Source organism: Ammospiza caudacuta, chromosome Z (assembly GCF_027887145.1).
Source record: "Ammospiza caudacuta isolate bAmmCau1 chromosome Z, bAmmCau1.pri, whole genome shotgun sequence".
NCBI classification, from domain to species: Eukaryota; Metazoa; Chordata; class Aves; order Passeriformes; family Passerellidae; genus Ammospiza; species Ammospiza caudacuta.
The window spans coordinates 4,728,688-4,800,776 of NC_080632.1; the positions used below are offsets into that span (position 1 = coordinate 4,728,688).

At 41.1% G+C, this 72,089-nt stretch overlaps 1 protein-coding gene across 3 annotated transcripts; it reads right to left on the reverse strand.

The window, feature by feature from the left end:
* Positions 1-12,672: 12,672 nt before the first annotated feature.
* RAD23B (RAD23 homolog B, nucleotide excision repair protein) lies at positions 12,673-50,910 on the reverse strand. Of its 3 annotated transcripts, none has more exons than XR_009275934.1 (11): positions 50,758-50,910; positions 38,264-38,345; positions 35,668-35,747; positions 33,220-33,467; positions 30,074-30,129; positions 26,111-26,238; positions 21,736-21,859; positions 20,675-20,802; positions 20,083-20,259; positions 15,435-18,205; positions 12,673-12,691 (listed from the first exon to the last, which is right to left on the reverse strand). XR_009275934.1 is itself a non-coding variant. In XM_058823533.1 (10 exons), the coding sequence occupies exons 1-10, from the start codon at positions 50,821-50,823 to the stop codon at positions 18,092-18,094; spliced, it is 1,203 nt and encodes a 400-aa protein (XP_058679516.1). In that variant the 5' UTR covers positions 50,824-50,910; the 3' UTR covers positions 15,071-18,091. The 3 variants fall into 3 exon arrangements, 1 of the variants encoding a protein (XP_058679516.1); XR_009275933.1 differs by lacking the exon at positions 12,673-12,691 and adding an exon at positions 14,694-15,016; XM_058823533.1 differs by lacking the exon at positions 12,673-12,691 and having other exon boundaries at positions 15,071-18,205.
* Between the last annotated feature and the right edge of the window lie 21,179 nt (positions 50,911-72,089).

A 72,089-nucleotide genomic window follows, 5' to 3' on the forward strand; every position in this document is an offset into this window, starting at 1 on the left:
GCTGGATCAGCCAAGCTGTAATGTGCCTTGGCCGGGTCACACCAAGCTACCCTCGGAGCAGTGCTGGTGCTTCTGAACACAAAGCACAGCAGCGACTAAAGCTGTGCAAACAGCCCTGGCTCGGACAGGTTTGGGCAGCTGCCAGCCCAGGGCACAATTCCAGGGACCCCTGCAATTCCTGCCAGCCTAGGGCACAATTCCAGGGACCCCTCCTCCCTCCAGCCCCACGGAGCTGGGCTGGTGCATCAGTGAGAGGAAAATAGCAAAGAGGGAGGTTTCTGTCCAGCCCAGCTGCGGCAAGACACACTGCCCTGGTGCCTCAGGTTTTGGCTTTTGTATTTTCAGGTTCTGTGCTGCTTTAGTGTGTGGGTCTGGGCTTCACATTTGGGGATGGTGAGCTCTGAGCACAGAGCAGGGAGACAAAACAATTCCTGCTCCATCTGGGGAGCAAGGAGAAATGATCCAAATCTCAGCCCAGGAGCACAAACACTGTGGACTGAAGAGAGAAAAACAAGAAGGATGGGACTGCATGGGCTAAAGCTGGAATTGGACAATTAACCCCAATTTGCAAATGGACCAGAATTTTAAAAGTGAGAGACCCTGTGACCAGTTGTGCATTTTTGAGACCATTTTGGTTCATCTTGGGTGCAGCCCTGGCTGGGCTCTTGTGCTGCCCAAGGTGCATCCATTGAGAAGATCCTTTTAATAAATCCCTGCTTTATTCTTTAACTCCATCCAGCCTCTGCTCCAGGTCAGCCTTCACAAGGGATCAGCCCCTTTCAGCCTTTGATGTTTCCTGCCCAGCACCAGCAATGTCCCCTGCACCTGTTTGGGAATGACATGGCTTCCCTAATAAATTTTTCTCTCATTAACAGTTTAAAGTAATTTTTAATTAATTATTGCATTTAATCATAAGCAGTGTATTTTATCCACAAGCAGTTAGGCAGTGTAATTTTCCACTTTAGGCAGAATGTAGTTTTTTTCACAGATTGTTATTTTTAGAGTGAGTTTATGAGATCACCAGAAACTCTTTAAAGTTTTGTTAAACCCTGATAAGCTTCAGTGAAGAAAGCCTGGGGGAGCTCAGCCCTGGACACCTGGAATCCAGAATTTACAGCCCTCCAAAGAGATGGTGGAGTGACCAGACAATAAAGAAAAGACTATCAAAGGCAGTTTCAACATATGCTGGAAACATATGTTTCCAGGAACGAGAAAACAATAACCAGCAGAAGAGAAAACACTAATTAACAGAGAGAATATGTAATTCAGAGCCCATGAATGGCGATTTGTTTGCCTAAAGTGCATGAATAAGTTTCGAAAGCCGTGTGCACCTAGGTGGAGCCATTCCCTCAGCCTGGGAAAAAGGGAATGCCGGCTCCCAAAAAAACAGCGTCAGGGAGTTTCACTTTCCCCACGTTTTGGGTGGCACACCCAGGAGGAGATGGGCAACACTCTGTGACCCGGGGCCTGACCAGGCTGCTTGCCACCTGGGCAGAAGGGAATTTCAGCCTTTCACATACACTCTGGGGGGAAGAAAAGAAAGGAAAAGGAAAAGAAAAAAAGAAAAAAAAAAAAAAAGAAAAATAAGAAAAGGAAAAGGAAAAGGGAAAGGGAAAAAAAAAAAGAAGAAAAGGAAAAGGAAAAGAAAAAAAGAAAAAGAAGAAAATGAAAATGAAAAGGAAAAGGAAAAGGGAAATGAAAAGGAAAAGGGAAAAAGGGAAAAGGAAAATATTCCAGGAAAGTTAAGGAAAAAGAAAATGAAAAAGGAAAGGAAAGGAAAGGAAAGGAAAGGAAAGGAAAGGAAAGGAAAGGAAAGGAAAGGAAAGGAAAGGAAAGGAAAGGAAAGAAAGGAAAGGAAAGGAAAGGAAAGGAAAGGAAAGGAAAGGAAAGGAAAGGAAAGGAAAGGAAAGGAAAGGAAAGGAAAGGAAAGGAAAGGAAAGGAGAAAGAAAGAAACATTTAAAAAGCAAAGAAATCTACTGTGTGGAGGGAAGGAGGGAAGGGAATGGGAAGGTGGGGGAGAAAGGAGTAAAAAAAAAAAAAAACCTGTTTATTAGCAGGTAATTAGATTACCCTAGGAATTTCCAGATGTCCTTGGTCTGGTTTCCAAAACGAAGCACCCCAAGTTGCACCAGGAGAAAACAACTCAAGAAAACAGAGAATTAAAACACATAAATTCTGCATTTCAGATTGCTCATGTAAGGACCTTAGACCCCTTTGAACTCTGAGGTCCTGCTTACAAGAGCACTTGAGCATTTGCAGGAGCTAGGCTCCAGTTCCTCCTATTTTTATTTCATCTGTAAAGCCAGTAATTACAAACAAAAAGCCTCAGATTCAAAAAGGCCACCTGACCATAAAATCACACTACTAGAAACCCATTTCCAAACCAGCAACAAAGTAAAAGCTTCTTTTAATTTTATTTTTTTTTTTTTAATGTAGGCCTTTAATGCCCCATGTATTGACCTAGCCATATTGCTTTTTTAATGTTGCTTTTTCATCTGCCTCCATGTTGAGGGTGTAAATCATTAAACTGTGTCCCAGGGACACATTCCCAGCTGGGTTAATGGCATATGAACCCCATGACCAGTAAAACTCTGGTAATTTACATCAGCAGATGCTCTGGCCCTTGCCACATCCTCTGTTTTTCCAGTGAAAAAGGAAAATTAGCGGCTCCTTTTGCCACACTGAACAGTGATTTAATTTTGTTTATTCTCAGTCTTCCTCACAGGGCTCTGTCTTTGAAAAGAGGTGTCCCAGAGAAGTGGATTTTCCAAGGCTCACTGCATTTGTTTCAGTGCCTCCTGAACCTGCCCTCCTTCTCCTTAAAGCCATTCCTCCTTCTCCTGTCCCTCCATGCCCTTGAGGAAAGTCCCTTCCCAGCCCTTCCTTTAAGGGAAACCTGAATTTTTTTTTTTTATTTTTTTTAATTACAAATCTTAAAAATCTGAAATGTAATTCTGTAACATAAAAAAAAATGTAATGTAATTATGTAATGTAAAAATGTAATGTAATTCAGTACAAATTATTCCCTGCTTTGGCATGAAGGTCACAGTGTCTTTAAAATTGAAAAAATAATAAAGGCCCGCTTGGAAAGGCAGTTGGGAAAACTGCAGCAGCTGAGATATCCATCAGCAAATAAAAGAACAGTTCAGTAATGTCTATTAATCTAAATGTTGGATGGGCTCAGGCCCATCAGTGTGGAGGAAGGTGTCCAAAATAACACACAGGGAACAGATCCCACTGAGCATTTAGAGCTTGGTCCCAAGGGTTTGAGGGTTTCCATCAGGTTTTTGAAGAGAACTTGGTTTCCTAAGGAGTTGCACCAATGGCACTGATAAATTGAGGTGTGTTGTGATCGCACAGTGTGACCGTATTCACAGGGGTCTGATGATGGGCGAAGAGATGAGGATCTGAATCCATGTTTCAGAAGGGTTGATTTATTATTTTATGATATATATTATATTAAAACTATACTAAAAGAATAGAAGAAAGGATTTCATCAGAAGGCTGGCTAAGCTGAGAATAGAATAGCAAAGAATGGTAACAAAGGTTTGTGCTCAGCTCTCTGTCCGAGCCAGCTGACTGTGATTGGCCATTAATTAGAAACAACCACACGAGCCCAATCCCAGATGCACCTGTTGCATTCCACAGCAGCAGATAACCATTGTTTTTCTTTTCCTCTGAGGCCTCTCAGCTTCTCAGGAGAAAAAAAATCTTAGCAAATGTATTTTTCATAAAATGTGTCTGTGACAAAGCCCCACTTTGGGCAGGGTCACACAGGTGGTGGTTCCTCTTTCAGGTGGAAGAACAGATTGTTCCTCATGTGAGCAAAATTTGCATTATGATCACAGGAGACTTGCAGGGATGGGAGGACAACGTGACAGTGTCCTTTACACTGCTCTGGACCAGCTGATGTGACTCACACCCCCATTTTTACTCTCTTTTTCACAAGGCTAGACCACGGTGAGGTGATCTGGGGGGCACCTGGGTTATTTTGAGCAGGGGCTTTGAGAAAAACATCCTTCTTTCCTCACTGCATCACTTACACCTGGCAAGTCACCATGGAGACTCCATTTATTACCAGAGTGACTGCTTCAGAGGTGATCTTCAGTACTGGGTCTGGGATGGAAGAGAAGAAAGCAGATCCAAGGTTTTTAATTTGCTAACACAAATCAGGGAGCCGTGCAGAAAACAGGCACCATGGAAACCGGCCGCTGCATGACAGCGTAAAAAAGTCTAAAAAGCAGGCGAGTTAATTTTCAGCCTCTCAGGTTATTTTCAGGCATCAAATGGATTGTTTTCAGTCTGCTCAGGCTCAGGTTTGGACAGAGAGCGGGCAAGCAGGCACTCGAAACGCAGGGCCTCCACTCAGGAGCACAGTAAATTACCCTCTTGGACAGAATATTTCTTTCCACACCCACTGCAGTAAGACCTGTTCAATTTGGGTTTGCCAGGACCCTTTTAGCACGCTGAAATGAGCCCAGCCTGTGCCATTAGAAGGGATTCAGGACTGAGAAACTCGTGCTGCTTTCTACCCCTCAGTTTTCTCTCAGATTAAAAGGTGCTGATGGTGATGCTGATGGTATATGTACATGATCTATTGATTTTTGGGGAACAGAAAGAAGTACAAACAACATCTGTTAATTTACTGAACTTCCTAGGGGAAAGGGGGTTAAAATTATCTAAAAGGAAATTACAATTTGTTGTACCACAAGTAAAGTGTCTAGGCCATATAATTGGGAAAGGATGTAAGAGATTAGATGCTGTCCGAATTCAGGGAATACTATCATTGCCAGAACCAAAAACAAAAACAGATGTGAGAAAATTACTAGGATTAATTGGGTATTGTAAATTATGGATAGATGGACACACTATATGATAAGTTAGTTGAAAATGAGCCCATAAGTTGGGATGAAAATGGTGAAAAAAAGTTAGAAGACCTAAAAGTTGGCAAATGCTCCAGTACTAAGTTTACCAGATTTAAATAGACTGCTCAAACTATTTGTCAATGTAGAAGAGGGAATAGCTTCTGGAGTTATTGTACAAGAATGGTGTGGGGGTTCTTTGAAGTGAAACAGAGTTTTGGGTACCTCCCTTGGTGCTGTCCCATTCCAGAATGGAAATTCCTCCTCCCACCCCCAACTTGCTCTTAAAAGTCCAGAGAAATCCTCAGAGAAGCTTCCATGTGGAGGTTCCTTTTCACATTGCCATTTATCAGTGAAAAAAGCGCTTTAGTGGCATGGAGAAAGCAGCTCTGCCTTGAAAGATCGGGGGATATTTCAGCAAGCATGTCCCAAGAAGCTTAATGCAATATTTTCATGGTAGCTGTGCTGGTTTGACCTTCTGGCTCCTAAAAGTCTTGATAAACATGACTGATTTACACCTTGCGGTGTGACAGACTGGTTCAGGATAGTGAGATCCTCATCTGCCTTTTCAGACAGCTGGAATAAGCAAGTTATAAAGCATAAAATCCCCACAAGATGCAACAGAGTCACTGCACGTTTTTTTAGTGGCACAAGACTAATTTTGTTGCAAAATTTTCAGTCCCAGCTGTTAAAAGTAGTGGGAGAGATTTCCACCTCTTGCTACCTTCCAGCCAAAGATGAAACTTCATAAAAAAGAAAATTAGTTCTGTTTAGAAATGCCAGGGTGCTACTTCCCTCTGAATCACCAGGTGTTAATAGCTGAACCCAACAAATTTATCCCAATAAAGTAAATCCTACAGATCCATCACAGCTGTCCCAGAGTGGAAGGAAAGAGCAGAGAGCAGGAAACCATCCCCAAGCAGAAGGCAGGAAGAGAAAGCAAGGATGGATTTGTGCGTCTGCTTTATTCCACACTCACCAGAATGGCTGGGAAAGCCCAACAAACCCTGAAAAATGAGATTTCCCCGCTTCTCCCAGCAGGATGATTTCAGCAGATGATTTTCAGGTGCTCCCTGAGCTCACTGGGAAGTTTTTCTCACCCAAGGAACTCCACAGGTTTTCTCTTCAAGGCAAGCCTGGGAGTCCAGGTCACTGAAATCTGTTTGGTATTTGAAATATATTGAAATCTGTTTGGTATTTTTGATTTATTCTACTCACTTCTTCCCAGCCCTGGAAGGTTGATCCCTGAGCTGTATGAAAAATAAGAGCTTTCCAGTCACATTTTCTATTCACTTTTAAAAACTGGGCAATATTTAAACAAAAAAAGCCATGCAATTAAAGGTTTTTTTGGAGGGGAATTTTGCCTCTTGAAAAATTCTCACAAGTACTAATAGATGCTTTTAGCTGGAGGAGGTGAGGTGGGGAAGTGAGCCCACTGTGGAAGCAATGTTTTTGAAATAAACAAATGGGCAGCTGCTTCCACAACAATAAAGGACGTCAGAAAATTTCACAGTAAATAATCCAGGGCATCTATTTTACATGCCAGCTCAGAAAATCGTTCTGTCCAATTCATCATTGGAAAAGTCACCTAACTCTTTCTGATTCTGCAAATTCTTTTCTTTCCCTATCAGAATCTAAGAAAGAAATAAATTTAGGTCTAATTTAATTTGTCATGACAGCGCTGATGGATTTTTAAAGAAGTAACAACATCAGACAAGCTTGGTTTGTTAATTTCTATAGGTCTGCTTAAAAAATGAAGAGAAGGTGGCAGAATTCAGTATTCAAATGGTGTTTAGGCAGCTTCCCCACTTCAAAAAAAGTAAAAAAAAAAAACCAAAAAGAAAGGGCAGGATATGGAAATTGAGGCTAAGCTTTCACAGAAGATAAATCCCCACTGGAATGGTAAGGCTGCATGACAAAAATAATTAATTTTGAGGACCTGAATCAGCCAGAGACCTCTGGAGATCTTAATTCCCGCTGGGTGAGCCACAGGATTAAATCAGAGCACTCAGGGCTTCAGCCAGGCTGGACCTGGAATCCTCCAAAGGTGGGGACAGCACAACCTGCTCCAATATGTGACTCAAATCTTATTCCATTCTATTAATAACAATCTCAGAAAAGCTGAGACACCACTGAAACCTGGGAAAAAAAATTCTTTGTGAGAACAGTGCATTCCCCTGCCAAGCTGACCATGAAGTTGAGAAAGAAAAAAATCAGATTTAATCAGGTTCCGCCCTTTTGTGGTTCACAGATGATGGTCAGAGCCACACAGCCTTTGCACTGCAGCTAATAGCTCTGGCAGGATTTTGTCCTTCAGGCAGAAGAGAGACAGACAGGGTGACACAAACCCTGTCAGGAGCCCTCGCAGGCACTTTCTGTCAGCGGAGGACGTGGTGCTCCATTTTCTGAGGATCTGTTTCCACATGAGGGTTCAATGTGCCACAGCCTGGTGATTCACACCCTGTGATCTGCACAGGCAGCACCACGAGGTGGGACAAACTGAATTAGGTCATCCCCAAAAAAAAAAAAAAAAAAAAAAAAAAAAAAAAAAAAAAAAAAAAAAATTAGCATCAGCCAAAAGTGAGGAAAAAAATGAAATTATTGACAATGACATTGATGGAGAGCCAAAGTTTTACAAATTTGTAAATGGAACACAACAGAGTTTCAGCTGCCTTTATTTTGACTCCAAGTGCCTCAAAAACTGCCTTTTTGACCAAAGCCTGATGCAATATCTGCTCCCCTCCTTCCCAGTGGTCCAACCTCCAAGCCTACAGATTCCACAGGCTCTAAGCTGTCACAGCAGTCAAGAACCAGCAGCTCTCCATGCCTACAATAAACCTGAGCATGAACAGCAAAACCAGGATATCCAGAACAGTTCAGATAAATGTTTGTGCACAAGGGATACAGCCGAGACTTTCAGACTTTCAGCATCACAGAAACTCTGCCTGGGCACTTGGCACTGGAAACCAAAGAGAGAAAAAAATAAATATCAACCCTCATAATTTTTCATCTTCCTGGCCCCATGAACAAATGTGGGGGGAAACAGCAACCATATTCAATAACATTGAGATACCCAGTGCCTCTGCTCAGTGAAAGAAAACTGAAATTTCAAAAAGTAATGTATTCTCCTTGCCTCCCATTCTATTTTCCCCAAAACATTAAAATTGGTTATTGACTGAACATTAAAAACAACCAATCAAGGCCTCCCCCAACCTCCCCCCCCAAAAAAAAACCCAAGGAAAAAAAAAACCAAAAAAAAAAAAAAAAAAAAAAAACCCCAAAAACCCAACAACCCACAACCACCAAAAAAAAAAAAAAAACAAACCAAACCAAAAAACCACCCAAATACCTCCAAACCAAAACAAAACCACAGGCAGACACCAAACATGGGAAGTTTTCTTCCAGCTCCTTTAAAGCTGCAAAGTTAGAACAGATCAGAAAATCTTAGAATACAGGATGTAAATAAGGTTGTGTTTAGTTCAGCAAAATATTAGAATGGGAAATATTTCCAAAACCTTCATCCTACCACCTTCACAATCTCTGTGACTTTTTCCAGGTGAAATTACTGCTCCTTAGCACTGTTTAAGCTGTTCATATCTGATGAACAGACCAGTGATTAAGCACAGATGTCACTGACATATTTTATGAAAAATCCCTTGGCCAAGATTTTTTCTCCTGAGAAGCTGGGAAGCTTCAGCTTCTCCATGTTGTGCTTCTCTGGAATGTGATTTGGAGAATTGTTTACCCAGCATGTGAATTGGTTTTTATTAATGGCCAATCACATCACAGCCAGCTGTGTCAATCACTCTGGTCAGTCACAAATTTTATTATTCATTCCTTTCTTTGCTCGCCCTCTGATGTCTCCTTTCTCGTTCTTTAGTATAGTATAGTATAATAATAATAATAATAATAATAATAATAATAATAATAATAATAATAATAATAATAATAATAATAATAATAATAATAATAATGGAATGCTAATATAATATTTTATTATATTAATATTATAGTATATTGTTAGTATAGTTATATATTATTATATTATATTATATTATATTATATTATATTATATTTATAATGTAATATAATAAATATAAAATATAATATTAATATATAGTGTATAATATAATATAATATAATATAATATAATATAATATAATATAATATAATATAATTTATATAGTATGTAATAAAATATCTAATATCTACTATATCATCATTAATAAAATAAAATATATATTTTATTTTAATATAATATATACCATTATTACATATTTATTTTAATAAATGTATTTATTATATATTTATTATTATATATACCATTTTCTTTTAATATAATATATACCATTATATATATGGTGTATATACACAATATATACCATAAAATAATAAATCAGCCTTCTGAAACATGGAGTCAAGATTCTGATATCTTCCCTTGTCCTAGGGACCCTCAAACATCGCCACACACAGGTCCAAACTCACAGGGCTGCCTTTCCCAGTCCTGCACCAGCTCTCTGAGGTATTTCTTGCCCTCAGATTTGCATATTCAGATTTGGGCTAGCAATCTCCATCGAGATTGTGGCACACTCAAAGTCTGCCTGGCAGGAGTGACACAGCTTTGAGTCAAAATTGCTAAAGCCCAACCCTAATATTGTCAGCTACACATATTTTTGGTATATTTATAAACCCCTCAGGGTTTCTTCAGGCATCTCCCTTGTCCAGGCACCTCACTGGTGTGTTGCTCTCAAACCTGGGGTTTCAGCACTACAGCCCCCACAGAAGCCCCCAGATTGCCAAGCATTTCCCCTTCTCTTTCCCCAAATGCAGAATTAACCACTTTCCCCCCTTTTTCCCCTCTTTTTTTTTCCCAGTTTCCTTGCCAGCCCACCATGCAAGGTGCCTGGTCAGCTCCGTGTGGCCTCTGCCTACACTTCTCTAAATGCTAATTTAATTTGACGACTGAGCTGCTCATTCTCCATCTCCCCAGCGTGGCTCAACTCCTGATTACAAAACCTGAGTGTTGAACAGGAGGACAACCAACACTGTGGCTGGGGTCAGAGGTGAAGGGAGAGCAGGGTTAAAAATAATAAACCTGTATTTCCACCTGTGTAAAATGGTGACCCTGCTTCTGTTCCCAGCAAACAAAAAAATCCCAGAGCACAGGGGTGCCCACAAACACACAGAGAGCTGGGAATTAGCAGAACAGGGGTGCCCACAAACACACAGAGAGCTGGGAATTAGCAGAACAGGGGTGCCCACAAACACACAGAGAGCTGGGAATTAGCAGAATCCAGGGAAAGGTGAGTGTACACAAAACTTAAAAAGTGTACAAAAAACTTAAATTTGTCTCAGTGTTCTAATTGGCTTTTGTTTTCCTCACTTCCAGAGCTCAGCTCCAGTCAGCAACTTGCTCACTCCCCTGAGCAGGGGAATGGGGGACTGAATCAGAAGGGTAAGAAGCTGCAAAATTCCTGGGTTGGGATAAAAACTGCCTCAGAGGGGCAGCAAAATCCATGCACACAAACAAAACAAATCAAGGAATTCCTTCACCACCTCCCATGGGCAGGCAGGTGTTCAGGCATTCCCAGGAAAGCTGGGCTCCATCACTTGGAAAGACAAAACCCTTGAATGTGAGTCTCCCTTGCCCTTCCTTTGTGTCCTCACCACCTCCTAAGCTGGCCATGATGTCACACAGTCTGGAATGCCCCTCAGATCCATTGGGATCAGCTGTCCTGGCTGTGTCCCCTCCCAAATCCTTGAGCACCCTCAGCCCCTCACTGCCAGGGTGGTGAGAGGAGCAGAGAAAGGACTCGTTGTGCAGACACTGCTCAGCAATTAAAAAAAAAAAAAAATCCCTGTATTATCAACACTGCTTACAGCACAAATCTAAGCTACATCTTCCCACTGTCATCTCTGTCCCAGACAAAACCAGCACACTCACCATAAAGCAAAAAAACAGGGAGAAGGGACAGAATTCCAGTCCCTTGCAAAATAACACTAATTGCTCCATGCAAGCTATGACGATGATGATGTGACAGCCACACAGAGCAAGTTTTTTTTTTTTTCAGCTGGAACAAGTAATTTGATGACAGGCTTGCAGCTTCTCCACCTACAGACCACAATCATGCAAATAACATCATACCACTGAGGCACCTATTTGTGTAAGCACAGGCCTAATCACTCACATCCAAGGCATTCAGAAGGTATTATTAAGGCATGATAAGGCTTATTAGGGAATAACACGGCGTTCTAAAGGCACCACAACCTTCAGCTGTGCAGCAAGGAAACAGAACTGCAGTATCAGTGGCTTCACTTTCAAAGTCCAAATATAAAAACGGCAGAATTCTGCATTAGAAGCAGCCACAGCAGACAAACCTATTTTTCTTGCCACCCTACCTTCCAACAGGGTGTTTGTCTCCTCTAAAAACACCAGTTTGTATCTGACACCTGGTAGCATGAACACCACCATGGCTTCAACTCCCAGCCTCATTAGGCATCATAATGGTTAAATAACAGGTTAAATAACAGGTGCTGATTTTGTTCTTAAATTCATTATCCAGCACCCCATGTTCTATCTGGTGTTGGGTGAATTTTGTGATGAGGGTGCTTAGATAAAGCGCATTCCAATATTTAAATATTTACAAATAAGATTAATAGATTAGCAACCAGCTTTAACCATTTTTTTTTAGTATGGGAAGATTATCAACCCTATTTTTTCTTTATGCTATGGAATTTTGTATCAGTGTTGTTAGTAAAGACACTTTACATGTTCCTGTCCTCTTGGGAAGAAAGATACATGCTTAGAAGGAAAGCAATTTGTAGTCTATGAATTTTTGTTTTATATGGACACCATTTTCTTAGTTCCACTTCTTGGATGGAAATAAATGCCTTAACCACAAGTTTCATTTATTTTTATTGCACCCAGTGCAATGTGACTTTTGATATAATAAAGACATTTGGTAAATATCTAAATCATGCCAGGGGTTTAGAAAATACTTGGCCTAATAGAAGAAAGAATCAAGACACAATGATGGCCTGAAATGATTGCCAGAATTATTTTTAGTTTTTGTGACTCTTCCCAAGAAATGCTTTACACCTTCATCAGGGATCCTGCACTCTCAGCTCCCAGCTACCTTCCCCTTTGAGCAGGGACTCTCAAGTGACAAAGGCCACACTTTGATAAGTCTGGAAAGCAACAGGTCATTTCCAAAAAATCCTGGAGCAAAGGGAATTCTGACTGGGATCACAAAGCTCCCCCCTCTTGCCAAGAGCAGTGGGTGAATTTACAAGCCTCTCCCACAGCAAAGAGTTAAATTCAGCAGTGACAGCTCTCTATCCTGCTGCCACTGCCTGGGAGCAAAATCTCCCTTGTTCATGGCAAAATGAATGCTTCAGGAATGACCCTTTGCCACAGGTTTTGAGGGAAACACAGGCACCCTTCAACTAGATTTAGAAAATGGCTTTTTGTGTATTCTGCCTCCTTTGTTTGTGTACCAGAGAGCCACTTATAGCAAATTCTGTGAAATGTGAAAAATACAGCTATGTACATATTTAGAAACAATTTCTTACTGCAGCTGAAAAAGAAATTGCAGCTTTCTTGACTTACAGTCATGTTTAATATATTCCAGTAGCTTCTCATTTTAACCCTGCTGCTCTTCCAAGAATGAGTGTTCCCAGGTTTTTTTCAGCTTTCCACAGGTCACAGCTCAGATTTTAGGACACTCATGGATCACAAATTACATTCATGCTCAAAAGGCACAATCCCATCACGAACAGTTGTCCAAATGGACTCTGCAGCTTTGCTCCAACAGTGTCCTGCACAGTCCTGCCCTTTGCCAAAGGGAAATTTGATATTTTAACATGGAGACAGGGGAAGCAAGCAGCATGTTTGTTAATATGAAATGCATGCTTTTAGGCAGATCATTTCTAACACTTCATTTCTATCACTTCAAGCAACACAGAGACTCATAGAAACAAAATTTATTTAAATTACTTTTTTTCTCCTCTCCACCTTTAAGCAGGAGGACCTCAGTGCAGTCAGACTACCCAAGAGTACTGTATCACATCTGTGAGGTAAATCACCAAGGTACACACTGGTTTGTTTCTTTTTGCTGCCCTTGTTGTTTTATAACCTCATCATCTCCCTCAGAACTGGTTTTAGAACCAAAGCACTACACAAAAAGCTACTGGATAAGCTACAAGAAACAAGTAATTTCTTTGTCTTGGAAGTGTCCCTATAGATGAACATCAGTTCTGCTCCCAAATGATCCATCCATCTCTTATTTATACATCCAGAGTCCCACCAAAGGTTTGCTCATTCTGACTCCCCATTTGCCCCTGTCACACCACTTTGTTCTTTTGTCACACTTGTAACTCCCCCAGGCATTTCCTTTCACACACACTGCCAATTCCAGCCCCAGAGTCCTCACCTCAACCTCCCTACGGAGATCTCTATCCCAGATGTTCAGCACTTTTATTGTCCTGGTTCATATCCCACCCTGAAGACTATTTCCTGCCCCTTTTCCTATTCTGAAATACTATTCTTCCATCCTCCAACAGAAGCTGGTAGTGCTCCCTTTGGAGCTGGCATGCTTTCTCCAATAATGAAAAGTGAAAAAGAAAAAAGAAAAAGGAGATTTAGAGTAAAGACAAGGCAGTGGGGGTGGGAAGAAACAAGCTTAACTGAAATATATAATTAAAAACACGTGTCTGACTTTGACAAGACTTTGAACAATTCTACAGATACAGCCACAGAGACATGTGGGAGACATTGCCTTTTTTTTTTTTTTTTAATCTTTGGCTGCTGCACATTTAAAGTCAAATGCTTCACATTACAAGGACAGCAACCAACCCTTCCCCTGGGATGGCAAACAGCTGCCTGCTGGTGTATCTGGTTACTCCTCTGTCTATCACATCTAAAATCTCTTATCCCAGACAACAAGAATTCCAAGGATGCTGCTCCTTGCCTTCAGCCCCACAGAGTACTCACATTTATGTGTGGAGCTGTATAAAAATAGAGGGGACACCTATTTAGAAAGACACTTTGCACTCCAGGTCTCTGAGGCATAACTGCGTGGAGCACACACAACACAAAACCTTAAGGACTGTTTTTAGTGCCAGACTTCAGCAAGTGGAGGGAGGCACACAGCAGATAATGCTTTGTAACAGCTCACCAATTTTCCATTTGGAAAATGCCAAAGCAAAGGGATGACGTGGAAGGAAGACCTTCAGACTCTACAACTGTTAAGTTATTCCAGTCTACTGCCATTATTGAAGAGCAGGTATTTGTCTTTATTAGTTTCACTGCAGTTTGGACAGGAAATGCCAGAGATGCTGGTATCTTCAAGAAAATGTCCTTTGATTACAACTGGAGTTAAATTATATGTGTTTAACATTTATTTCTCTTGCACAGAAGGAAATAAATTGATTCCTGATAAAAACCCAGGAAGTTTCATGACCTTTTTTTCCTCCCCCTCACAGGTCCTATATTCCATGAAGAAATATATCAATACAAAACTGGCACTTGACAATTACAATCAGCAACATCAGCTGCAGTCTGCAGATACAAGCACCAGCAGCAGTCATGCATTCAGTGGTAATGCAATACTTAAATGTTTCCTATACATCACCTAATCACCACTTAAAGCAGGTGGAATAAGCCTGCTTTTCTGGATGGTTTAGTGAAGATACAAAATTTTGTAAATTGTGGCTTCATAACTACAATAGTGGTGGTTGTAGCTGTGTCAAAATAATGTTTTCAAAGGATGGTGTGCTGAACACTGCTAGCATCCCAAACCAGGCACGGAAAAACTAAAAAGGTTAGTGACAAAGCTGTTCTCCCCACTCCCACCTTATTTTTTCCATTGAACTAGAGAGTATTTTCAAATTCTAGGTTAGTTTTGTGCACAGAGCTGGATTTAAGAGAAATCAGAAAAAAAAGAAAGATGTGGCTACCTCCAAAACTCTATAAAACCAAATGAAATATCCAATGACACCACAGGTGACAAATCTGCATGCAGTATTTGAGGACTTGGCTTTGTGTCTCTGCTTGATTCATTCATGCATGTTCTTGAAGTGAAGCTCAACCCAGCACTCCAAAATCAGTCACAATCTGGCTTCAGGAGTGATTATCTCACATTCCTAAAAAGTTCTGTTAGTGTGGGGTAAGAACAGGGCATTTAATCAGTAAAATTGCTCGGGTTTTAGCTGGATTCATCAGGCAGCTCTGGACGAGGTAAATGAACCACAGCATCAAAATGCAGCTGTAGAGAGGACTTAAGAACAGACAACTACAGAATTAATATGACTTCAGAGTAACTTTTTAATCCCAATTAAAAGTGCATCATAAATAGCTTTCGTCTAAGCAGATATTCAGAAGTTTTACAACAAATGTAAGGACTACAGTACCAAAACTTAGGAAGAAATACTTTTATTTTCTCAGCTACTGTTCAGAAAGCCCTGAGGAAACTGATCCCCAAATCCCTAAGAGATCTGCAGCAGAGAAGCTGAGCAGCACTCTGTGCAGACAACTCCCGGTAGTACTTGGTAGAAAACGAGGCACAACATACCTAGGCAGCTTGCTCAGGTCACACCTCCTCAACACCACATGAATTCCATGTATTCTTCCCTTTTGGCAGCTACTACAAAGAGAGACATGATTCTCCCCTGGCAAGTATCCCGCTATTGGACAGGTAACAGTTTTTGCTAGCATGTAAGGTCAGACACCTGTTGTTCATCAGAAGTCACAAAAACACTGTTTCACTGCTGGAGAAAAACGGGAACAGCATGACTAGTAAGGCTTCAAACACAGCAGCCATAAATCCCTCAGTCACTCAGCATACAAAGTTACAAATGAACAAAGCTACTAGCTCTTTTTTTTTTTTTTTGCCTTTTTTTTTTTACAAAGAACAAGCTCAACAGACTTTAATTCAAATACATTTATAATAAGTAAACATTTCAAAATCAAAATTGGAGGGAGTGGACTGAAACACCCAGACATTCTTGCTTTACTCTCCACCCTCCTAGAGAAGGAATGGTTATTTCTCAGAGCAGTTTGATCAGTACAGAAGACTCCCACAAACTAAAAGCTTTTGTCTTAGTTAGCTATCAGCTATGTAGTAAAAGTACATTCAAGAAGTCCTTGTATCAGTTTGGTGTTTTTCAAGTACCTGGCAGCTGGTCCTTTTACAGATAACAAACAGCCCCTTTTGGCATGCAGTGTTAAACCAAAATCCATCTCTCTCAGTTCACAGACAAACTGAGAATCCTATTTATATGGTGTTTACTAGCTGACTCAGGTAATTAATGTTAACGTCTCTAAAAAGAAAACATTATGAAAGACTTATTTCCTATTTAGCAGTATCACATCTCCTATTGATAGATTTGGGTTGTGCTACTGATCACTTAGACGACATTCACCTAAGAAATTTTAAAAGAATAAAATCTGAATAATTAAAATACACACTATCTGGAAAAATATCACAGATGTATAAGAATAGAAAAAAAAAAGTAAAAGGCTTTAATACATTTCATTGTTTTGTGCAGATATTTTTACAGACTATGGCCAATCAATGAAGAAATGAAATACAAATGTTTCAGTCTTTTTAGCTCATTTTTCAAGACACTTGACTTGTACTTTGAGCTTAAGTAGTAGCTAAGTAGTTAATCCACTGATAAACAAACTCAGCAGAAAATAATTTTTTAGTTGTACCACTAAATCATTAAAATCATTAATATGACTAGTAGTACAGGAATTCAGTGCTGTACCACTAATAATATTTTTTCCTGGTTACTGTAGAGGTAAATTTGTAATCCAGGTAATTGGACTACAACAGTAGAAAAAAATCAAACTATCCCCATGTTGTGTTCAGGTAACGTTGCACAGAACAGCTTTAGATTAAATTTACATTTGTTTTTATTCATAGTATTGCAATGATGGGCGAAATTACCTCTAAAAGTAAACATGTATTAAAAAAAAAGATTGTTAACATTTTATGATGACTAAACAAAATAAATGATAAGTAGGTACGAAGAAGTAAGATTCAAAACTCTGTAACCAGAGTTTATTTTCAATATAAAGTTTCGAGTGTCAATTCTTTTTACATTGGAATAAATTCATAGTTTGCTTGATATCTCAAGTTTTGAACTTCTCATCCTTATAAAGTGAATAAATCCCCAAAAGTCCTTACTTAACAGAAATAGCTTGAACACTACAATCTACTCAAGAGCAACAGAACACTTACAGCTGTACTATAAAAGCTGGTTCAACAAAGTTGGGAAGGTGAAATTTGATTTGATAAATTCTCATTGCAGCAGACAAAAATGAAGCTTGCATTTTGTTTGCTGGCAGAAAAAGAATATTCAACTCACTAGAGTGCATATAACAAAACCAAACATGCAATCTATTGCTTTTAAAACTTTTACTGCAAGATAACATTAAAAGGACATTAAAAGAAGTAATTAGGTATCTATATTTTTTTTTTCCCAAAGATAAAATATGTAAACAGGATAATATTTTTTTTCTGTATGTATATAGTTTCTCAGATCATTTCACGGGGACAAAGGAGGGGGTGGTGTTTCTCAATAATCAGGACACTTTTAACTGTAATGGGTTTTCATTGCAAAAAAAAAGAAAAAAGCCAACACTGCTCTAATTCAGCATTAGACAAAAATACTGTGTCTCTTGCACTACTTTAACACAGCTGAAGAAAAAAAACCCGAATAGCCCTATTTTGGCATTCAGGATTACATTTGCTCAGATCTTTTAGATTTCACAAAGCTGCTATCCAGTGTTGCCATGAAATACAGACTGTTAAAATCTACGTAGCACAGGCTACTTCCAAAGTCAATACTAAGTGGAAAGGAACATGAAGCAGTGCATTACACTACATTTCTGGAACTAGTACAGTAAGAGTGAAAACCTAGAAAAAGTTAACCTACAGTTTACAGAAGGAACTAATTATCTGCAGAAGCTGATTTTTTGGTTGAATATATATTTTTTGTTTTTTACACTGTGCGATTTTCTGCATCTGCTAATTTAAAAGAGACATTAAAAACTTGTTGCTTTCTTTGCTTTGTTTCCTATGTTCTCCCTTCCACCCACTCCCTATATTCCATACACCAAGCATTATGAATGTAAGCCCAAATATCCTAGACAATCCAGTGAACAGAGTTAGTGTAATGCACTGGTGTGAGGTGTGAAATAGGAAAAAAAAAAAGAATTCTCTCAGTCTTCATCGAAGTTCTGCTGTAGAAGAAAGTTGGCAGCCAGGTTTTCATTCTTCTCGCATGCGAAATACGCCTGTATCACAAGTCCTTCAGGGAATCCTAATGCCTTTAACTGAAGAAAAGAAACATATTTAGGAAGTGCATTTTGCATGTTAGGCTTCTTTGTATGTCTTTGTGTCTTGAGATGTCGCTTAAGCAATTACTGCCTTCTTGAAAATGACACTGCTGCCTAGCTCAATGCAGATTTTAGCGAGTGAAAAATAAGGTGCTGCTTCTGCCTTTAGCAAAGAGCATCCTCACTTGAAAAGGTGATTGGATTAAGTCTAATGAACCACCATAAAAACTTGTCACTTCTTTAGTGACACAGTAAGCCTAAAACAGACCTGGGTCACAGTGTTGTCATGAAGTAATGTCACATTGCACTGCTGCAAAAAAAAAAAACCAAACAACTTCAAACAATGCTCATTTTAAGCAATTATACAAAGCTCCAAAGGACTTTTAACAAAAAATTGCCTGGAACAAAAGCTCCCAGCCTGTGATCTTTAGTAGGCTGTCCAGCACATCACATTAGGCCATATTTTCAATTGTTTATCTTAAAAAAATTAACTACACACTGCAGCCAAGACAAGTAAGCTGAGAGCAATCTGGTTTTCAGAAGTCAAGGAATTAATTAATGTCTGGAACCCTGCAACAACAGGGCATGAGAACATCAGAGGAGAACTTATTACTGTGCCAAGGGTTTAGCCAGCACTTAGGGGCACTCAGCAAATGAATTCTTGTTTTAGCCAAAGGCAAGTACACTCCACTATCTGGAGATTTTCTTAAAATCCTCAGCACCTGCAAGGCATTTCATGTATGGGGCAGATCAAATAACTATGAGAAAAACTGTGTCCTATTATCCCTCACAAGCCATTCTTAGATTTTATTTCTAGCACACAGACAGCATGAAGGCATCAGCTGCAATACTAAGAAATTAAATTTTGAGGTTTGTCTTTCATGGAAAGAGAAAGAAGGATCTTTGCTGGGTTTCAAAACAGGCAGTAGAGGTAATAAAATTCTGCAGCATAAAATTACTTTAAAAGAAAATGCAACAGACTAAAGATGATGACCTGTGATAAGTACATGGTCAAATAGTTTTATTAGACTAATTTTATAATTTGCCAATTTCCTCAAGATCTAGAGAACTAACACCTAGTTAGTTCTTCAAATTCAAATAGGTATCTTCTAATGGTCCTTACTTAAGATTCAAATAGGTATCTTCTAATGGTCCTTACTTAAACTTTGGTTTTGCCAGATGAAAAAACATTGTCTTTGGGGTACCAAACCACTACCACAGTATGACAAAACTCTTGTAATCTGTCCTAAGAAAAATCTCTGAGGCATTGCCATCTATGCAAAACCACATTTGGTCAGTAACGCAGCATTTATGAATGCAATGTACCACCTCAGAGTATATTTTCATGCTTAGCAGTACTTTTAGAAAATTATAATTAACTAATTGTCATGGACAGACAACTGGGCAAAGTTTTGACTTCAACTGATTTACTTAACTATGAGTGTTCTTACTTTTTAAGTACTTTGCAAACAGTGCTCAAGCAGCCAGGCCTTTGTACCTGGAGACCTGTCATGGTATGATCTAGAACAGCACTGGCAGAGGCTTTAGCAAGCAGGATTACTTCCTGAATAATTCCTGAATAAAATGGGAGATCCATTTCCATTGTTAATTATCACAGGATGGTCTCTGATCACTTAAAATGCTCTGCCTCTCCTCAGTAAGACAGATTTAAGATATTTTAGACTCAACTGCTATAAAGCAAGAGAAGATATGACTTGAAACAAGGCTACAACAGCTGTGAAATGCCAACTATGAAAACACCAAATATGATATAAGAACTACTGAGCCAAACAAAGTTTAAGTTAGGTAGGTCTTAAGCATGCACTGGAGTCAACACCCAACAGCCACAAGAATTTCAAAGAAGAAAGGCTCACCCTTTCTATAGCTTCTTTTTCCTGAGGTGTTACTTGAATGTAGTTCATATGAGCATTCCCAGCATCTCCTATTCCTCCAGTGCTGGCACCATCATCACTGCCACTTAAACCTTGGCGAGACTCTAGAACTGGCTCATTCAACATGTGAATAAAATGTTCCTGGTGCTGGCTTATTTGCTGTGATGCACAGAACAGTAAAAGAAACACGTATATTTAATAATTGGAGTTTAAGTGTGCCAAGAGACAAGTAAAAATATTTATTTTCAGAGAATTAAGAAGTCAAAGGGACGTGCAAGAAGCGCACAGAAAAATATTGTTATATCTAACAATAAAAAATGCAATTTTAATGTTTCAATTCAACTGCAGTGATCCCTCCCCCTTCCTCACCCCCTCCTCTGCACCTCTTATGAAGTCTCAAATTTGTATCCAATGTCACAGAAAATACATTCTGTACAGCAACAACTGCTGAAAAGCCAGCAATAGAATGTTGTAACTGCTAGTAACATATTATCCGAGACAACATCAACATATGACGCTCTTGCAAAAGCTAAATCAGAATTAGTAAGCATTGTTTTCTAGTTTTAAGATCCACCTGCAGTAGTTGGGGGTTTTCCCTTCCAATTTGCTGTAGCAATGCTGGCAACAGAGAAGGATTTTGCTGGATAATTTGTCTCATCTGCTGGAACTGAGGCTGATTTCGTAAAAACTCAAGTGGATGTCCTGAAAAAAAAGATCAGTGAAATAACATGTTTTTTTAAAAAGTTATGAGAATCCTTATAAAATGCATACCTACACTGCAATTTTAGACAGAAACAGGACATGAAACGGACAACACACCATTCACTGAAGAATAAAATAATTTGCTTCCTCACTTTAGCTTTAAGGAAAATGTCTTTATTCTAAGATTAAACAATGCATTTCCTTTTTACCCAGTCGTCTTTTAAGATCCAACAGCCTTGTCCTTATCTCCAACACTTTCCTCTGGATGTCTCATCTCTGGTTCATCTCAACCAGACACATCTACCCAATCCACTGTCTTGTCTCTTCTATCTTGAGCACCATTTCCAGACAGACCTTTCCTACCCTTTCATTAGGCTCCTTTCATGTATTTATCCACCTCCCTTTAAGAGGGAGATAAATTCTTGACAAATACCCTTCTCTTCAGCAGGCACCAGCCACTGTCAAAGTGCTGCACTGCTGAGTGAGGAGTCCTAGGTCAGTTATAGGTCTCTCCAGTGCTACACTTCATTGCTAAATTTCGGGTTTCTCCCTTGATATCCCAGCTTCTGTGTGGGAAATATATTAATATAGTCAAAGTGGACAGTCCCCAATCAGTTATAGAGTAGAAAATCAGAGTTTAAGTGAGAGAAAACACAATCTCTGTTTTCTCATCTGTGGTCTTGCACTTCAGAATCCAGAATACTGAATTAAAGAAATTGTGCAAGTTCACTGCATTTTTTGAAAACTTTGCACATGACATACAACAAGCCACTTGTCCCAAGAAAATACCACACCTGGAATGACCATGTTAACAGCTCTTTATCCAATTCCCTCTGAAGAGCTCACAAGCACCTGGAACTTAAAATTGATTTAAAAATAGATTGGTTAAGGGCACATTGTTTATCACATCTTCTCCAATACAGCCTTTCTTACCTCCTAGTGAACTAGTAGTCGTGGGTATGGTTGCTACTGCTGCTGCCACTGCTGAAGACTGAGATGCACCAGTGCTTGGTGGTTGAGGGGGTTCAGCCACAGCCTGATTATCTCCAGGTATCCCCTAAAGCCACAGTTCACATCAGAATTACCCACAGAATGCTGACAGACATGTTTCAACTGCATGCAGTATTTGGGTTTCAGAATGAAGGGGGAAAAATAAAAACCTTAATGCTTTCACTGCAAATACAAGGTAAGATCCTGTGAGTTATGCATTTGTAACTGACAGAGAGCACTGTGAAAAGATTAATTTTACTTTTTGGCAGGAAAAATGTGTGATTTGTATAAAAAGGCAGTAAAGCATGCCCTGCATCACTTTAAAACACACTTTGCCTGATAAAAAACACTTGCTTTGAATCCTGTTTAAAAATATTTGAAGTGAATGAAAAAATGAAACTAAATACACTGTTACACTATGTTATATTGTTGTGCAAAAGTGACATTACAGCAACAAACTGCAGTACAAAATGCTAACTAAGATTAACAATTCCATACAACTGGCAAGGAACTGAGAAGAGATACAAGAACACAGCCCTTGGGACCTGTTTCCTTAAATGAAAAGGTGTCATTCACAATATCTTAAAGGTGAAAAGGTCTGTATGTCACATAGCTTTAGCAAGTTTTAAAAAAATAGTTAACTTTTGCTTTTTGTTTATTTTTTATGTGCAAGCAACTTTATATAGGAACTGACTGCTCAGAGGCCTGAAATGGACAAAGCTAAAACACAAAATTACAATAAACTAGAACTCTGGTTATACAACAATGATACCTCACTCAGCTACTTTTCTCCTGCATGGAATTCCTTCCTACCCTTACCCTGCCTTCCTCACTGGCACTGAACTCCTGCACCAAGTCTGTCCTTTTAATCTACCTTTCTGAAGCCTGGAAACTTACTTATGGGAGAGACACAAAGAATATTATAACAAACTCTGTTGGAATAGGCCAGAGAAGTTACCCAAGCAAGGGCCACCCACTTGTGTTGGGGAATCACAAAATGTAAGGAACTGAGTGGGTGAAAATATTACAGAGCTACAGGGTAACCAGACAATGAAGAGGTTTGTCAAGCCTACCATAAAAATCACTGGTAGGTAATGTAGATTAAAAGTCCTGCTGTAACATGATCTTCACATGGTATGTTCATCATTACACCTGAACAAAAAGGACAAATATGCAGCTAATATAGAGGGCACATCTAGAAAGGGAGAGTTGGACAGTGCTCTGAGCAATGCTCTTTGCCTTACCTGTTAATTAAGACACACATCAAGGTATAAATAACCTGATCATCAACTGCACATTTAAGCCACTCAGGGGAATAAAAGCAAGATTTCCCTGTCACACACTTCATTACCTTCACATGGCTCAGTGAGCTCAGTACACATCCCTCCCTCTGCTGAGGGGGAGGAGGATTCCATTCATGGTATAATTCTGATGTAACTCTCCCTTATCAGTGGTTTACAGAGCACTGATTAAATACCTTTCCCATCAAATCAGTCATTTCTGGCAATCCAAGTATAATGTAACAATTTGGGTTAATCTTATGAAATTACTAGTTGATTTCACCTATTCACAGGCACACGTCATCACTGCAATCTGTGTCCAGATCAAACAACATGTGCTTGTTTAAACTCCTAAGTTTGCTCTTGAATGGAAGGACTGTGTAAACCAGTTCAAACAAATTTACTTAGAAATTATTTGTCATCTTGAACATCATCTTAACTCTTGAACACAAGCTTGAAGTACCCCTCTCCAAATAACAGAGACTGTGTACAGTTGCAATCAGACAATGCCAGTGAGGCGTATGGACCTTGCTCACACAGCCACACAACAGAATAAAGCATGGTATTAAACCACACACAAGCCACTCTGAATGCAAACACTGCTTGGACAGCAAAAAAAGGCCACTGTTGCCTTATGGAGGATGAAACAATTGTTTACTGTTTAACGGAGCAGTACAGTGGTTTTTAGCTGATACTGCTCTCTGCAGGGCAGTAATCACATCAGGTCCACCTTCTGCACAGAACAGAGAACAAAATAGTTCCAGCTGGGAGGTACTTAAAATGATCATCTAGTCCCACTGACTGACCAATTCGTGGCTGACCAAAAGTTAAAGCCTGTAAAGGGCATTGTCCAAATGCCTCTGAAACACTGACAGGCAGAGGACGTTGACCACCTCTCTAGGAATTATGTTCAGTATTTTACTATACTCTCACTAAAGAAATGTTCCCTAAAAATATCCAGACAAAGAGGTTGGCTACAGCAGAGAAGACAAAACTCCTTCTTAACTAGAGGTTAGGAAATCCTTGGCTGAAAGAGAGATTTGAATGGAAATACCTCCAAAGATGAGCCTGGTGCATAGAAAAATAAAGATCATCTTTTGCAACTCCTTCCACAACAACAGGATTACATCTATAATCCTCAATGATCATGCCATGAAAACTGAAGGACTTGCCATCTGAACCATTGACAACAAGTGGACTCTTGAGGGCTCATCTGGGGAACAGCTGTGCTTTAATTACAGTTTAAGTCCTTCCCAACACCTTACCCTTGCTGTACTCAGGTTCTTTAAACCTGGACAGTGTTGTTACACTTAATAAATCTCTAATGTCTTGTCTTAATCTGCAGATTATATAAAAGATAGTGCTGATGATAGTTTGGATACAAGTATATGTAGAGAGAGGGTCAAAGAACAGTGTCCTCAACAGATCAGATCAATAGTAGCTAAAAAAAACCTTTTTAATATGCAGCAGGAAAGTAAGGAACACTTCAGACCCCAGCAGATCCAGAACAGTTACAAAGACCATTTACAGCAAAAGGATTCTTCTAGTAGGACAGCAAAAAGTCTGCTATCTAATATGGTATCCAAGAGCAAGACCATTCCTCCCTACTCCCTTTTCCAGCAGGAGGAAGAAAAAAGAAAATGTATTTTCCAGGGAAGGATAACACAAACACATAAAGGGACATCTTATATAACAGAAGGACCCACTTTAGATACAGGACCTACTGAATGACTAAAAATTAAGGATTTAATTATAAGGATATTCTAATAAAGATAAAAATGCAAGGACAGCTCATAGCAATCAATGCATTTTGCAGATGTGCCATGTAGCTCCATCATGGGGATACTCTCTCGCCACACACACAGCAGGCCAAACACTTAGGGGAGGCACTGAATTCATGGTCTATTTACAGACCAGATGAACAGTAAACCCAACATTTCTACAACATGAAAAACAAATGTTTGAACTTGAGGACTTATGACAGAGAGTTGAGAGCTATTGCATTCACCCTTGCTTGGCCTAATGCTAGTTCGGAATTAAACTTTTCATATCTTAAACTCAAAACATTTGTTGTCAATTTAAAATCAGAAGATTACAGTCTTGGGAACATTAATGTAAGTAGGAAGCATGCCAGGGACTTGAAGTTGTAACTACTGAAGGAAAACTTCATTAATAAAATTGACGTTTTGTAATTGGAGGGTAAAGATGCCAGATTTCTTATCAATCAATCAGAAATTCAATCCACATGTATTTTGCAAGGATTAGGTCAAGATATCTAGTTGCCAGATTTTAATAAAGTTCAGATCTGCTAAAAGGAAAAACCTCATCAGGGGAAAAATGGTGTGCCAGAGCAAAAATTAAATGTACCGGAAATACTGATTAAGCAACAAAATCAGACAGATTCTACTCGGTTATAATTCACCTGTCAGATTAAGGTGTTCAACAAGAAAAAATCCAAAAAGCCCAGCGTTTTCATTGAAGTGAAACTACATTTCTATTTCCTCTCATGCCAATGAAGTTCATTTAACTCTTCAAGCTTTATTTTAACAAATGAAAATGGTTTCTTTTCTAAAACAGTGCTGAAATGAAAACACCAGTTAAATTAAGCAGAGTTAAAAAAAAAAACCCTCTCAAACCTTTCTGCTTGTGAAGTATATTAAGAACACTGCATTGTTAGCAAAATCAGTGAATGGGAGCCTAAGGAAGGGTGATGATATGGATACAAAAGTATGACTAATCAATTAATGGTGTCACTAAGAGGTGACACAAAACCATTGGCAGTTAAAGCTATCACTGTAACTGGACATACTTAACAGACATATCCATATAAATTAACAAAAAATGAAAGCAAAGTGGAAGAGGTGGTTAGGGATTACTTCAGTGTTTTCTATAACACACCATGTCTGTCAAAATTTCAATCTCATCTTTCCAGATGGCAAATGTCACTCTCAGCAACTGAGTAATGTTCAAAATAACACCAAAATCAAAGTGAGAGGTATTAAGTGGAAAACAAAGGTTCAGGCAAGGTAAGTGCTCACCATCAGAAGGTATTCCACTGCTCTGTCAGGGTTGTTGAAGCTGGCCCTCAGTGCTGCAATCACCTGCTCCCGCTCGTAGCCCATGGACATGATCTCAGTCACCATGTTCTCATAGGACTGCCCAGTCACTACAAGTCACAGGACCATCATTTTAGGGGAATAAGATGAAAATAATCAAACACACACATAAAAAAAAAGTTTCAATAGGTAAGTGTAATTTCCACCTGAATTCCAGTCGTTCATTGAAAAGAGTACTTCATATTAAACATGCCGTGGTTCTGTGGCTTTAATTCCAAATATATTCAGTGGTTTCATTATGAATTTGATTGGAAATAGTGAAGGGTAATGAAGATAATGTAAACTTCTACTGACAAAAGCAGTACTTGTGATACTTCTGTACTTGTAATTGAAATAATGTTCTCTCTTCAAGTTTACATTTAAGGTCAAGGGCATCCTCACAGCTAATATTCAATTCCTCATGTAATCAAGAGAAGTCTCCTGCAGCTTACATTTGGAAATGTATTAATTTGAAATCTGCCTGTCAAATTATTAGCCATTGAGGATTTTCCAAATAAAGACATTCTGCTATGCTGTTGTTAGATAGATGACAATTAGTGATTAGATATTGCTATATATTGCTACATTCTGGTGATGATGGTCAAAGTAATTTAATCAACTTAATATGGACAAACTCAAATCATGCAGAAGACTTAAAAGTTGTATCTAGGAAACTCACTCAGGACTTCAGTGGGGGTTCAGGAAACCAAGCCATCTCATTTAATTTTTAATTTTTATCCCACTCAATTTAACATTTGACTAGACATCCATCACATGAAATCCCCCACCCCTTACAGCAAAAATAGATGAAAACTATCCCACACCTGCAGCAATCAAGACAAAAGGCACACACACATATATGGAACTATTTGAGGGCAACTGTTCACTACACTAATGTTACTGTAAGGACAATTATTATCTCTTTTCATAATCCACTTAATATTCCTGCCTTGAACGCAGACAGCAAGTAGTACAATTACAAAAAAAAAGTAGCTGTTCTACCATACATTGTAATTGGGCAAATCTTCAAGGTTATCTTCCTGGCAGGAAAAAACACCACTAACAAACAAACCTAGGCATTAAAATACCATCTCCTTCCTTGGATAAAGGTATTCCTGATCTCAGTGAAATCCTACTACTGACTGACTGCAAACTAGCAAGTTAGTGACAGGACAGCCAAACAATGAACAGCCATCATAAGAAACAACTAATTAATAATAATATTTTAAAAACCCAGAGGAAACAAATACAAGAGCTACTCTGTTAAGGCAAGTAAGTTGTAAATAAAAGAATCAAAGAAAACATGATGTTTTATTCCCTTAGGGAGAAGGTGTTTAACTCAAGCCAACATTAAAACAGCCCCACTGCCTCTTTCCTAACATGTGCTTCTAAACAATCAGTGGGTGTATGACTTAGGGCAGTATGCTCAAGAACAAACAATAAAACAGCCCTAGCCCAAGGGTACTTGTGCATTATCCATAAATAAAGGGTTTTAAAGCCTTGACTAATTTGAGTATTTATTATTTGGACTTCAAAGTAATAGTGCCAACCTGAATTTAAGGATTGGTAAGTTCTTCATGTCTTCATACAGAACTACATGATCATTCATTTCACATCTACCCGCATTTTTTCAAACGTGAAATAAAAAAGTCACCTGAACTTTGCTCTGAAGATATATACATCTATACTTCTATCTTCAGGGAAGCAAAAAAGCCAAGCCAATAATTGTCCCAACACAATGATTTTGCTACTTCTGCTCACATTCTTCCTTACATAGCACTAGTTTACCCCTACTACTGCTAAGAAACTAACCAAGCAGTCAGAACACCTGTTGATGTAATTACTTACTACTTGAACACTTCTGTATTGCTTTTTCAATATAAGTAAGGTAGAGACTAGAAGATTTAATACAGGAAAAAGATGCAAAAAGGCTGGGTAACTTCTGCAGCACAGGCTGCTACATAAGGCATAATTAAACGCCAAAGGAGGAAAACAGAATTACTGAAAACATAGGTGCATGTACTCCATACAATCTACTTCCTAAGTTGTGCAAAAGTGAGACCAAGAATAATAATTCAGAAGTTGCACACCAGCAATGTCATGATACACAGCTGGGCCTTTCTGTCCCTGGTGCTAGTGGAAATGTTTGAGGTCAATGCTGAATTGATTCTGCTCTGTGCTTTTATCTTTCAAGCAACATTTTAAAGCTGGATTAACACTGAAATCCAGTTCATCATACTCCCCACAATAATTCTTGTCCTATGCCCTAAAGAAATCTTAGGCTGCTCCTGTGAAAGATGTGGTTGCACAAGGACTGCAAGACGTGCAGATTTTCACGCAGCATAAAAAGCCACATCACTTTTCAGCAATTTAACTGAAAACAACAGCAAATCATAGAAAACAATCCCTGTTTTTAAAGCAAAGTAAATTCATTTCAGACAATGTAATTGAGAAGCCACAGTTAGAATATGTGTCGGATCCAACTTAGGATGTGAAAACATACTCCATCAATTTGTGCAAGCAAATTCCCTTCAGGACGGTTTTTAAAGAAAACGAACCACGGAGTTCATGCCTATTGCCCTTGAATATTTATTGGCTGACAACACTTAGAGTATGCTTACCCAGAAAATCACACTCAATACCTCTTATTTCCAAACATGTTAGGGACACATGGGTTTACCCCACCAGACACCAACCAAAGAACTCCCATACAACATGGATCGTGAGGTGATGCTCTCGAAATATTTTGGGTTTTTTTACCCAATTTTGAAGAGATTTTAATCAAGACCACCAGCTTCATTTAACTTGCTGATCAACACTGTTAACATGAGTGTTGGTGATGACATCATCTTTGACCACTAAGATAATATGAATGGTTAAAGAACCACCTTTGGTAACAGCAATAATTTCAGCCAGTTTAGTTTTAGTGTTACATTTTTGTCTCCTGCTATCAGTCTCTATCAGCTATTTTGGATTATACAATTTAAAACAGTTTGTCACATTAAGATCTAAGCTGCAGCTGGACAGACTAAATCTATTAGCTACCACAAAGTCATGTAAAATATTACTGCTGCTTCTAAATCACTCTGAGCTGCTTAATTACAGCACCTGCCTCCAATATATCCACATGAAAATGTAAGTGAAACTATTTACTTGGTTTTACTCTTTGTACCAAATTGGAGCTTCATATTTAAAGACAAAAGACAGAATAAAAACCCCACCTCCTCCTTATTGCTATACCTGAATTTGTTACACTCCAAAACAACCCAAAAATTTCAGTAGGAGTAAGGAGTTGTGGGTTTGCCTAATAATTTCCTAGCCACCCAAATCAGCATAGATGATGGGCAGAGCTTCCTGTTGTCTTTATTCTGTCTATTTCACTGAGAAACAAAGATTATTTAAACTGTCAAAATAAGAGTAAGTTGACTGTAAATACATGGAGGCATTCATTTCTCAGCAGCAGATCTGGTGAATTTATCTAATCTTAATGTGTCAAAAAGCAAAGTACTTTCAAAGCTGGAACAAGTGCATAATAAAGACATCCATTTTACCAGCCCTGCACTCTGGGGTGCAAAAGTGAAAAGCACACACATATTTACATCTAGTCTTCTATTCAAGCTACTTCAAAGTGAATAGTTAGAAGAGAAATTAAAGCAAATGGGGAAAAAAGGCAGGAGTGCAAGGATCTTCCTTTCACACAATAAAAATATATAAAGGGAAATATTCTTCAGTAAGGAAGAATATTGAAGCTGGTTCCAAGATATCAACTTCAGGTCTTAGAGAGGAGCACTTTAATTATAACTTTAACAATGACAGATACAGAAGAAAATGTCAACATCTGCTAATCCGTCATTTTTCTGCTGCACCAAAATAATGTCTACATTAAAAAAAAAACTCTCCACTTACCAAGTGCACTTATAGCATCCTCAAAAAGATTTGATCGAGATGTATCACCTGTTGTACTGTAAGATGAAGACAAGTGCAATGGTAATTACAAAACTTTGGAAAACTTCCTGTTTTTCAAAAAAAAAAAAAAAAAAAAGAAAAAGAAAAAAAAAAAAGCAGCAGCAGCTGTAACTCTAATAGCCCCTTTTGTTTCTAAAAAACCAACAAAGCTTTCAAAAGAGCTCTCTTTTGGTCCTATAGTGAGAATAGATTTTACAAACTTTTAAATTTTTAAAACAAGGCCAACCTTCCCCCGCTACCCCCCAGAAGTTTGGCTCTTGCCCATCTGCTCAGGGATTAGCCATCTGCTTGCTTGAATGCTTTAAAGGGTGGGAGAACAAGGTGGATTTTCAAAAGCACACAGCAGTCTCACTAACTGCTTCCCCACAGCCACCAGCTTGACCTCAATGAGGACCCAAGGAGGCTGGTGGCAAGCACTTATTAAAGTCTCAGTATACTGCTTTCCCAGGAATACAAACTGCTAACATCTGCAATTACTCCATCTCAAGTTATCAAAGTTGTTAAATTACAGGATTAAAGGTTCACCTCCATGAACAGCAAGGAACACAGAGGCACAACAGAACAGAGGAATACCAGTTTTAATCAGCCACAGCCAAGGCTGCCCAGTTCCCAGAGCTGCAAAATTACAGCATCAGCCCCCTGCGCTCAGGGTGACACCCAGGGTGGGTCAGCAGGACTCCTTCAAGGGCATTACAGCCCACAGGGCATTGAGCCCAACTCACTGTGGGGTGCCAGGAAAAAGTGCTGGGGTAAGAAATCCAGAGGAAGAAACAAAGGCAGGGAAAGGAAAGCTTAAGGCACCATGCAGAAGAAGAGCATGGGTCAAGAGTGCAAGAAGAGGAGAAAAAGGGCCAATCATACTCAAGAAACACTCGCCTGGCTGTGCTCTGCCCTCATCACCCAATCCATCCTGTCTTTTTATTAAATTCTACTTCTAAAAATGTTTCATAATGTGGGGGGGTGTGTGTCTCTACTCTACACACATGTATTTGGAATTCCAAGTGTTCACAGGGACAGGGAATTGAGAGACAGGGGGATCCAGACACCTGTGGAGCCAGCAACTGCTGAGACCAGTGTGGAAGTGGGAAAGCCAAGGACTGCAGCCAGTTCCTGGGCGAGCCCTCCATGTGTGTGTATGTGCAATGGGAATCTGAGTATCAGGGTCTGGAGCGGGCTGGCAGGGCTCAGGCAGTCCCCATGCCCTGGTACCAAGAACTTGGCAAACTCTAAGGGGCCAGCTATCAAAAGAGAAATTCATATTTTTCTTTTGTGTTTTGTCCATTTTCATTTTGCAGTAGTGGGCTGTGCTCTAAACAGCCAGAGGGGAAGTGGATGCGGCTGATCTATCTTGCATGAGTGCTGGGATTTTTCCCGCCTGAGCTGACCTAAGCAGGCAGACACATATTTATAGGTATATCCATATTGTGTGTATATTTTGGGAATACACAGTCTTGATAACATGATAGACTTGAGTACATGGAGCTGTAGAAACCTCAAATTTATCAGGCTACCAGACTTGGCAACTCCTATCAGCAAGTGAAAGATCATCAGATTGATCTGAATGTTTTCAGAAGATGCCACAAAAAATCCAGCAAGGCACTTACAGAGATCTCTGTAAGATCTATGCAAGAAATAATTTGTTACATCAAGAATGTAAATCTTAACTACTGACAGATTCTAGTGAAACAATCAAGAAAAGATCAAAGACAAAGCAAGATGCCAGCTGGCCTGGCCTTGGGTCAATAAATCTTGCCTTAGTAATTTAGCTTGCAAAGCAAATCAGAAGCAAACAGCATTCACTGAAATCAAGGCAGGTGATGACTTTGATGTCTATGTTAAATTATTTTGTTTCTCCCTGTCAAGTGTGTACACTGAGGGTCCCTTAGTGCAGTTTTACAAAACTGCAATCTGTACATGAAAAACACTATTTCAGTATGACAGATTGATCTTTGAACTCACTGGACAAATTGAGCAGGGGAAAAAAGAAAAAGAAAATAACCCCACTTATTAGTATTTTTTAACAACTAAGTTAATTTGACTGATAAATGAAACTTCATTTGCATTCCATTTCTAAGAAATACTCATTTCTCAGAACAGTAAAATTAAAACATCAATTTGTGCATTTAGTGCAAGAAATTTGTGATGAGTTTTTCAAGACATTAGGCAATTGCAAGTGTTGCTTTGTTATCATCAAATCAGTATTCGACAGTGTTTAAATACAATCACTTAAAAAATACTGTCTTGTGCACCAGTATTCCCAGAAATAACACACAAATAATTTAAACCCAGAGCACAAAAATGAAGATTTGATGCTATGCAGCACTTCGGGGGTCCTTAAATTCCTGTTAACAACATTTTAATCCCATGCAGTACTTCAGCAACTTAAGCAAAAAAAGGCAACAGCATACAACAGGGGTGAAACCTCTAACTTCCACTTGATTTTCTCAACTGTAGAAAATTGAGGTGAAAAGTTTTCCCAGGTTTCAGAATTAATTACCTGCAGATAGGTCAAAGAACACTCAGGGAAAAAAAAAAAACCAACCTTGTAGCTTTAATGCATTACATGATTAAAAGCAATACCACATCCTACATTTTTGAAGTAAAAGCTCTTTGCAAAAATTAAGAGACTCATACAGCAATAAGGAATTTATGGTTTGAATCTGACCAACATTATCAAAAGCACAATCAGAGGGTTATGAGCAGGACAGGACACATTCCTCTTCAGACTTCAAGAGCTTTGTCAGCAGTGGATCCCCACTGCAGGTGAATATTCTCAGTCTGAAAAGAAACTTGCAGGATAGCAACTCTGAAATGCCTAACAGGAGCTCAAATCTTGTGTCATTTAACTCTCCCCTCCACAGGTTTGTTCCCAAGATCACACTTCCCACAGGAGAAGGCATAAAAAAGGAGAGGTGCTTCTTACAATCAGTAATAACATACTTGAGTCTGAGACCGAAATTACAGTCAAGAAAGAAGAAAAATTAAATAGAATGGAGAGAGTGATTGGCGTAACACCGTAATAAAAACTTAAAATCAAAACCAGAAGCAACAGAAACAGGAACCCATTTTTGGAGGCTTACCCATACCTGTCAATTGATGATGGACTGACAGCAGCTGGTGCCTCAGGTGGTTTTTCTTCAGGCTTCTCCTCTTTCGGAGCACTCACAGGTGCTGGCTCACAAGCCACTGCATCTGGTGCTGGTGGTGGAGGGGCAGGAGCTGGCACAGGGGCAGGAACAGGGATTGGTGCAGCAACTGCTGTGGGAGCTGCAGTTGTTGAGCCAACAGTGGAAGTGGCATTTGATGGCTGAGTCGCTCCAGCTGCTGCTTTGGGCTACAGGAGGACAAAAGAGTTCAGGCATGGAACAAAGATCATAAATCCACGGCTCTCTGAGTTCTGTTAAGACCATTTGTGTTTGCTATCGCTGCCTCAACATCAAGCACAACATTAAAATGTTGCAAGACATTAGCTCTCTCTTGCCCTTCACTGTGTTTAAACAAGCAACTGAGAGCGTCACTGAGGTACTCACACACATGAGCGCTCACACTCTGAAGTGAAATTCAAAGATCTAAATATTTACAGACCACAATATTCTAAATATGAAAACAATCCTGAGTTTTACAAAAGCACATTTTCCAGAAGAAGCCAAGACAGTTGCCAAAAACTATCTGCAGAACAAGCATAAGCTTTTCTCACCACTCAGATGTGAAAAAAAGTGATAAAGACAGAAATCACATTTCATTACAAATGCTGTTTGCTGGAACACAAGATGAGAAAAAAAATTAAACTTCACCTGCAACATGTTTCAGTTATGCAATCTATGCATTCAGAGCACTAAAATAGCATCTCTTCAGTTCATGAAGTAAGCACCAAGGATAAAGCAAAATGAAGGACTACCAAACTTACAGCAGAATATATAGAGTGAATAATACTTATATGCAATTGTGAAATAATCTTCACATCTCTAATGGAAACCTGAATTTTTCTTGGATACAGTATTAATCCCATGATATAAAAATAGCCCCAAGGGCTGACAAAGCTGACCCCAATCTTTGCCTTTCCAAGAGAAATAGCTGAACTTCAGCAAAACTACTTATTCAAGGTGCTCCACCTTCAGACATTCCCTGCTTGAAGAAGAAAACATTTACTTCCTCCTTTTGTCTGCAAGGAGAGGTAAAGCTTAAGAATGAATAGCTTCCAACATGATGGGAACAGCAAATAACATTTTAATAAGCACTCAGAGAAGAACACTGACACAGTAGGAATGCAGGGGGGGTTATTTTCTGCTGGATTCCTAAATCCTTAATGCAACAACGTCTGAGCATCAGACAAAGTTAGCAATCTGTGTCTACATGACTGGGCATGTCTTACCCACAATAGAATCAGGAAAGGGCAATTGAGCTCCAAGAGTAGCAAAAAGATTGTAAGACTGAAGAAATGTCCAAAGTACAGGTCCTTTATTACCAGAATATACTGAATTTAGCTGTTCTTCACAGAGATCTGCCTTTAGAATCATAGAATTGTTGAGAAGACCTCTAAAATGATTGAATCTAACCCAGCACTGCCACACACACCACTAAACAGTGTCCCTAAGTACCACAGCCACACAATTCTTGAACATTTCCAGGAGTGGCAGTTGCACAACTTCTCTGGAGCCTTCTGCCATCAACAAAATGAAAAACTGGACTCTGACATCTCATCTGCACCTGTTTTCTTGTACTGATAAATGGCCCTGTGGCAAACCACAGACTAGCAAGCTGTTCATTCAGGAAGAGAGCAACAGCAGTTATCTTTAACAAGCCCACTGGTTTAATTATGTTTACTATTACCAGAGATAAATAAGGGGCATCAGAATATATGTTTTCTTTGTCAGGAGGAGGAACTCGAGCTTCAAAATTAATTTAATATTGAAAACACAGATGAAGCCAGTTTGATTCAGATCGCCTGGAATGCCTGGAAAATCAGTGGCTTGATTCCTGGAAGCAGCCTGACAAGTGGTTCAGAGAAGAAATACTTCAAACACGTGTCACAGTCATTCCCTATAAATTGCACTTGCAGGCTTTCAAAACCCACAGGTTTGTTTACTGCCAGATGTATCCTGTCTCTACTGGTTTATGCTGTTGAGTTTGACAGGAGAAAAAGCCATGAACTATGAAAAGCAACATGGCAAGGCTGGAAGAGATCCATACAGAGGATTTAACCACAAACTACCTAGGTTGCCTTCTTCCTTTTAATAGTAAAAGGGAAAAAATAACAGAGAGACATGAAAGAGTAAACAGTAAAATCAGCCATTAGCAATTTTTTTTCTTTAATACATATATTCAGCACAGAGCAAAAGCAAAAATCAGCCCAGGCAAACCAAGACTATGAAGCAATATTTTGTATCTATTCACACAAGCTTTTTACTGTTGATCTGAATTTGCTTATGATGAAATTCCACTGGTTTTAAGAATGGATATATACACCTACTAATCACAAGAAGAAATAGAATTAAATTAATGAAGCTTCCTACTCAAAAGAAACGATTACTCACCTTTGTCACCATAACCACCACAAAGTTCTTCTCATCTATCTTGTATTCTTTAAGAGCAGTTTCATCATTAAGGATTTTACCTGGGAAATTAAACAGGCAGAAATTAAAAAGCTGTTTAACAAATCAAGAAATGATCTTGGGATTTCCTCAAGAAAACATGTTTTATGCAGATTATAAATAAATGTTAATTCAAAAAAAGCAGTTTGGCCATTAAGCTTTGGCAGCAGAGCTACACTTTTCCTCATGCGATGTACAGAGTAGTGGATAGCTTGAGGGCCGCTGCCCTAAGTGTTGCAGATGCTTTAAAACCATTTAAAATAAAAGCATAAAATCTGGAAAGAGTCCCTGGAATCTGGAAAGATCCTTAACAAAGATACATGTAATACAGAGGAAAGGCATTAACAGACAAAAAGCTTAACCAAGTAACTTATGTCTGCTTACACAGTAAAGGAAATTCCTTTCTACTTATCTTCCATTTGTTCTTCAGATAAGAGCATTGCCTGCAATAACAAGTGTGTGACCTTGCAACTTTAACAATTTGCAAGGCTAAAACATTAGAAAAAGCTAGAACTATTCCATAATTTCCCACCTTGACAGAAGGATGAAAAAGCTATCAGACAAACCCAGAAACATCTGTTATACTACAAATTTCGATGTTTCACAAGTAGAGGTGGTACTGTGACAAAACAGATTTGCATCACTTCTACAAGAACTTAGGAACACAGTAAATCACATACTCTTTGCCTTTTCTTAGAATAAGCTGACTTGGAGGTAGCACCACAAATCAGAAAAACAAGTCTGTATTCCAGTGAGTTTTACAGCACTGATTTCCACTACAGAATTTTCAGGGAATATTTTGCAATTAAAACTGATTCATTTTCTGAAGATGTGCCACAGACTACTTCCATTTCATAACATCTCCAGTGGACTGCAACAAGAAGGACACATCCTTACCCTGATGATTGCAAGGAAATCAAGCAACACATGCACTGTGTGGCACTCAGAACACAAATGACTGGTTCCACCAGTCTTGCAGGTCAAACATTCAAGGAAGTATTACATGTAGTGCAGTAACAGCAATACCTGTAGCATCTGACTCAGAACCTTCAAGGGTTTACTCACAAATTTTTATAGGCACTTCGGGGAAGGATTTAATGAATGTGTTTGCAATATAATATATATACTTTTTGAAAGTATACATACAGACATCCTGTCTTCTCAGAACCCACCAGTCTCAGGGCTTCTAGAGCTTACCCAAATTCAGATGTCAACACAATGGACAATCAGAGCCTCTCTAATCAAAGTCAGCTGGGGGTGTCACTTTGCTTTACCAAACTATGAAAATTCCACAGTTTAATAATTTTAATAATAATTCATTTTAATAAAAGTAAAAACGTCACCAATATACTCTCATATCTCTTGTCCAGGAAAAAAAAAAAGATAATCTGTCTTTGTACAATATTATATTATCAATCTTATTTCCTACATTTCCTACTGCTTGTGAGGGTTATTCAATATTGCAGATACATTCTGACTTCACAGAACACTCCAGTCATGTCACAGAATCTTATGCGATCTTTGATTTTTGCAATCACAGTAACACAATATTAAGAGTGCCATGCACTCTTAATACACACATTGCACAAAACCTTATGCCTGGTTCACATTTCTTGGTTGTGCAAGAGACTTCCACCTTCATGTTCTTGACGTGCACTCCCCCCAGTGAAGTACCAGGGACATAAAACTTGCTATGGGATGTTGTCCAGAGGAGCTGTACAAACACAGAGACTCACAGCTTCTCTCCCATCAGCATCTCTCCACTGTTAACAGTGGCTTTGGCTTATCACAAGTGAAAGCTTTGTACTTGTTACAAAGCAGTACATGACAAAAGTGAAAAGTCCACCAAAGTTTCTTTCAGACCCAGTTTTAGAGAAAATAAAACACTAGAGGGAGTACTGGAATAGCACCAAAGTTCTGAGATGAAGTGAAAACAAAAAAATGGATTTCTGTATTAGCACCAGAATGAACAAGGCAAGTAAAATAAAGCTCAAATAAGTTAATTTCATGTTTTTAACTGACATTAGCCTGCTTTTTGCTAGTACATAATGCACAAGCTCTGACAGAGCTTAAAAGTATTGAAAGTACCTTTGTACAGCAAGGATTTGGTGGTGAGTTTCTTTTGTCAATCCAAAAGAAATAATCTAGCTTTTAATTCTCTGTGGTATATACAGCAGTGCTTCAGCTATACACAGCATAAATTGAAAAAGAAAATAATTAAGCCAGAGCAGCAGCTTTGACCTGCTTAAATCCTGAATTCTTGTAAAAAAAAGCTATTTCTTCTTCACCCAGCATATTCTTAAGATATCATGTCACAAGAGAAAAGATGTCAGACACACATGCATTAAAACCTAAAAAATTCTAATTAAAAATTAAGAGTTCCCTTTGACATTGAGTTAATTTTTGTGTTTGTGGAGGTTTTTATCCTGTCTCTACTTCAGTACTCAGAATTCTTAGAAGACTTAACATTCACATCCAAGTCAAACAACAACATAAAAGAAAGCATGTTCAGATAAGTTATCTTCAGAATATCCATTACCTGCATAAATTAGTTTTTGGCCAGCTACTGGAAAGGCATCTTTCCCCCTTTCTGATTCAATCTTCTCTTTCAGAGCCTTCACCTGAAGCACAAAAACAGTCTTAATGAAAACAAAGTTCACAGTACAAACCTAATTAAGTATACTTCAAGTTTTAAATACTGACGAGTAGTTTCAATCATGCCTTGATTATGTCAAGTTTATCAGTCTTCAGAATATGTCACTGTAACCACTTTGCAGAGCAACATGCCCCTTTCCCTTTCTGTGCTGAATCAAATCAGGTAATTAATTCTTCCATGAGAAGTTATTTGTATGAGTGCACAACACAGTGAAAAAGTAAATTAAGAAATGTGGGGAGCAAAAATGTTTTCATCTCTTGACCCATTTGCCCTGTTCTTTCCCTGAATGCAGAGGGCACAGCTGCTATAAACAGAGAGGAAGGTTTCCATCATCATAACCACTTTTCAGGGAATTCCTGTTTTTTTTTTTTTTGCAAGATCACCATGACATCCAGCCTTGAAGTCCCCACGTGCAAAGACTTGTGCAAAATGTTCAGATGCTTATCTTACATAAATTGTTTTCAACTCCTCCCTCTCCACCACAATTTCTGGAGCTCCACACAGCAATTCTAAGCCTATACATTTACTGGCTTGCACCGATGCATCACCCACACTTTCACGGCACCAATAGCTCAAGTGGCACCGCTGGCTGCTGTCATGTATGAGAATGCTCTCAGTTCTCCAGGAAACCTCTGTAATGCCACCCCGAGGAGGGAAAGGAAGCTCCTGTAAAAGCATTCCTGCACTGACACAGCTGCAGTCATGTTATAAGACAAACTGCCTGCACACACAGTCAATTCTTCTTGCTTTTTTGCAGACACTCCCAGTGTAGGGAAACCAAAGACAACCAATCTGCTATGAGCTTATCACTACAAGCTAACATCACCCTCTAAAGGTTGGTGGTTTTTTTCCTGAATATTCAAAAAATCTATTTCATAAAGCTCCGCAAGGATACCGAACACAACATATTGCTTCCCTCTATGGAACTAAACAAAAATAGGGAGCCAGCTCTTTTTCCCCAGCAGATGAAGAAAGGATGCTTTTGGTATTTTGTACCATACATGCCATCCCAGCACCTGCCAAATGCTTTGGAATTAGTCTCCAACCAGGCAGTTCCTCTCCCACAGTAAAACTAAGAGCAGCTCACGGCCACCCATAAGTCCTGAGGATAATCAAATTTGACAGTAGTTTGCTGAAAGCATCATCATTCTCAGGCACTTACTTTACAGCAGTCTGTCCTATACTTGGATTTACATTTATTTTTAAAGCATATTTTCTTGAAAATTAAAAATATGAACTTGTTAATTCCTCCCCAGTTTTAAGGATGGAAGTGACTCATGTTGCTGCTGAACAATCTCCTTCACCACAGATAAGCCATCAAGGATTTTTTTCCTAAATTTTAATAATAATACTGTCTAATACTTCACACAACTTCAGTTAAAGTCCTGCATGCACTAGGGCAAATCCCTTGAATCACATTAAGAGCGTGTTATGTTTGCAAATGTCTACTTTTTAACACCTTCCTTATATATTCTTATGCTCTTGTACCAATCACTCAAAGATAATGACTCCAGACTACTTCTTTTGTACCCAGGTACCATGTTTGTCATAGATTTGTAAGAAATATTGCAATCTGACTAATGTGCACAATCTATTTTCAGGGAGAAAATTAAAGTTTGTTTCATGTCCACTGCATAAATCAAGGTACTGGCTTCAAATGTCAACTTAGTCTCCCTTATTTTCTATTGTTTTATTCCAGACAACAGTCTTTTTCCCACAGGGAACAAAACCAAGATGTGTTCTTTCAAACATAAATGTTTGAACAGCTAACAGTCCAGGTCAGGACACACTGAACACACATGTTGATTTACTGCACAATAACTGGATCCATGAGAAGGAGTTAAGATATTTACTGCAGGAGGATCCAACAATTCATTTGCCTTTGCTGACCACCTGTGTGTAGCATTTCCCCTTGTTATTACTGTGCCGTGATTGATGTACTGCAAGTGACCTGAGGCACTGCTGCCTTCCAAAACCTCCCAAAATAAGTCTGCAAACCCCCCTCCATAAGCCTGCAACAAACAGGACTACGCTTTCATCCCTTTGGCAGGTGGCATTCATCTCCAGACATAGGCAAACTTCCATTTACACCATGGAGCCAAAGGAAATGGGAAAAATTTTTTTTCTGGGAATCTGTTCCACTGTGTTTCACCACCCTCACTGCACAAAATCCCTTCCTTACATCTATTCTTAACAGGCCTGCTAAGAGTAGATGTATCTTATATACATTTTTCTTATAAAGAACCTTCTGTTTGGCACTGGAAGGTTCTCCAAGATCTCCCCAGAGCCTTCTCTTCTCCAGCCTGGACAAGCCCAGCTCTCTCAGCCAGTCTCCATAGGAGTGTCCCACCCTCTGAACATCTTCACGGCCTCCTCTGGACCAGCTCCAAACAGTCCACATCCTTCATGTGCTGAGCACCACCAAGAGCACACAGTCCCACAATATCCCACAGGATTACACCTAGGAAAACTAACTCAGCACCCACAGGCAGTTTCAGCCTTGTTGGACATTCAGGTGGCTGTGCTTCAGCTGTACAGGCGCCTTCCACAATCCAAAACCCCTCTCTGCATGCTAATACTGACATAATTTTTATTACTGTGGTGGTTTAGGCCAGGACAGACTAAAGACATGTACTAATTACTACGCAGTAACTGGATCCACCTGAAGCAGTTTGGTATTTATTGCCTCAGTGAAATGGTTATCAATGCAAATAGCACATGAGGTTACAGAACCATGTGGTCTTCTGAACATAAAAACAAACTACAGGTTTTCTCCTAGAGAACAGAGATAATCTTTGGCTAAAGCTTGCCAGTACAGGGGCCACCATTAACTTCTTAATTCTTGAAAAGACTGGAAATCCTGAGGAGAAAAGGCCGTTACAGTTTTCAGTGCTGGTCTTTATTCTCTGCCTGTATTCTCGCCACATACATCAATCAGTTTAAGAACAGATTATATACTAAACTGGAACACAAATTACTTCTGTTCTCTGGCTGACAGCTTACAAAAATCTAAAAGGAATTTAAGCTTAACATAACTGTGCCAATTTACAGTATTTTGCTACCTATGCCCAGGGACACTGCCATTTGCAAAGGGGAAGATCATTTACATGGGTCTCTCATTTAATTGGACATTCACTCTACTGTGAACTTTTGCCATCCAAAGATACTCAATCTTATGGTGACTGACAGTAATCCACCATGGGCTCCTAATCACAAATTAAAAATTTAAAATTCTGTCATGTCATTCAAGTTGCTCCTTTAAAACTGAAAATACATCAAATAGTCAAGTAATTTCAAGATTACATTCAAAAACATTTCAGAGCATTGCTTAACTGCTTTATAAAGAATAGTGATTTAGATAAGGGAATCTGTCCTATCTCAAATGGATACAATGAACCGACTGGATCACACCTCTTCAAAGGAACAAACAAAAGGACTTAAACCAACTCTTAACTAGTAGAGCTTGAACCTGCAAGAAAATACAGTCAGCTGCAGACCTCATCACTCTCCTATCAGAGACAGAAGTTCAAGAAAACACTCGGGCTAAAATAAAAAGTGCTTTCCTATCTTCTGGCTTTCATCACTGCCTAGTCTAGGAGGCCAGAAACACATCATTTGCAGAGGATACAATACTAATTCTCAGGGAAAAAAAGGAATAGATAAGATCAGATACATCGATTTCCTCTTGTAGTTCTCACTGGAGTGACTGAAGGCATAGTAAGAAATAACTGTGCCATTAATTCTGTGTAAGAGGGGAAAATGCAAAACAACCGGTATGTCAGACAGTAGAACGATCCACTTTCATTTATATTTAAACCATAGATGTTCCATTTTCAAGGAGGAACTAAAAAAATAGAGAGAAAGATAAATATATATATATAGAGAGAGAGAGAGAGAGGCTCTCTCAATGCTTTTCAGAAAATACAACTGCATCTTCCAGCTGCTGGTGCAGTGAAAGGCTGAAAAAAGCAACATCCTAAACTTTGCCTCCAGCAAATTAGTTGGCTGAGAATCTGACTCCAGCACCACCATTGGTTATTAAGTGAAAATTAATTTTGGGGAAGCACACCCAGCACATTGATCCATCAAACCGAGAAATCATTCACAAATTATGATTTATTTTACTCATAAATACAGATCCATAAACTAAACCTTCAGGCTTCCTAGCTTTATTCAACCTAATTAGGGTTCAAAATGTATTTCAGACCTCACCAAATCCCATTTTTCCTCTACCCTTATAAAATTTCACAGCACAGTAAACAGAGCCTGTACTTTATGGCAATAACTTTAGGACTGAGCATCAATTCATCTACAAACACTTTACCCTAAAGATTCAGAAACAGCACACTAACAAGCCAAGATGACTTTCTTCTGTCCCCTATGAACTCAGATATGAAACTCTCCCTACTACTCTGAAACTAAATGCAATGCCCTCGAGAATATATTATGCCATGCAGTCCGTTTAATAAAGAGCTAGAGCTGACTGACTCCTAACTGAAAAACGGAGGTCTTCCAAAGAAATACCAGTCATCAACTGCATCCCAGACAGGCATCTAAAAATGGGTTTCATGAAATCACCAATGCTGAGTTTCCCAGTTGCTCTTTGCAGTCACTTTTTGCCAGCTAAGCGAGCAGGGCATGCTGGGTTCCATCCAGGCAAGCAGTTCCCATTGATCACACACCCTCCTCCCTTTCCCTTCACACACCAATTTTCATTTCTCCCACCTCATATAAATGCTAACACAGAAGAGGCAAGAATCATCAGTTTATTCAGAGACTCATTTCATAAATCCCAATGAAAAGGTGAATAGTGTACTTTCATCGATTTTAATGTATAATTACACAGGCAAGACAAATTGCTGAACTTCTTGAGATGCTGGGAGAAACTGAACACAAAGCTGGAAAGGATCTCTTCTGACATCAAGCCACAAACTCATCTTCCACACCATGATCTCCATCAGGCATCTGATGCACCCACAGACAAGGTTCTTTGCTACCTCTACCACGAGGCTGCTACAAAGTTTACTCTGATATTGGAAGTCTTTTCCTAGATTACACCCCAAGTTAATTCACAGACTATTAATACTGATTTGTTCTTGTGCTGATGTTATCATTCAAGCATGAGTAGCCTTCCCACATCCACCGGTGCTTGCCAGTGTAAAACATGTACATAATTTCACCAAAACTTTGAGCTAAACCAAGCAGGTCTCTTTAGTTTTCTTTCATGTCAGTCACAGTTTCCCACAGGCTCCAGGCACCTCTTTCCAAAGGCAGAAATTCATTGTCCTTGGGAACAACTGGCCAGCACACTTAAAGCAGAAGAGCATCGCTACTCTCCCTGGTTGTTTCAGGATCGATGATCTTCAGGGCTTCACCTGTTAATGAACCCAATTCCAATTAATCCATGCTGCTCATTTGAGAGCTGTTTACCAAAGTCTGACCCTCAATTAGGCAGACAGGTACTAATATTAAGCCTTGTATTTTTCAATGACATCATGCTTCTGGGTTGATTTGTAATTAGAATCTTATCAAATGAATTAAGGGACTCTGAAGAGATGGATCCCAAGACCAACTCTGAAAGACTCTCACTACCAACCTAGCTCTGCTGAAGTGCTTCTCTTGGAGGATAAATGTTGCACAGAGGGTTTTTTTTAAATTTACATTATAATTCTGTACCACTCTTCATCTTTTTCTGTAGTAAGCTAACGTGTTTCTCCCAGACTTTGAGAAAAGTCATAGTTAGGCAAGCACAAAAGATTTTACTCCAACTGGCTTTGCTCTTTTCCTCCTCCCTGGGGGGAGGGCATCATACTCTGAAAAATTGTTTAGAATTTAGGCTTAATATTCCTGAGTTTTCTCCTCCTACTGCCCTTGTAAATATATTTACCACATGTTGTACTGCTACACAGCTACTGCTCAAAGTCAGGCGAGGACAATGCAGCTGTATCAGACAATAAACCTGCTAATGAAGCAACAAAATGACCAGTGCAACAGGTTTTACTACCCTTAATCAAACTCCATGATCAGCAACTGATTAATGACAAATACTGTGCCCACTACTGAAAACATGCAGAGGATAAGAAATTACTAAGCTCGTAAGTCAATGCTTTACAGTTCTTTTACTGGTAAGAATCTATTTGGTTCCAGCTACTTCTTTCTACAAATCATAAAAGCAGATTTTTCTGGCACAAAACTCCATTTACAGTGTTCTCTTATATTTTCTTTCTAAACAGGACAGTCATATTTAGTCAGAAGGCAATAATAATGGTGGTTACATGAACAGATCACTGCCCTACTTCAGGCCTCAAAGGCATAACAGATACAGTAATTGGGAAGAACCACAGGAGAGGAAGAGCCTTGTGAATCCAGGCAGGCTTACGAGCTTAGTAAGTGCCTGGGAAAAAAACCAAAACAGTTGTACTCCAATAAACAAGGCATCTAGAATTACTCCAGCATTTAAAAACAGACAGGATAAAGCATTCATAAGCTCCTCTATTTACTTGCTGTATTTACTGCTGCTGAATTTTGCATACAAAGAAAGAAGCAGCATCCTCTGAAGAAAAATAATCAGGAATTGTCAAGGTAAAAATCTAAATTCAGCCCCGACATTTACTTTCTCTGCAATTACCTCTACCTTTCTACTTTCCTCTATAAAATGCATCTCATCTACACACAAGTGAAATTTATAAGTCTAGTGATCATTGTGCACTGACCAGAGATCAAGAGAAATAATTTCTGATCTCAAAGCTGGCCTCCAGGCCTCCACACACTTCTGCCCTGCATTTCAAAATTGATGTATGCCCTGTCTGAAAGAGGAGACACCGGGGCCAGTTCTCTGATGCAAAAAGGTGACTAAAAGCAGCTTTGTACTAACAGAGGAACACCAATGTCAACCTAAAGCAGAGCTTTCAGCAATCTGCAGCTTGAAGAAAACCAGCAAGACGGACAGTCCTGCCTCTGAAGCCACAAAGGCTTGTTTCAGTAAGAAAGCTTACATTCTGAGTGGTGACTCTTGCAATGGTCTTGTTAATTAGCACAAAAAATCCTCCTGTAGATTTGGGCAGACAGTTTTTACACTGGGCATATTCCCCACAAAGTGATTTACAAGTATAAACGTGACACGGTTGAGTATGAAGAAAACCGGCAAGACATTTCAATCAATGTTAAAAAAACCCTTTTCCAACACTGCATGCCTCTGACACAAAAACACAGGGAAAGACAAGGAGAGGGAGAACCAGAGTCGGTGTGCAGACAACTCTCCGTGTGCTCACAGCCACGGCGAGCCCTTCCCTCTCCTTTTCCCGCTCCTTGGGTGCTCCCTGCAGGGCAGCACGCAGAGGACAGCCATCCTCACAGGCTCCAGGTGAGACATGCTGCACATCCCCACGGCCTGAGAAATAAGGAGAGGTTTGTTTCACTGAGCCCACTCCACCCACGGGAGCCTTGACCAAAGACACAAACCCCGGTGGGAGAAAACACTGCCAGCCCTACCCCTCAGTGCTGTAAATTTACACCCCCCTACCTCACACCTACAGATAACCTTTCCTGTGTTTCAGGAATTCAAAGAAAATGCTTTCAAAAGGTTTGTCAGTAAATACCCACATTTACACACAAGGGCAGCAATGGGACACCAGACAGCGGCAGGATCATCTGCTCGTATTAATTATTTTTAATTAAAATGTACTCTCCTTTTTCACCAATTTTCAAAGGGAACACCTTACAGCCTGCTGTTATCCAAAGGACATGCTTTCCAGTCATAAATGCAAAACAGACCTTAAATATGTGTACAGAACCTTCTTTAAGTGTGTACAATCTCTATATTTATTCGGTGTACTGGCCACCTTGGGAAGTTTAGATTTTGATAAATACAGTACATAACACTGCCAAATCATTAAAAGTACAAAGCTAACTGTTCTTACCTAGTTTAGCTGTCAGCAAAGAAAATTCTCAATAAATTAGTTGAAAAATTATGGACAGAGCCACAGAATTTTAAAAATGGGCAACATGTAAAAATATATTCCAATACGGATAAAATAATTTTAGTTGTATGAAGTAATTTATGCTACCCTATCCTTTCCTTCATTAAATTAAAAAAAAAAATGTGTCATCCAGCCTTAAGTTCTTTGGAAATTATATTTAAAACACTCACTAGAATTTCAGGAAAATATTCCTGAACTTGTGAAAGCCTAGCCTTCTTCAGCCAAGAATCAGGACAACCTCCTTGCTTGAAAATCCTAACTCTAATCAGGAAAAAGAAAAGGACTATCCACCAAAGAACAGCAGTAGCAAAAAGCCCCTAGAGAGTTAATTAAACAAATATAAATTTTAGCAGACCAAAATTCCAAAATGCTACAGGCTGTGAAGAAAAATGAAAACAATGGGTGGAAAATTGATCTATTTTTATTCTAGTGGTCGCCGAAGTTACAATTTTGCAGAGTCATGTATCAAACCACAAGCAGCAAGTACAAGCCCTTCAAATTCACACCTCCTCTGCCTGTGCAAGCATACACATACACAATAATAAAATCCTAAAGGGAGGCAAGAACAACAAAACAATCCTCCAGAAGAGGAGAAAGAGATCTACTGTACAACCCAAAGAGTAATTAAAAAAAAAATACCAAGGCCTGAAAAACATCTTTAACTTAGAAGGATACTTCTGGATTTTGAACTGAGCACTTTTGCTCTAACCATAAAATGATAAAACTCCCAGGGAAATACTAAAACAATCCCCTTACCCACAACTGCTTTAGGATTAACTGAAACACATGTAGGAAGGAGGTTTTTAAGGGTATTTTCACACTCATTCACAAGTCCAGGAGTCAGCTTTCACCATTTCATTCAACAGCAGTTCCTGATTTTTTTTTCCAGAACTGCTACAAAGTTAATTCTTCTGACACAGTAACGCTAGCATCCCGAAACCTCCACACAAAGCGCACACACTAAGGACACACCAGAACACGGCAGAAACCCAGACTTGCACAGCTGAGTGCTCTGCTGACACGGTGTTAAACAAGCTGGCTTTGCCTGGGTGCGCAAGGGCTGTGGTGGAACAGCGAAATGTGAAAGCCCAGATTATGTGACACACAGACTGCAGCCAAAGGACTGCTGACATCCTGAACATTCCTTGCACTTCTCTCTGCATTCTGACAATCAGGTTTTTAGGTTAACGGCGCACGGGGGGGAGCTGAAAACAAAACGGGACAGACTTAACTTTTGCCTGGTGTTTCGCTTTCCAAGTTAAGAATGTTTGCTGGAGATTTTTAAAACCCTGCTTCGTGTCTACACAGCGATAACCACAAGAGAAGTGCCACATTTAAAAGCCTACAGTGTCACCTCACACAAGAAATGTGGCCACCAGAGTCAGACAGCACTTATTATTTGCCCCTAAAACAATGTTTAACATGTTTACTTTCTCACAGAGAGCCAACAAAAAGAAGCAGCAGCTTGTGCAGATGGATACGTGCTTTCATTTACTTGGTTAAATCTAAATTCTCAAGCCCCACTTGGAACACCAGAGAGGCCACAATGGGTAAATCCACCCCTGTGCTGAGCTTGATGGGCCCACCATAAAACTTAAAGAAAAAACAGCCAGGTTTGCAAAAATTTAATTTGATAACAGGCCTTCCACAATAACAGGGCCTGAGGCTAAATATTTTCATCTTCTTTAGTCAGTCAGGGTACCTGAGAGTATCTTTGTCAAGCAAGGTAATAGCTTCAAGTAGAGTTTTCACTCACCCAAAATACTCAGTTGGCCAATGTTTTAAAACACAGCCAAACCAAAACTAGTCACTCTGTTGAAGGCAAGTTTAAAATCCAACTGTGTGATTTAATAGGGAAAAAAGAAAAAAAGACCATTTGCTTGTGCACAGAGCTAATTAGCAAGGCTAATTAGTTATTGGGAAGTATGCTGCTTCAAATTATTACTGGAGGTTGGTTGAAATATTCCTATCAACGACAGCTCTCAGTTACAAGCATTAAACCTTGCTGCCTTGCACAGTAACATCAAGTCTCTCCAGATTAACTGGGTATTGAGAGTAAGGGAATACAAAAAGGAACACAAAAGCAATTTTACAGAACCAGAGCCCAGCTTGGGAGCAACGGGTTCCCCGTGCCTATCGCAACCACATGAATTTTGGCCTTGTCACAGCACAGGGCAGAAATCCAAGTAAACAAGCCTACCTCTGAGAAACACACACATGGTCCAAAGACTAAAAGTAATGTTTCCCAAACTCCACGAAACACATTTCAAGGTCTCAGGAAATTAATCTAAGAAAGCAGCAAACTTTCAGCTAAAATCTGTGTATTCCAAAAAAAAACCTGACCGAGAACTTCAAAGCACACACTTGTGAGGCACTTGCTCAACATAGCATATTTCAAAGTGTTTTCTGATTTTAAGACTCAGTTTGTAACTGAAGGCTCAAAGCTGTACTTCTCTTTACTAATTCTATGATTTTTAGTATTTCCAAAAGTAATTTCTTAGTAATTTTCTAAAAAGTGTGCCACGGAAATTTAAACACATTTTTCACTTCTACAGCTAATAAGATCAAGTTTCTATCCTGCTCTTTTTAAAACAAAGTTCCCCCCAAATTCTACCAGATTTCCTCTGTCTTACCACCCATTCCTGGCCAAATCCTGAAATTATGCTCATGAGGAGCATTTTTATTTTGAGCTACTGTAGCAGCTACATTTATAAACAGAGGGTGCAGTCTCATTTTCCCACAATCCAACTTCCAGTCATTGCATTCTGCTGTCTCATAAACTGGTGAGGGCTTTGACTGGCAACATTCCTTCAGTCCTCTCCTTGAATTTACTTCCCAGGACCTTACTGAATGCAGAGAGCAAGAGGGGGAAAAAAAAGAAAGAAAAATAAAAAAAGAGAGTTTTCTCAGTAACAGCAAAGACTTATGTTATAAATATTTGAAGGTTTCTGACCCCTGCTTCTCCTAGGGCATTTGCCATGATCCTCAGTCACAATGGCAACCCAAATGAGGTCTTAGTCCAACTTTGAGCTGTCATCCTTTATTTTTCTTAAGATGGAAGAGAGTGAACCAGCAGCCTTTATAAAGGCAGATACAATGCCCCATGGTTTCTAGAGCTTCACTGCCCACCTGTCACAGGAAAGGTGGCTGGAAAGGAAAGCTGCCAGCCTCCCCAGATGTTTCAAACCAAGGCCACGAGAGTGTCTGGACTTGGCTACCAAAACAACCAGGCAAGTGACAAGGCAACTTCCAACCCTGCCAACTCACTTAGGGCCCTTCCTACTGCATTTCCCTGAGGATTTTCCAGCAGGTTCCTGTGTGCCAGAAGAAAACATTCACCTGGAAGCAAAACATGTCTCCTCCTCGCTCACAGCATCCAGAGGCGCCGGGAAGGGGGAAGGAGGTTGCTGTGAACCCCATCACACACACCCCAGCACCGAGGTCAGCAGAGTCTCTGCTGCACTCCCTCCCCTCCAAGTGCAGACTGATTAATCACTGCAGCTCGCCCCGTGAGGCCAAACCATAAATAAACCCTCGCAGCTCCACACACCTGCCGGGGCACACAGCGATGCACCTGGCAGCAAACCCCAGAATCACGCTCCTGCCCTGGCAGAAAAGCCCCACAACCCTCCCAGCCTCCCCATGGAAGGATGGGAAGGACCACCACGTTTTCCTTCTGCTGGACCCCCCCCCAGCCCCACCCGGGAGAGGGATGCTGCCGCAATATCCCCTCTCCCAGTGCTCCCATTACAAACCTGCGCCCCACTGGCTGCTAACCCACGGCACCCCGCTTCCCGAAAGGAAAAACTTTCCTTTCCTACAGAGCTCCTCTCCTCCCCAGAACTACGTGAGATATTTATTCCCCCTCCCACCTCCCCGGCTGTTTCCCCTTTCCACCTCCTGGGCTATTCCCCATTCCACCTCAGAGCTATTCCCTTTTCCACCTCAGAGCTATTCCCCTCTTCCATCTCCCGAGCTATTCCCCCTCCCACCTCCGGGGCGTTCTCCTCAAAAACAAGGGGGGAAAAAAGTCCTTCCGCCGGAGGTTTGGCCACGGCAGCCCCTTTCCTTCGAAGATGGGAAGTCACTCCTACCCACCAGCATCCCGAGGAAAAGGGGATCCCTCATCACCCCCGCCTGAGCTCACCCTGCTCCCCGCGGCCCTAAATCCCCCAAAATCATCCCGGGCGGACACCGCACCACCCCCGCGGCCCTAACCCCTCAGTGAATCTCCAGACACCTCCACAGGAGGAGCCCGTCCCTCTCTTTTCCCGAGGGCACAGATCCCCGCATCCCTGCCCACGGCCGCGTCCCGGGAATGGTGGCTGGGGGAGGGGGGGGGGCGGTGTGGGGGAGGGAAATGGCGGGGTCGGGGAGGGAGCCCGGGAATGGCCGCACCGTCTCCTCGGGGTCGATGTCGATGCGGAAGGTTTGCTGCTGCAGCGTCTTCAGCGTGATCTGCATGGCGGCGGGTACGTGCCGCGCTCCTGCCGCCCTCGTCCCTTCCCCGGGAAGAGGTGGCGGGGAAGAGGCCGGGAAAGGGAGGAGGAGGGGGGGGAGGCGGCGCCGGGCTCGGCGGGAGGGCGGGACGCGCATGCGCCGCCTCAGGCGCCCCGCACGGCGCAGGCGCGGGCGCGCCTGAGGGCGGGGAGAGCGGGAGGAGGGGCGCGGGCAGAGAGGCAGAAATACAAAAATATATATTTATATATAGATAGAGAGAGAAGGAACGGAGCGATTGCGGGCGGAAAAGGTCTGCCAGTCCGGCCTGTGAGCGGACAGCAGCGTGTCAGCCCGGCCCTGGCGCTGAGTGACGCGTTCAGTCGTTGCTTGAGCACCTCCGGGGCAGTGACTCTGCAGTCTCCCTGGGCATCCCGTTCAATGCCCAGTCACGCTTTCTGTGAAGAAATTTTTCCTCATATCCAGCTAAATCTCCCCTAGACCGGCCAGGGGAGATTACTCCATCACCTCCCCGGGCAGCCTGTTCCAATGCTTTTCACCATTTCTGTGAAAATATTCTTCCTAATATCCAAATTAACCCCCCTCTGCCCCAGCCTGAGGCCTCTGGTGAGAAGCTTTCTGAGGCTTTTCTTCTCCTCAGAATGTGGAATTTCTGGTGGTGTGGTGGGAATGTTAAAGGCTTGCCCAGACTGAGAAGGTGAATTATGTTGCTGAAATACAAATCTTCCAAATTGCATCTTTCAGTGCACACAGCAGCTGGGAGAAATCCTTGTCTTTCTAACTTCTTTATATTTAATTGCAATTCCTGGGGTATCAAGGACTCAGCAACTAGAAGTCACTAGGTTCAGGAGTTTTTAGGAATTCATGAGAAATTTCAGGGAATCATGGAATCATTTAGGTTGGAAAAGACCTTTGAGATCAGTGAGTCCAACCATTAACCCAGCACTAAACCATGTCCCCAGGAGCCACATCTACACATCTTTTAAATCCCTCAAAGGATGGTGACTCCACCACCCCCCTGGACAGCCTGTTCCAATGCTTTTCACCGTTTTTGTGAAAAAATTCTTCCTAATATCCAAATTAACCCCCCTTCTGCCCCAGCCTGAGTCTGTTCCCTCTGCTCCTGTCCTTCCCAGCCCCTTCCCAGCTCCCTCAGCCTCTCCTGGGGCTCCATGCCCTTCCCAGCTCCGTTCCCTTCCCTGGACACACTCCAGCTTCTCAATGTCCTTCTGGAAATGAGTGGCACAAGACACACCACTTGTAAGTTGTTACACAAGTTTATTAATACACACTTGCTGGTTTATAGCACCTCAGTTCTACCAGTTCTGGTTTTGTAGAATATTAAAGACCATCTACTCCCAACCCCTGTGTCATGGGCAGGGACACCTCCCACTAAACCAGATCACTCCAGGTTGCTTTATCCAACCTGTCATTGAACATCAATCACCAAGTGTTGAGGCATCCACAACTTCCCCAGGTAACCTGTTCCAGTGTCTGACCATCCTCACAGTAAGGAATATCTTCCCTATATCCAACATAAATTTGGAATAAATAGGGGTGATTCCCCTAAAAAGAGGAGATTCCCCAAATCTCCCCCCTTTCAGTTTGTACCTATCCCTCCGTGTCCTATCACTACAGTTCCCAACAGTGTCCCTCTCTGGCTTCCCTGCAGGCTCCTTCAGATACTGGAAACTTCTCCAGGATGAACAGCCCCAACTTTCTCAACCTGACTTCACAGGGAAGGTTCTCCTGATGAACTTGGTGGCCTCCTCTGGGCTAGCTCCAGCATTTCCATGTCCTTCTAACACTGAGGCCCAAGAGCTGGATGCAGCACTGCAGGTGAGGGTCTCACAGGAGGAGGAGAGAGGCAGAATTGCCTCCTTTGACCTGCTGCCCACGCTGCTTTGGATGCAGCCCAGGATTCATTTGGCTTTCTGGGCTCTGAGTGCACGCTGCTGGCTCATGGTGAGTTCAGTAGTTTGCAGTTCAGTGTTTGAGTGGTTGATGCATGCCTTTGATGGGTTATTAACCTGTGTTTGCCCTGGTGCTCCTTAGGTAATACAGGAGGAGAGCTGCCACAAATAAACTTTAAAGTTGAGCCAGCTGTGTTGGTAAAAGAGACCCTTTCCCCTGCGCCTTGTAACCTCTTCCATCTGCAGGTGTGGGATTTCCCGTGGCATTTTCTTTGTATACAGGCTGTCTTTCTGCAGAAGGGGATACTTATGTCAGGCTGACTTCATGGCAGTTAAACTCCAAATTTCCTAGCATTGTGTAATGGCCAGAGAATTTCTAGCCTGCCACATTGTCAGCTTGATGTTTGTAATAAGAACCATCTTCTAACTCATTTTGTTTTACAGTAGTCTTGGCTTCCTCACTGTTTCCTCCCAGCAGCACGGCCAGCAGACAGCATTGCCGGGCAGAGGGAAAGAGGGAGACCCCTTTCCCGGCAGGAATGAGGGAATGGGGACGTGCTACACGTACACACAGGGCTGGAGGTGCTGCTTCTGCCAGCGTCCTGCTCATCATGCTCTGACACACAGACAGCCAGAGCCTCCTGCAGCTTTCGCAACTAGAAAGAAACCGCTGACTGTTGCTAGTAGGAATCCAGCATTCTTGACAGCACGGCGTAACTTGCTTGCTCTGCGTGGAGAGCCATTAAAAGAAAAAAAAAAGAGAGAGAGAGAGAAAAAAAAAATATCACTTGCTATTTTTTGCTTAGGTGGTTAAAACTTAAAATATGCTGCTTGTTCAGTTTCACTCCTGCCTGATACCTAAGTCTATACTTTGAAGATAAAAGGGATTTTTTTTGTTTTTAAACTTTTCATTCAGCAGTCCAGATATATGTAAGTGCTGAGCTTCACATGCAAACTGCAGTGCCTCATGCTGAGGGGTTGTGTCAGTTTCACTACTCTTTTCTGCTCAGATTGTGTTAAACTACTCATTCTGACTTCTGTATTTGCTGGTTAGTTTGAGAAGCAGTTCTGCCTAGGGCTAAGGGCTCATTTGCACAGTGGCTGTTTTGCTCTGCTTGTAAAAGCCCCAGAATAACTGGGAAACAACTCCAGAGGCTGTGAATGGCTAAGGATGAAGGGTTTCTCCTTCTCCATTTATTTGAATTTTGAAATAGAATTAGGGAAAAAAAAAAAGAAGCTGTGATTTTTCTTTTCCTCTGAGTGGTTCAAGAACTTATGACAACTCACTATATGAGGAATATAATAAATAAACAGATTCTTGGTATTTCCTCTAGCTCAGCCCATTCAGCTCCATAAAATCTGGCAGGGCTTGGCTCTCCAGTTCTTTCTTGCAGTTGCAAGAATTGAGGGTTGGAATTTCTTCCCCAGAGCACTCTCATCATTTAGTTTCATAGTGCTTCTCCTTGACAGCCAGTGCTTGGTGATTTTTTTTTTCTTCATTCTGTGTCTGAATTATTTTGGGTAATTGCCCTGTGTACAGACTGAAACATCACAGTTAGCTAACTTCATTTACAACAGTTTATATGCTGACTCAGTCAGCATACAAACCTCTCCTATGCAAAGGGAAAAAAACTTGGATTGATTTGAGAGAGATGTGAAATGAAGCCAAAGACTTAGAAAGATGTTTTGGTGGCAAATGCGTATGATGATTACTTTTCGATTCTTGTTTGCAAGTAACTTGATTTCCATGGTGCACTCACTCCAGCTGTGTGCTGCCATGGCTTTGCCCCTCTCAGCTCTTTTTGGTTGTCCATGATTTCCCAGGAACTGCTCTCTGTTCACACTCCTGGGTTCAAGGACCCCGATTGTTACAGAACCTGTTGTAACAGTATCAGTACACTGTGTTGTCACCTCAGGTTGTGTGTGTCACCTCTCCAGCCACAAAAGAAGTCCCTGTGACATGATACTCAGGTTTGCTTATCTTGGGAAGAGTTTCTGTGGTTTTCATGGCAAGGACTGAGGCAAAGACTCGAGTCAGTGCTCTTGGTAAGTCAATTCAACCTCTGTACTAACATGCAGTGAGTACACACATCCTCCTTGTTACCTGGGTCATCCCACTGTCTTAGAAATCCATGTGCAATTCAGGCTGCCTTATCCTTGCCATAATTTTTACAAGTCCTACCCAGGTTCTAGGACTGATGGCAGATAAAGGATGTGAAAGTGAATCTCACCCCAAAGAACTGTTTAGGGAAGCAAGGGGTGAAATTGTGCTTGCAAGAAAGCAGCACATTCTGTTTCAGACCTTTTGAGGTAGGTGCAAGCTTTTCAAAAACAAGAGAGCACTGACAGAAATGGCCTGAACAAGGCCCTGAAGGTGTAAAAAGCAACTTTTTTAGTCTGTGTTGAACTGGGAGGAGGCATGCAGAGGGCAGTACTCCAGGCAGATGCTTGTCAGTCTGGATAACAGAGGTGATGGAAGGGAGAGGCAAGCTTTTGAGCTGCTGGTAGGGGTTAGGAAGAGTTGTTACACGGGTAGCAGAGCTCCAGAAGGGCAGCACAGCCTGGAGGGGCTTGGGATCAAATCGAGCACATGCAAGTAATGGAGAGGTGAGGGAAGTTAGCACCTTGACTGACAAGGCAGTAACATGACCTTACCTTTAATGAAAGGCAGCATTTCACACTGATTTCACAATAAGTGACCTATCCCCGAAAAATGCTTCAAAAGCAGTCTTTTCCCACTGGTTATGGACATGAAATACAAATTAATTAATGGGAGGTGTCCTAGGCCGTAATGTTTATTTGCCATTAGGGTAAGATTTTCCTTTGAATTGACTTCTCCATGCAGATCTCCCACTTGCTTTCCCTGTATTAGAAATTAATTGAGAACACCAGTGCATCTTTTGTGAAGGCTGAACCAACTGCAGGCACGTCTCTGGAGCAGATGAACCTCTACTTAGATTCCAGTTTGCTGTAACTCATTAATTCACCCTCAATCTTATTCCACAGGCATTCTGGAGCTTTATCTGCCTGTTGGCAGCATTGTTTCTTCTGGTACAAAAATAATTAGGGGGTTTACTTGTGCTGTGAAACTGCTACCAGGCTTCCTCATTGTGCAGGACTAACACTGAAGCAGGTTCACACTGTTTGTCATTATGGTAAAGAGCAGCTGTGCAGGTTAATCAGCTGCTAATTAGACAGTGAGATATCAGGCAGTGAGCATGGAGGCAGTGGTTACTTGCAGCAAGGTGATTGTAACCTCTTCAGCCCCTACCAGCTGCAGGAAGAGGGTCTGGATCTTGCTTTTCTTTGGATTTAACTGTAATCTCTCATGTCTGCACACCTCGTGGTCTGAAAAAAAAGGTCAGCAAAAGGAGCTGGATCCTTCAGATTTGGAGACATCTCACTTTGAAGCAGTGGTACTGCCTTGGATGAGGGAAATAATTTTCAGCAGCACTCAGAAGTGTGGAAATACCATTGGAGTTCCTATCAGCCCTTGCACACCGTGGATGTTAGCACTGGAGTCTGCAGAGAAGAACCTACAGTTCAATTTTGTTGCACACAGTGATGGAAAGTTATTATGACATCAAAATGAAACCCAGTGGTTACTGATAAAAGGGACTAGAATTTCTTTTATGCAGGGTTCATACTTGAGAGCAATTTTTTTTTTTTTATTTTGAGAGCAATTGCTTTTCTGTTGCTAGTTTTTTAGCCTGATTGACACTCAAACAGCTGCCAAGAATACTTGGAATTCACTATAAAATAACACAGTGGCAAGTGCATTAGACTATCATCCTGACAGGCTTATATATATTTATTATGCTAATTATGTGGGTGTAGTAATTGTATTAGGAATATCTAGATATTTTCCATCACTAAAATCAGTACCAAGTATGGGGAAACCCACAAAAGATTTCTCAGCTGACTCTAATCTGCAAATTTTCCTTAAACATATAATAAAAGTTCTCATTCAGCTGCAAGGCCTTTTACTTTAATTTTTTTCCTCTATACAGAGATTTAGGAGCAGTAGCTACAGTAAGTATATTAACTTCTTAATTTGTAATAAGTATTAATTTATTTTATACCATTTATTTAAGGAAGTAAGGGACAAGGGGTGGGGAGGGGCATCTCAGTCCAGGGTGTGTCTGCAAGGCATGCTGCCTCCAGGAGCTATTCCTACAGCATAGTCCAGCTTCACAACAGCACTGGGCTTGCAGTTGGAATCTAACCCCTTTATGTATCTGTTTTATCTGTACTGTTTGGTTTTTTATATGCTCCCATTGCCATCAGGTCAGTGTCATTTTGCAGCTGCAGGAAATGAGGTCTGCCAAGAGAGGTCAAATGGGACTTGAAGTTGAGTACCAGGCTGCATAGCGCTTCTTGCCCCAAGCATTTCAGAGAAGAGGTCATCTTCCAGGGTTCTAGCAGCCATGGATCGTGACTCTGGAAGCTTATCCCAGCAGTGTCAGTGCTCTGACTGGCATTGGAATCAAACTCTTTAAATCTCTGTGTGCAGAAACAGCCTAGGAAAGGGAGGTATTGAATTCTGTATGCTTCAAGAGGGTTTATCTGGGAATAAAAAATTTTTTTTACCCATGTAAAGTTTCCTTATTTAATCACTGGTTTATTTGGAGTGCCAGACAGCTAAAAGGGAAGGGAATAAAAATGATTGGGATTTGACAAATGCCTCTGAAGACGGTTATCTGATGTCTGTGTCTGTTAGCAGGAAGGGCTGCTGGGGGGGGCTCTAGGGGGGGGTTACAGTGTTTCAGAATGCAGACTCTTTGCCAACTCTTCTAATATTTAGGCTTTGTTTGAGCTTCTGTCCTGTCTGTGTCCCTGCCTGTCCTGTAATAACAAGGACAAACGGGAGGCAGAAGCTGCACATTGTCCTCCTGTGGTTCTGCAGAGCTGCTGTGGAAAGGCCAGACATCTGAATATTCCAAAGCAAGGCCAATAATTGCATGAGCCATTAAAGTGGCAAATACTGCAGCCAGCCCATTTCTATTGACTGTTGTCACAGGGTGAGTCTTCCCAGCTTCAGGATGGGACCGAGCAGTTCCAGAGTGGATCGCTGAGTGCTCTATAAAAAGCTTCTAGGAAAATGACGTCAGGAATCGTCAGCAATTAATCTGGAACATCAATTCCAAGAATAATATTTATCTGAAAAATAGTGAATCAAATCCTGCAGGTCTAGCTGGGCCTACTACGAGTAAATTAGATCAGTTTGTTTTTGTATGAGTCATTAATCATATTGCAGTCATCACTGTGGTTATCTGAAAGTATTTTAATTTAATCAAAATGCAGTTAAAACTCATGTAAACAAACTTGGTCTAAGCTGAACAGCCACATACACAGACCAGTATTTTCCAGTGTGGTGTGAGGAATTAAACACCAAAACAGATCTTTCTACAGAGACCTTACTATGATTTTTACATTACTTGATTTTGAGCATGCACTTTCCAACACGTTTCTTTCTGCACTGACTGCCAGATAAAAGAGAACAATACACTATGCTCTGAAGCTTTTGTCACAGTGTTTGTAGCTTGTACAGGCCATCTGCTGTGGACTAATGTTGCTGCTACAGTACATTGCTTTCCTAGCATATGTGTCACCTGACAGCTGGGGAGTGTGAGCCCTCTGGATTCAACAGGAATTCACTTGGATGTGTAGTTATTCTGTCTACATAAAGCCTTGTGTAAAACAATACCAACTCCTAGGTCACAGACCAAAAAAGCATAGTAGTTGGCACAGATATGGGTAGCTTCTACCCCAGACTTTTACTTGGAGGAGAACAATGGATTCTGGAATGAGTTCAGATCCTGAAGCTCAGAGCTTTGTCCAGCCAGATTTTGAAAACTTCCAAACATCCCACAGCCTCCTCTGGCTCCTGCTGTAGTGCCTAATAATTCTCATTTTTTCCCCTTCTAACCATATGCTGAACTTCTGTAGGTTTTGCTGATGTCTCTGCCACGGAGTGTTCTTCACTGGCAAGACCCTGGCCCCATGCACTTGATCTCATCCCCACAGGCACCAGGAGCTGTGAGCCACCCCAAACTATTCTCTGTTCCGTGCTGAACCAGCCCCAGCCCCGCAGACCCTGCTCTCAGGGTGATTATTTCAGTCCCACAGTTCCAGTGGCCTCCCCTGAGCCCGTCTGTTCTGCCTGGGACCCCAAACAGGACAGAGTGCCCCAGTGAAGCCTGGTGGGTGCTGAGCATAGGAGATCACCCTGGCCCACCTCCCTGCACCATGGAGAAAGTACATGCAAGTCTGTGGGGATAGATCCCAGAATCCTGAGGGAATTGGCTGATGTTGCCAAGCCACTCTCCATCACATCTGAAAAGTCATGGCAGTCAAGGGAATTCCCTTGCCTGGAAAAAAAGGAAGCATCACTCCTGTTTTTAAAACCGGGAGAAAGGAAGGCACAGGGAGCTACAGAGCAGTAAGCCTCACCTCTGTGCCTGGGAAAATCATGGACCAGATCCTTTTGAAGCAATGTAAGGGCACCTCCTTGGAAGACAAGGAGGTGTTCTAAGATATCCAGCATGGCTTCACGAAGGGAAAATTGTCCCTGCCCATCTGGTGGCCCTCTGTGATGGAGTGACTGCAATGGTCAGCAAAGGAAGACTCACCAACATCATCCACCTGGATTTCTGTGAGGCCTTTGGAGAGACCTGGGTTTGAGGGGTGTAGGATTGAGTGGAGGAGGAGCTGGGTGGATGGACACAGCCAGGGAGTTGTGGTCAATGGTCAGTGATTCCATGTCCAGCTGGAGCCTGGTGATGAGTGGTCTCCCTCAGGGCTTTGTTCTGGGACTGGGGGTCTTCAATACCTTGCTGAGTGACACAGACAGGATGAGCAGCTGGCACCAAGCTGCAGGTACAGTGACACACCTGAAGGATGGGGCCAGCCAGGGGCACCTGGACAAGCTCAAGAATGGGGCCCAAAGAACCCAATAAGGTTCAGCAAGTCCAAGTGCCAGGTGCTGCACCTGAGGCAATCCCAGACACGAGCACAGACTGGCTGAAGAACTCATTGAGAGAAGGACTTTGGAGTTCTTCTGGTGGAATATAAAAGTGAACGTGAGCCCAGAAGGCCAGCTACACCCTGGGCTGCACCAAAAGCAAGGGGGAAGACATGTCAAGGGAAGTGATTGTTCCCCTCTGCCCTGCCCTCAGGAGACTCCACCTGGAGAGCTGCATCCAGCTCTGGATTCCTCAGAACAAGAAAGATGTGGACCTCTTAGAGCTGGTCCAGAGGAGGCCACAAAGAGGCTCAGAATGCTGGAGCACCTGTGCTAAGGAGAGACAGGCTGAGAGAGTTGAGGTTGTTCAGCCTGGAGAGGTGAAGGCAAACCTTAGAGCACTTTCCAGTACCTAAAAGGGCTACAAGAGACCTGGAGAGAGATTTTTTTACAAGAACATGTAGTGATAAAACAAGGGGGAATAGCTTTAAGCTGAAAGAGGGCAGATATTTGGAGGAAAATTCTAATTCAGGTGATAGTGAGGCCCTGACACAGACTTGACCAGAGAATCTGTGAGTGCTCTGTATGGAAGTGTTCAAGGCCAGGCCATATGGGGCCCAGAGCTACCTGATCCAGTGGATGGTATCCCTGCTCTTGGGGATGAAGGGGAAGGATGGAACCTAGGTTATCTTAGGGGTCTCTTCCAACCTAAACCTTTCCAAGATTCTATGAAAATCTCCTTGTGGGAGGAATCAGGGGAGCCCAGAGGGCTGGCCAGAAGTGCTGAGATGTGGGAAAAGCCTGTGGGACTTTGCCCTGCAGCCTCCCAGGGAGACAGGAGGTACTACTCAATGAACCTTCTTACCTCATGTGCCCAGAGTTCACTGCCCCAGACAGAGTGACCTGGTGGAGCCCTGGGTATCACAGGATCATTAGGTGCCTTCTTGGTACAGAAAAAATCATCAGGGACCTCTCCCAGGCTCAAAAATGGCCTGACGGTGGTCTCACACTGTCATCAGCCACCTCACTCAACCCCCTTCAGACAAATCCCACTCAGGTCAATGGAATTGTATAAGACGAGATTTTCTAGCAGACCCCTGAGCTGAATATCCTCTACTCCTGGAATTCCTCTGCTTCTTCACCCCTGCCTTTGGGCTAAAACTCCTGGTAACAGTGTCAGTGGAAACTGACAGGAAGAAGGCACCAAGTACCTCATTTTTGCCTGCATTTGCTGTCAATGTACTGCTGAACCCTTTTGTCATAATTTCTTTACCTGATTTACTTCTTACATAGCAGCAGAAGCACTTCTTGAACCCTGGCTTAACTTCAGTTCTTCTGATCACACCCCTGCACACCTCAGCAGAAATAATAATATAATCTCTGCCATAACCTCTCCTAATTCCTCCTGTGCTCATAATTTTTTTTTCTTGTTCTGCCATGAATTCTCTTTTTAGCCAAGCCAGCCTCCTAAAATATCTGTTGTGTTTTTTCCTTGAGCATCAGCAAGGACTTTTTTTTGAGCTTCTTTGCCCTTCAAACCCCACAAGAGCTGGCTCCCATTAGAGCTGCCTCACGCCCGCCTCTTCCCTGAGTAAGCCACAGCTTTCTGTAGTGAGGGTCAGGGCTATTGGCCTTCCTGCTCCCCACCCTGGTCCAGGATCTTGAACTCCCCTGGGTCTGGATCATTGCAGTTGTGCCCTGACCAGTTCTTCCTTATTTTTAAGTAGCATTTTAAGTAACACATCCAGACCAGCATACCCAGTGGGTACATCTAACATCTGTGCTATCCCTGACATCCTCTAGGAATCTCCCTAATGGCCTCTCCCTTGCTGCAGGTGCCAGGGATGATGAATCCCTCCAGAAGAACCAATTCTAGGGGCCAGAAACTCGACCATGGCAGGAGCACTGTAGTTGTGTCTCCCACACTGTGCTCTATCTCAAATGTAGAATGCAGGAGTATGAGACAGGGCCAGCATATCAAACATGAGGCCCTGTTTCCTAGAAATATCTTAAAACATAATAAAATCAGGGATTTTGTTGTAGGCTTTGTGTTGTTGTTCTGTTCAGGGTATTTTACTCCATATGACTCTCCTAATTAATTATGATGAGTCAGAAATTGCTTCTCCTGTAACCGAATGTCTTCCTGTCTGCTGTATAATGTGTTTGTGATCAGTTTAAACCTGTTTAGTCTTGGGCCAGCACGACCACTTAGGTTTTCAGCATTCATTTGTATTCAGGTACAGTAATTGTACTGCTCTCCACTTGCATTTTGTGAGACTAAATATGCCAAACTTCCGTAGTTTTGCCTTCTTTCTCATGAATATTTTAGTTGTTATTCTCTGCAGTTGTTCTGAGTTGTTTCAATGTTTCTTGAACTTGAGCTGGAGCCTGTGCAGCATCTCACTGGCATGGTTTGTGCTTCTGGATCTTGCTTTGCACCTGCCCTGTGGAACTGCTTGAGTTTCTCACAGCTTTGTCTTCTTAGTGACATGTTGATACATTTAGGACACAGTTACACACACTTTCCTGTCTCTTTCAGCAGTTTTCAACCCCTGATCTCACAGAAATTTTTACTATTGTTGCCAAACAAGTGTCTGGAGTCTATGCTGCTTGCATTTATACACTTTCTTCCAGTTTTCAGAGGAACATCTTTTTCCACATGACAGTGTCTGTAAACTTTGAGCTAATACACCTCCTAAGTTTCAGCAAGGTGTTTCCACATTTTGCAGCCCTGTCATTAAAGGAAACTCACAGTTTCCCCAGAGAATTTCTCAAAGATCTTACTCCTGAAATAAAGTCCTCTCTCTGCACCTGCTTTTCCTACTCTTCCTGGAGTCAGCTCCTTACCTGTTGTACCTTGATCACCATTCATGCCAGTAATGCTAATTATTTCTCAGATGACCTTGAGTTAGGTGGATAATGTTTTGTCTGTGCAAAGGGCATCAGCAGAATATCCAGTATTTTTTGATGGCTCTTGGTACTCAAGGCTATTTTTATGTTTTGGATTGCTTCAGATGGCTTGGGCTGAATGATGCTGCTGTGCCTAGACACTCCTAACACCCAAGTGGACACAAACACATATATCCCTGTTCTGCACTTCCCTTTAACGTTGTCAATGTCATTTTTTTAGGAAGGCATCCACAGACATTTGCACACAACAGCCACAGCAAGTGCTTGAATGCAAATGGGGCAGCAGCAGGCTCACAGGGAACAGTGCCTTGCTTCATTAGGTGGCTGAGGAGCGTGCTGGGTGCTATCTTTAAGAGAGATCTGCACAGATTCTTAGTTGGCTGCAGTGCACATTCCAGTTGAGCCAAATTTCAAGGTTCAGCAAGCAATTGAGCTAGGGCAGACGGAATAATTACAGAGTTGTGAAAAGGCTGAAATGTAAAACAGATGAACAGATTGTTCCCTCTACCTGTCAACCTTGGTGGGGGGAAAAATGTTCAGCTTCTAGGTAGTGGCAGTCTCTTAGCTCAGAGGGGCTTTCCCTCTCTCCCGCAGCCCAGAATCATGCTTCAGACTGCATTGCACACAGCAGTCTCACATCTTTAGTTAGTGTGTTTTGTGTTCTGACACCAGCTTATCACCAGGACTCGTGTGCCCAGGTCCCTGCAATATACCATGCCCAAGGGTGCTGTTCCCAAGCAGAGTCTCTCAAGTCCACCTGGCCATTTCATATTTAGGGTTTGATTGTCACAGACATATTTTCATTAAAATCCTTTCATTAGGATTTTTCCTGCTGAAGCTGAGAAGTTTCAGCAACCAAATGTAAACAATGGTTATCTGCTGCTGTGGAATGCAACAGGTGCACCTGTGATTGGTCTCCTGTGGATGTTTGGATTTACTGACCACTCACGGCAGACCTGGTCTCGCTCTCTGCCGAGAGACACATCTTTGTTATCCTTCTTCTCTATTCTTAGCTTAGCTAGCCTTCTGAGAACTTTTCTTTCTATTCTTTTTAGTATATTTATAATGTAGTATATATATCATAAAATAATAAATCAAGCCTTCTGAACACGGAGTCAACATTTTCATCTCTCTCTCATCCTGAAAACCCCTGTGACCACGGTCACATTTGATCCCTACTGATCCAACCTTTTCTAGTGCTAGCTGAGCCACCCTTAGCTGATATGCCCTTCCCCATTGCAGCTCTTCTGTACTGTAGTGAGGGATTGCAGTACACAAGAGGGTACCAGGTTTGGCTCCAGTTTCCCATGGTTACCACTGAAATCAAATATGAATAAAACAGAGGGCTGATTTCCTTGGGATTTAGTAGCTTTTTTTTTTTTTTTTTTGCTCTCCTCTTTGCTCCCAGCTGGCTAAAATCTTTCCTTCTTTTCTTTTTCTGCAGTTTCCAACTGCAAGTTTAAGAAGTGGTTTAGAGGAGTGGGGAGGATGCCTGGCTGGGGGTAAAGAGGCCTGCCTGCTAATCCTGCCCAAAGTAAATGATCAGCTGATGGTTTTGATTTTAGCTGTATGTGGCTCAATCCTCTCCCATCGAGCACACTCTGCAAAATGCAACTACTTGAAAATTAGCTTCACAATTTTTTTTTAATTAAAATGAAGGAGGAAATTAAATTACTGCCAGTGAGAACAGAAGTAACAGTCATTCACTAATTGCTTGTCAGAAAACAGGTTCAGTGAAGGGGAAAATCAAACTTGATCGGTATTGCTGGGTTTGTCTTCATACTTTCTTGGCTAAATGGTGTTTTCTGAGATCAAGGAGAGAGCCAAACAACAGCAATCCTGTTTCAGGATTTATGCAGAGTTCGCTTGCATGTCAGGTTACAAATATTGGTAGTTACACTGGCACTTAATTTCTGCTACAATTGTCACATACAAATAAGATTATTGGAAGTGCAAGAGGCATGAAAGGGATAATTTGCTTGAGGTAAGAACTTTAAAAAAGCTCAGCATAAAGTCATTCAAGTTGGGTTTAAAGGGCAAACATCAGATCAGGCAAAGCAGGCAGACTTTAAACAAGCTTTAGCGAGACCCAGTGGAGACATCATGTTGTCCAAGTTAATTGGCACTGAGGAGAGAAATTAGAGTTATCAGGATTATAAATTTATCAGTTATACATTTTTATAAATCAGTTATAAATTTTTTCTTTCTCCAGAGCACTGCTGCTGCATGGTTGCTGTAAGAGAAAAGCCTGAAAGGACCCTGCTTCCACAGAAGTGCACACTTAAAAAAGGAGCAGAAGAGAAGTAATGGGGAAAACAGAAAGAACCTGGCATTGGAGCAACAATAGTACATGTTCAACAGCACTTCACATTGAGAGGCAAAAGACCCAAATAACAACAACCCTCAGCAGTGTGCTGCTTCTTATAAAGGATGGGGCTTTCACATTTCCAGCTGGAGCACAAGAGACAGGCAGCTCATGTGAATTACATGTTTATCCATGTACAAATGCCACCCAATGCCTTCAGGGTAGATTAAACCTCTTCTACCTGCTGAGAACAGGACAGAGGACGTGTCCTGTGCATGGAAACGCCGGTGATATCAGCCCCAGCTGTTCAGCACAGCAGCCATGCACGATTGCTGCAGCTGGTTGCCATGGCTCAGGCCGTTCTGGGATCTCATCAGAGACTTCCAGCTTTGCAGAAGACACTCTCAGTGTCCTGCTGGAGACAAAAAAAGACAGGGAAAAGGACCCTCCAAAAGAGCAGAAAGCTCCACAGCCAAGACTGCAGTGGAGATTATTTGGCTTAGCATGAAGATTCAGGTCTGCATTACCCAAGGAAAACAATTATGTTGTTCACCCCTACAGTAAAAATTTAATTGCAGTATAAGTGCTGTTGTTTCCAATATGCACTGTATTAGGTTGTGAAAAATAGTTAGCTCATGCCTCATCAAGTGTCTGATTGCTGCTTCAGGTAGGAGATTCCCAAATCTTACTGCTCACTTACTGCACTGCCTCATTTTTCTCTGCCAAGTGATGTTGCCATTTGCTCTCTGAAATGGGAGTGCCACAGAAACCTTACTGCTTTGTGAATGTCACGGAATTTGTCAGTGTAACAGTCCAAACGTGCACAGCAGAAATCTGGAGTTGCGTAAAATAGACGAGAAATCTCACTTTTGTGGGCCTTCAAAGGACATAAAGTCCTTTGGAATCTTTTATCCCTGGAGTTTTATTTCTCAATGTCCTGCCATTTACAACTAAGATGTAAATCTTAGACCATCTGTACTTGCAGGTTTGTTGTAGCTTCTTCTCATGTCTATCTTTGAAGTGTAAGCCTTGTTTAAAGATAAGACTCCTGTCCTAACTTTGGGACCCCAGCAGAGGGGTTACTGTCTTTAAAGGAATCTTGCTGGAGAACCTTTTTCAAAAGCTGTGAAGTTGGTGCCCAACTCCCTCTTTCTTGAAATGGGTATTCCCTCTTTGCATGGAATTGAGGTGTGTCAATTTACTGTTTTACATCCTTCTTTTATCCCTCTTATTTTTTTCCCCATTCCCTGGAGAGCTGCCCAGTCCCAAGAAGCTTTTGGGGGTGGTTTATTCCCAATTCTGCTGTCACTTTGTCGGGAATCGGAAGCTGTGGGGCCAGCCCGTGGTCAGTTTTCCATGCGGGAATGGAGAGGTGCTGTACGGATGCCGGGATCACTGCACTCTTTTTACCCGGACAGCAGATGGCACCGAAGCTCCAGAAACGCCACCGCTCTCCCGGACCACGACCAGGTTCTTTTTGGCTTCGACATCTTGCTGCAAACATTATTGCTTCAATAGGCTTCCATTTGGCCTGCTGATAACTTAAAAGAACCTTTTGACAGTAGTACATGTACACATTTTTAAAATTTGGTGATTTCTCCTGAAGCTTAACTTACTTTTCTCCTTTAGGGTACTTGGAGGAAATGGAAGAATTTATCTTATAGTGCTTTTAAGTGAGGATTCATTTTAAGTCTGATTGCTTGAGTTCATTTTTTAGACTAATATTTGTTCTCCAGAAGTTTGGTTATTATGAATGCTGACTTAGATGAAAGAGCAGATGTTAATCATGTGTATTAAAGTAATATTATTTCTAAATTGTATTGCTTCCTGATGTTAGACTTCACAGTTTATGTATAGCATTCAATAACCTATGAATACTCAGTGCAAAACTGCTGCTTACATGTCTTAACAAAACTAATACAAAAAGCCCATAGTGGATATATAAGATCTAATTAATTCAGTTGCAAAGTTGACTCTGATTTCTATACTTTGTCAGAAGAAAGGAATTTGTAACTATCACTTCAGTTCTTATGAAAAGTAAAGTATAACCCATTTGCTTTTTCATTTCCAGGATGGCAAGAGGCATCTGACTGTCTGTGTCCAATCCCACACACACCAGTCTTCATGGAAAGTGTCTTGTGCCAGCTTCTTTCCTAGGAAGCACTTTTCATAGGTGCAAACAGAACAAGAAAAAGTATTCAATTAGTAGGTTTTTTTCCTGCCGATCTTCTTTTTAACAAAACCATTTCAGCACTGCCAACAACAGGAATATTAAATTACACATGATGGGGGAATCCAAATAAGTCTCTTAGCTCAACAGACTTATGTATGGTGGAATATTTTTTCTTCAGAAATGCAGAAAACAGTCCTCTAGGGGGGAAAAAGTGTTGAACCATTTATCTGCTTAAAATATTTATGGATGAAGTAATTGTAGCTCATCCCTCATAATTTGTGGTACTCAAATATCTTTCTGTGTCTCTCTGATATGAAAAATAAAACAGATAAGAGAAGTTTAAAAAGTGAAGTCCATTCAGCCTTAAATAAAAATAGGAGGCTAACCTTTTATGGCAATGGGATTTCTTCTGACTTTCAGAATCATGGATTGCTCAAGATGTATGTAGACATTGGATGAGTAATTTTTGCCTGTTCCCAGTTTATCCATTGTAGATTCAGTTACTGATGTTGGGAAAACAGCAACATCTGGATCAACAACTTTTTACATCCCTCAGTGGCATGGATTCTGTGATAAAGGTATTTGTTAAGGATTTCTTGAGTGTTACTTACGTTTTGGGTAGTAGATTTTTTAGGTTATACAGGACATTCAAGTGTCTTCCTCTGTGATTTTTTTCCATATCACTAAAACTTACAGCTCATATTAATCCTAATTCTATTGTTGTTGACTCTACTCTTAAAAACTATGCTAATTGTCTATTCTTAATTCTGTTTCTGAGGTTACCCATGCTGGTTAATGATAGTTGTTTTTCAGATATGTAATATGACATAATTTATCACATTCATAGTAAATAAATAATATGTTGGTTGTTAATAAGATTAATTTAATGCATATCTGTATGATTGCATACTTGCATAACATTCCCAATAAGACAAATAATATTCCTTCTTGAATGATGCTTCAAAATAGCTATTTTTATTTATTTAATCACTTAACAGACATAATAATTTAATTGCTACTACACCATTGCAGTAAACAAAAGTAACAACAGTAGAAAAGATGTGAAATTATGCTTGTTAAATATTGAATAAGTTCTGAGGACTGCCAGGTTAAGTGATCGCGTGGCTGACTCAGTATTCTGCTACCAGAAGCCAAAGTTTGCTCTCAGAACAAAATGCAGGTGTGAAAAAGAAGGAATGGCAGGTGGGGGGAAATCTGTCTCTACTGGGTTTTGATTCAGGTTGCTGGGCAAGGGCTCAGTGCTTGGATTCACTGCCAGTGGCACAGATGTAGGGAGAAAATTGGGAGAAAAGTGGGAGAAATAGGGAGAAAAGTGGCCAGTGGTCTGTGTGAGACCTTGGAGCTCCCAGTGCTGTGTGACCCTGGCTGGGCAGCCCCTGAGCTCTCTGCTTTTCCAGGACACAGCTGCTTTTCCAGCTTCCACCAGCTGGCAGTGGCCAGACAGCGTGGTGGTGTTCACAGGGGTCCCAGGACGAGGGAAGAGATGAGAATCTTGACTCCATGCTTCAGAAGGCTGATTTATTATTTTATGATATATATATTATATTAAAACTATACTAAAAGACTAGAAGAAAGGATTTCACCAGAAGGCTTGAAATGAAAGGAATGGAATGATAATCAAATCTTGTGACTGACCAGAGAGTCCGAGCCAGCTGACTGTGATTGGCCATTAATTAGAAACAACCACACGAGCCCAATCACAGATGCACCTGATGCATTCCACAGCAGCAGATAACCATTGTTTGCATTTTGTTTCTGAGGCCTCTCAGCTTCTCAGGAGGAAAAATCCTAAGGAAAGGATTTTCTATAAAATATGTCTGTTACAAGACAGCTTCATCCTGTTAGAACCCAGGGCACAGAGAATGTTTCTCTGCCTGTCCTGACAAGTCCTGATCCCCAGGAGAACACTGCTTTTAACCTTAGTCCATGGAGAAAACTTCCAAGACTTTGGGATGAATTGGAATCTATGAGTGTATGAAATAGATATATGTAGTTTATCACAGGGTGAAAAACTTAGAGTTTTGGGTTTTTAGTATGGAGGTAGATAGAGGACAAGATGGAGTATTTTGGGTGTTGTTTGACCTCCTTCTTGTTCTTCATCTACTCCATTTTCTGCAGTATTGAGAGCACAGAGTGATTGGTAAGGAAAAGCCACAATGCAAATGTTCCATGAACAGACAAATAAATAGTTATTGGTAGAAAGGTAGAAATAAAATACGTTCCCTAGACCCTAAATTCCAACACCATCTGAACCCCCAGTGCTGCTGCAGTATAAAACTGACAAAGAGTTGTCTATTGTTCCAGCAGAATTCCTGCTCAGATGAATCTCCACGGTGGTTCGATTTTTTTAGGAAATTGAGGGTGGTAATATCCAGACTGCCTGTACTGCTGGCAGGAGAAAAAACTGGGTTTGTGAGCACATTTTGTCTGCAGGCTCTTTCTCTGCAATCATCAAAGTCAATGGAACAGTGGGGAGGGTCAAGCAGAGGTGAGGATCACTTGAACTGGTGTCCTCAGGTTCTTTCTTTGTGGTGGAGGCAGTGAGGAGAACTGTAACTGTGCTCAGGAGGCAAGATTCAGTCAGCTGTCATTGTCTCTATGCCCACTGCACACAGTCAATGAAATTAAAAGGCCTTCTCTGTTTCTTCAGCAGCTAGCTCAGGTTCTGTTAATTCTATCAGGTTCTAATAATTCTATTCCTCCCTAATGACCTGTGAAAAGGATCTTTTTCCTCTGCATGTTTTGAAGCCTCAGGTGCTCACCCACAGCCATAAATTCGCCTAATGCCCGTCTTACGTATGACCAGCTCTCAGAAGCACCTCTCTGATTCTTTGTTTCCTGGTCTCAACTTATTACAGAAAGGGTGTACAGGCTCACAGCAAATCCTGCACAGGCAGGACAGGCTCTCTTCTCATGCCTTTATGCAAGAAAACCACCCCTTTGTCAAAAGCAGCTTCATCTGATTATCAGCAGCTCACTCAAATGGCACATGCAAGCTGCTGTCCATCCTCCAGTTAATTCAGTATTTGCTGGGGAAACAAAACACCAACATTTCTGTGCCCCTTGGAGGGCAAAGGAGCTCAGGAGGACTGGAATATTTTGGGTTTCAAGGCATAAAATTGGCCTACACTCTTCATCAGAAAAAGGAACCATCATAACAGGAAAACATCCTGTAAACACTGAGTTACTGAAGGAGCTCCAATGCAAAAGAGAGATACGAGAGAGATGGAAAAGGTGAGAATACCACAAAGAAATATAGAAGCAGTGCTCCTGCATGCAGTGATGTAGTTAGCCAAAGAAAAACTCAGGCAGAGCTCAAATTGGCAGATGATGTCCAACACAGCAAATAAAAGGCTGTTATTGCTCAGTTCCATAGTGGAAGCACGACAAAGCTGCAGGTGTGCTGCTGAATGAGGATGGAAGGTTAATTAAAAATGCCCACAGAAAAGACAGAAGTACTCAGTGCCCTCCTCACGTCAGTCATCATGGGTGAGATCAGCCCCCAGGTCTCTGTGCTGAGAAGCAATGACAAACAAATATATCAGAGAGTTCATTTAAGGACCATCTCCACAAATTGGACATCCATAGATACCTGCCCCAGCTTCAGGGGGAAAAGAATCACCATGAGAGTGATTAGCCATGGGAGTCAGGAAAGTGGTGGAGTTTTCTTGATGAAAATATTCAAGAGACAGTTTGACAGAGAATGAAGAACTTAATCTAAGGCACTGCTTTCCATGGACGTTTGAAGTGCTGTTCAAATCTGGACCTTTATGTTGTTTTTATAATCACTTCTGGTTTCTACAGAAGAATTACAATGAATGAAAGAAGTAAGTAGTCAGATTACAAACCTATTGTACATTTCTAGTGGTGACTTTAATAAACACTTGTACATGGCTCATCCCTTCAGTTTAAACTTTATTTCTCTTTTTCTTGCATGTCTGGCAGTTCTGTCCCCCTGCACTAATATCACAGAAGCAGCTGCAGAGAGAGAGGTTTTATTCCCCAAAACACTGAACTTTTTATTCCGAATTATTAGCTCATAATGTTTGAGCTTTGGCTTCTGTCATTAGCTCTTAACTTCTGTTTAAGGGTCAGTGGAAAAGCACTTTTTCTAAATTACAAAATTTTGTTGTAATTTCTGGTATTTGCAGCTACTCACCAGGTTATGCCTTGCAGAGCAAGATGTGATAATTTCTTCACAGCTCCCACTTGAATAATTTCCACTTTGTTGCTCTGTTGCTTTGATACACCCCTTTTTGGAAAGCTTTTGCGCTACCACACAGAAAGAAAGAGGCACAATTTTGTACCTCCATTCCAGAAAATTCTGTCCTCAAAATTATCCCTCAAACATTTTGGCAGATCTGACTTTTGAGGTCTGTCTTGGTTTGGAAAGACAGGTGTCTGCTGAGGAAGGCAGGAGCCTCCCCTGAAAATGGAGAATGTAAACCCTCCCCACCCCTCCAAATTGCTATAAATTTTAAATTAAGGGGGCTCTCAGGCAAAAATATGGGAGCAGCAATAACAGTTCTTTAATAGGGAAAAGGAAAAAAAATAAAGGATAAAATGAACAATGCAGTGCACTAGAACAACACTGACAGAGTCAGAACCCAACCTGACACCCTGTGGGTCAGGCTGATGGTGGCAGTCCCATTGGAAATGTGGCTGCAGCCCTCCTGCAGTGTCAGGGGTGGTTCTGTTGGAGCAAGGGGGATCTGTAGAGAAGGATCCAGTGGAAGAAGAGACAGCTGCTGTTCCTCTGGGGAATCCAGTGGAGAACCCATGCTGGTATCTCAAAAGCCTCTGGATTATATCTGGGTAGCAATGCTTGGCTCCTCCCTCTGGATTACATCCAGGTAGGAATGCTTGGCCCCTCCCTCTGGGCTCACATCTCCCAATGGGATGTTACAGTTCTTATCAGCCACGCAGTGACATTCAATAGCTGTTATCAGCAGATGTCCCCTCCTGAGGGAGGTGTGAATGTGGTCA

What these genes read in the sequence shown, in the direction of transcription:
- RAD23B (XM_058823533.1), bottom strand. Translation starts at nt 50,823, where the DNA reads ATGCAGATCACGCTGAAGACGCTGCAGCAGCAAACCTTCCGCATCGAC. An exon ending in AGTCCATCATCAATTGACAG is followed by an intron (nt 30,130 to 33,219) that starts GTATGGGTAAGC and finishes TTCATCTTACAG; the next exon opens with TACAACAGGTGATACATCTC. An exon ending in AAAAAGAAGCTATAGAAAGG is followed by an intron (nt 18,206 to 20,082) that starts GTGAGCCTTTCT and finishes TCTTTTCTTCAG; the next exon opens with TTAAAGGCATTAGGATTCCC.